General features: G+C 39.4%; 1 pseudogene; it reads right to left on the bottom strand.

Annotated features, from left to right (window-relative positions):
* Positions 1-36,359: 36,359 nt before the first annotated feature.
* Positions 36,360-42,730, bottom strand: LOC119523566 (annotated as a pseudogene).
* Between the last annotated feature and the right edge of the window lie 29,359 nt (positions 42,731-72,089).

Raw genomic sequence — 72,089 nt, 5'->3', positions numbered from 1 at the left:
CTTGCTCCTTCTCTTCAGTATTTGAGAGTCTGATCAGAATATGTCTCAGAGTGGGTTTATTTGGATTTATTCTCTTTGGAGCTCGCTGGGCATTTATGCTTTGTGTATTTATATTGTGTAGAAGGTTGGGGAAGTTTTCCCCAACAATTTCTTTGAATACTCTTTCTAGACCTTTACCCTTCTCTTCCCCTTCTGGGACACCAATGAGTCTTAAGTTTGGACGTTTTATTTTATCTATCGTATCCTTGAGAGCCATTTTGATTTTTTTGATTTTTTTTCCCATTCTTTCTTTTGTTCTTTCATTTTCTGTTCTGTGGACTTCTAGGACACTGAGATGTTGTTCAGCTTCCTCTAGTCTCATACTGTGAATATCCAAAGTCTTTTTAATTTGGCGAACAGTTTCTTTTATTTTCATAGGATCTTCTATTTTTGTATTTACTCTTGCAATGTCTTCTTTATGCTCTTCTAGGGTCTTCTTTATGTCGCTTATATCCTGGGCCATGGTCTTCTTGATGTCCTTTAAATCCTTTGCCATGTTTTTTTCCATGATTGTAGTTCTTTGATTAATTGTGTGAGGTACAGTGTTTCTTCTGATAACTTGATTTGTGTGTTTGGAGTTGGATTCTCCATATCATCTGGTTTTATCATATGCATTAAGATTTTCTGTTGTTTTTGGCCTCTTGGCATTTGCTTTGCTTGATAGGGTTCTTTCAAGTTGAAAAAAAAAATACCTATCTAATTTTTCAGAAACACAGTTTGGTGGTGTACACTTTCTCTAACTAACCAGCAGATGGCATCTGTGAGTCACCTATACCCCTCAAGTCAGTTCTCCACCTTGTCCCCGTGGTGTGTGGGGAAATGATTCTTGTGGGGTTCAGTTGGAGAACTCAGCTTGGGTGTGTTGCTGGAGCCATCTGCCCTGAATGTGGGGCATGTGTACAGGTGGCCAGGGAGGAAGGACAGTTTTAATATTCAAATCTCCCAGGTTCCTGGAGATTCAAGGCCGCCACAAGAGTCTAAGCCTTCATTTCATTTCAGCCCCAGACCCTCTCTTTCGCTGTCCCACAAACCACCAGACTTGGCATAGTGTCCCTGGGTTTTCCGAGCGGGTCACCCCGCCCAGCCGCAATCCTCCAGGACCTCTGCCAAGGGAATGCTGTGCTACATCACCAGTGCACGCTGTCCCTCAAGGAAAGCCCTGGGCCACTGGGCCATGCCGGCTTGCTTTCAGCCTGATGCAAAGATGGCCAAATGGGGCATCTCCACACCCCCCTCCTCACACAGTTCCTCCTTCCCAGCTCCAGGACAACTGGTGGAGCTCTGGGCTGTGGGCATGGCCCTGGGCAGGAGTTTATCCAGCCCTCCTGGGAGCGAGCTGCTCGCTGCAGGGTTTCTTTCGGCTTCCGGCTCTCCCCTCTTTTCCCCCGGCCCCAGGGGTGTCTGCAGTGGGCTATCTTCCAGGCCAGACACTGAGAGGCCAGCCCAGCCCCCTCTTGCTGTGTTTTACTGTGTGGTTCCCACTATCACTGCTGCAGACACTCTTGGGTTTTTCCCGTTTTTTTTTTTTTTCCAAAAGAGCCCTTTCGTCTCCAAATGCCAAACCCTGGCTTCCCCAGACCACCGCATGGCTGCGGGTCTTCCGGCCAGCTCACTCACTCATTTCAGAATGCAGACTCCTGGTTTCACCAAGTATATGGTCACTTTGGAACTAGAAGATCTTGTCCAGCTGGTGCATCGCTGTAACCAGTATTCTGGATCACCCTCTGGTTTTTATCTAGTGTTTTTCATGGAGGTGTTTTTTCACCCTGTCTCACCTAGCCGCCATCTTAATTTTCTCCCATATAAATTTGATGACTGGCTTTTTCATTTCTGCAATAAGGTTGCTAGAAACAGGGATGTGTTTTATTATGACATTCAGGCAATGTTGGCTTCATTAGTGTTGACAGAAATGAATCATATAAATTCAAAATATTTCTGGCTTAACCTGAACATACCTGCATTACCTATTACTGACCAATTTGTGTTGCCAAAAGACTTATTTCTTGGCATTAAAATGGAGCACTTAGGAAAACCTAAGATGGTGGCTAGGTGAGACAGGTCAAAGAAACACCTCCATGAAAAATACTAGATAAAAGCCATAAAGTGACCCAGAACACCAGTTCCAGCTAAGCACCAGATGGACAAGGTCTGCTAAATCCACAGGGACCATGCATTTGGTGAAACCAGGAGTCTGCATTCTGAAATGACAAAGGTCCTGGAAGAGCATGACTGAGAAGGGAGGCCCTCTTGGAAATCCCAGTGACCCTGTGCCAATACTAAGGACATGTGGGTCAGTGGCAGAGACAATCTGTGGCAAGATAGAAATGAAAGCTTAGATTCTTGCAACAGCCTTCAATCTCTTGGAACACCTGGGAGTTTTGACTACTAAAGCTGCCCTGCCTCCCTAACCACCCAGACAAACACCCCACATTCAGGGCAGATAGCACCAACAACATACCCAAACTTAGTGAACCAATTGAACCCCACAAGAATAAGATCCCCACACACCACAAAGACAAAGTTGGGGAGAACTGACTTGAGGGGAATAGGTGACTCATGGATGTTATCTGCCGGTTAGTTAAAGAAAGTGTATGCCACCAAGCTGTAGATCTGGCAAATTAGAGATTGGTATTTTTTGTATCCTGAAAGAACCCTATCAAGTAAAGCAAATGTCAAGAGGTCAAAAACAACAGAAAATCTTAAAGCATATGATAAAACCAGATGATATGAAGAACCCAAACTCAAACACCCAAATCAAAAGATCAGAAGAGACACAATGCTTGGTGCAATTAATCAAAGAACTACAGAAAAACAACCAGAGCATGGCCCAGGATATAAAGGACATGAAGAAGTGCATGGCTCAGGATATAAAGGACATAAAGAAGACCCTAGAAGAGCATAAAGAAAAAATTGCAAGAGTAAATAAAAAAATAGAAACTCTTATGGAAATAAAATAAACTGTTGGCCAAATTAAAAAGAGTCTGGATACTCATAGTACAAGACTAGAGGAAGATGAACAATGACTCAGCATCCTTGAAGACCACAGAATGGAAAATGAAAGAACAAAAGAAAGAATGGGGAAAAAATAAAAAAAATCAAAATGGATCTCAGAGACATGATAGATAAAATAAAACATTCAAATTTAAGGCTCATTGGTGTCCCAGAAGGGGAAGAGAAGGGTAAAGGTCTAGAAAGAGTATTCAAAGAAATTGTTGGGGAAAACTTCCCAAACCTTCTACACAATTTAAATACACAAAGCATAAATGCCCAGTGAACTCCAAATAGAATAAATCCAAATAAACCCACTCTGAGACATATTCTGATCAGACTGTCAAATACTGAAGAGAAGACGCAAGTTCTGGAAGCAGCAAGAGAAAAGCAGTTCACCACATACAAAGGAAGCAATGTAAAACAAAGTAGTGACTACTCAGCAGCCACCGTGGAGGTAAGAAGGCAGTGGCATGACATATTTAAAATTCTGAGGGAGAAAAATTTCCAATGAAGAATACTTTATCCAGCAAAGCTCTCCTTCAAATTTGAGGGAGAGCTTAAATTTTTTACAGACAAAGAAATGCTGAGAGATTTTGCTAATAAAAGACCTTTCCTACTTCAGATACTAAAGGGAGACCTACCGACAGAGAAACAAAGAAAGGAGAGAGAGACATAGAGAAATTTAACAGACATATATAGAACATTACATCCCAAATCACCCGGGCACACATTCTTCTCTAGTGATCATGGATCTTTCTCCAGAATAGACCATAGGCTGGGACATAAAACAAGCCTCAATGAATTAAAAAAATATTGAATATATTCAAAGCACATTCTCTGACCACAATGGAATACAAATAGAAGTCAATAACCATCAGAGACTTAAAAAATTCACAAACAACTGGAGGGTAAAAATGAGGGGGAGATGAACACATTCCAGGATAATCAAAAGCTGAGGGGCTTCATCACCAGTAGATCAGTCCTGTGAGAAATGCTAAAGGGAATTGAGCAGGCTGAAAGGAAGGGACACTAAACAATTGACTGAAACCAGATGAATAAATAAAGATTTGCAGTAAAGATCACATGGTAAATATAAATACCAATATTACTGTATTTTTGATTTGTAACTCCACTATTTACTTCCTACAGGATCTAAAATACATAAATCGTAATGACAAATCAGTGGTTTTGGACTCAATGTAAAATATGTAATTTTTGACAAGAACTACATAAAGGTGGGGGAATGGAGGAGTACAGGAACATAGTTTATGTGTCCTATTGAAGTTAAGTTGGTATCAAAGAAAAACAAGATTGTTATAGATTTAAGAGGTTAAATTTAAGCCCCACAGTAAACACAAAAAAAGTATCAGAGAATATGACCATAGAGATGAAAAGTAGAGTATGGGTTATGAGAAGTGGGGGAAGGGGTAATGGGGAGTTAAGAAATGAGTGTAGGGTTTCTGTTTGGGGTGAAGGGAAATTTCTGGTAATGGATGGTGGGAAAGTGATGGCATTGCAGCATTCTAAATGTGATTAATTCCAATAATGGAATGCTAGGGAGGGGTTGAAATGGGAAGATTTAGGCTGTATGTATGGTTCCACAATTGAAAGAAAAATGAAAAAGACAGTCTAAATAGATAATGACAATTAAATGCCAAGGATGATCCTGGATGGGATCTGAGGATGGAGGAGAGGAGGCCCAAAGGGACACAGTTGGGACATAAGAAAAAAAAATGAAATATAGAATGCAAGCTTTCTATCAATGTTGAATTTCTTGAACTTCTTAGCTGTGCTTAATGGGATTGCATAAAAGAATGTTCTTGTTCACGGGAATTGTAGATGTGAATTATATTGTTTGTTCAAGGATGTGTGCATCTTGCTCTCATATCAACTCTCCAGCCCTATGTCATAATATTGTCCGCAGGGATCTTGATCATTTCTCCCTCCCACAAGACATCACACTGGTCCATTATATTGATGATATCATGTTGATTGGACCTAGTGAGCAAGAAGTAGCAACTACTCTAGATTTGTTGGTAAGGTATTTGCGTGGCAGAGGATGGGAGATAAATCCAACAAAAATACAAGGCCCTTCCACCTCAGTAAAATTTCTAGGTGTTCAGTGGTGTGGGGCCTGTCGAGATATTCCTTCTAAGGTGAAGGATAAGCTGCTGCATCTGGCCCCTCCTACAACCAAAAAAGAGGCACAACGTTTAGTTGGCCTCTTTGGGTTTTGGAAACAACATATTCCTCATTTAGGTGTGCTACTCCGGCCCATTTACCGAGTGACTAGAAAAGCTTCTAGTTTTGAGTGGGGACCGGAGCAAGATGAGGCTCTGCAACAGGTCCAGGCTGCTGTGCAAGCTGCTCTGCCGCTTGGACCATATGATCCAGCTGATCCAATGGTGCTGGAAGTGTCAGTGGCAAATAGAGATGCTGTTTGGAGCCCTTGGCAGGCTCCTATAGGAGAATCACAACGCAGGCCCTTAGGATTTTGGAGTAAAGCTTTACCATCTTCTGCAGATAACTACTCTCCATTTGAGAAACAACTGTTGGCCTGCTACTGGGCCTTAGTAGAGACAGAACGCTTAACCATGGGCCACCAAGTTACCATGAGACCTGAGTTACCTATCATGAGCTGGGTGTTATCTGACCCACCAAGCCATAAAGTTGGGCGTGCACAACAGCACTCCATCATAAAATGGAAATGGTATATACGAGATAGAGCTCGAGCAGGTCCTGAAGGTACAAGTAAGTTACATGAGGAAGTGGCCCAAATGCCCATGGCCCCCACTCCTTCCACCTTACCTTCTCTTGCCCAGCCCACAGCTATGGCATCTTGGGGAGTTCCTTACAGTCAGTTGACTGAGGAAGAGAAGACTCGGGCCTGGTTTACAGATGGTTCTGCACGATATGCAGGTACCACCCAAAAGTGGACAGCTGCAGCACTGCAGCCCCTTTCTGGGATATCCCTGAAGGACAGTGGTGAGGGGAAATCCTCCCAGTGGGCAGAACTTCGAGCAGTGCACCTGGTTGTTCACTTTGCTTGGAAGGAGAACTGGCCAGAGGTGCGTCTGTATACTGATTCCTGGGCTGTTGCTAATGGTTTGGCTGGATGGTCAGGGACTTGGAAGGAACATGATTGGAAGATTGGTGACAAAGAAGTCTGGGGAAGGGGTATGTGGATAGACCTTTCTGAGTGGGCAAACAACATGAAGATATTTGTGTCCCATGTGAATGCTCACCAGAGGGTGACTTCAGCAGAAGAAGGTTTTAATAACCAAGTGGATAAAATGACCCGTTTGGTGGATACCAATCAGCCTCTTTCCCCAGCAACTCCTGTCATTGCCCAATGGGCTCATGAACAAAGTGGTCATGGTGGTAGGGATGGAGGTTATGCATGGGCTCAGCAACATGGACTTCCACTCACCAAGGCTGACCTGGCCACAGCCACTGCTGAGTGTCCAATTTGCCAGCAGCAGAGACCCACACTCAGTCCCCGATATGGCACCATTCCTCGGGGTGATCAGCCTGCTACCTGGTGGCAGGTTGATTACATCGGACCACTTCCATCATGGAAAGGGCAGTGATTTGTTCTTACTGGAATAGACACATACTCCGGATATGGGTTTGCCTTCCCTGCACGACATGCTTCTGCCAAAACTACAATATGTGGACTTACAGAATGCCTCATCCACCGTCATGGTATTCCACACAGCATTGCTTCGGACCAAGGAACCCACTTCACAGCAAATGAAGTGAGGGGATGCGCACATGCTCATGGAATTCTGTGGTCTTACCATGTTCCCCATCATCCAGAAGCAGCTGGGTTGATAGAACGGTGGAATGGCCTATTGAAGACTCAATTACGGTGCCAACTAGGTGGCAATACCTTGCAGGGCTGGGGCAGTGTTCTCCAGGAGGCTGTGTATGCTCTGAATCAGCGTCCACTCTATGGTGCTGTTTCTCCCATAGCCAGGATTCATAGGTCCAGGAATCAAGGGGTGGAAACAGGAGTAGCACCACTCACTATCACTCCTAGTGATCCACTAGGGAAATTTTTGCTTTCTGTCCCTGCAAGTTTAAGCTCTGCTGGTCTACAAGTCTTGGTTCCAAAAGGAGGAGTGCTTCCACCAGGAAACACAACAATATTCCCATTGAACTGGAAGTTAAGGCTGCCACCTGGCCACTTTGGGCTTCTTATGCCTCTGAATCAACAGGCAAGTAAGGGGATTACTGTACTGGCTGGGGTGATTGATCCTGACTATCAAGGGGAAATAGCACTGCAACTACACAATGGAAGTAAAGAAGAGTTTTCCTGGCATACAGGAGATCCCCTGGGGCGTCTCTTAGTACTACCATGCCCCGTGATTCAAGTCAATGGAAAACTGCAACAACCCAATCCAGGCAGGACTACCAATGGCCAAGAAACTTCAGGAATGAAGGTTTGGGTCACCCCACCAGGCAAAGAACCACGGCCAGCTGAAGTGCTTGCTGAGGGTAAAGGGAACATGGAATGCGTAGTGGAAGAAGGTCGTGATAAATATGAACTACGGCCACGTCACCAGTTACAGAAATGAGGACTATGATGATATGAATATTTCCTCCTCGTTTTGTGATGATTATGTTTGTATTTGTCTGTGAAGAAAATATTTTTGCTTTCTTCTCTGTCTTATCCCCTTATCATACGGCATAAGCTGTAACGTTCATTTTGAAGATATGGTTTTAGGTGATGTGTACGACTGCCAAGTTGACAAGGGGTGGACTGTGATGGTTGGGTTCATGTGTCAACTTGGCTAGGTGGCCTAGCTGTCTGGTCAAGCGGGCACTGGCCTGACGATTCCTGTGAGGCTATTTGAGGCTGGTTGGTTTGTTGGATCATCAGTCAATTGACTGCAGCTGACTGATGACTCATCAAGGGGCGTGCTTCCACAGTGAGAGAATGCAATTGGCTGGATTTGGTCCGGGTGATCAGTTGGAGGCTTATAAGCCGGACGGTTAGAGAACCTTCACTTCTTCTTCAGCTGCTCAGTGAAGCTTTTCCTGGGGAGCTCGTCAAAGTTGCCAGTTCGTTTCCTGAGGAGTTCGTCAAAGTTGTCGGTTCGTTTCCTGAGGAGTTCTTCAAAGTTGCCGGTTCGTTTCCTGAGGAGTTCGTCAAAGTTGTCGGTTCGTTTCCCGAGGAGTTCGTCGGACGTCTTCCTTGGAGTTGACAGCTTGTTGACGGCTCTGCAGAATTTGGACTCGTGCGCTCCCGCAGTTGCGTGAGTCACTTTTACAATTTGATAATAAGAGACATCTCTCATTGATTCTGTTTCCAAGGAGAACCCTAACTAATACAGCAAGCTTTCTATCAATGTTGAATTTCTTGAACTTCTTAGCTGTGCTTAATGGGATTGCATAAAAGAATGTTCTTGTTCACGGGAATTGTAGATGTGAATTATATTGTTTGTTCAAGGATGTGTGCATCTTGCTCTCATATGTTCAGAAGACAGAGCAATAGATGGATGATAGTTAGGGAGGGAGGGAAAGAAAGAAATGGTGGTGAGACAGGATGTTAAAGGTGGTGGATTGGGGCATCAGGTGAGGGGGTCGGGGTATGTTGGGGTTCTGTGTATGGGTTTTGTATTGTTTTTGCAACTGTTCCTGTAAGTTTGAATTTATTTCAAAATAAAATTTAAAAAAATCAAGCAATTAAAAATAAATAAATAAATAAATAAACCGAGGTGATGAATGCACAACTATATTATGGTACTGTGAACAGTTGATTGTACACCATGGATGATTGTATGGTATGTGAATATATTTCAATAAAACTGAATTTAGAAAAAATGGAGCACTTAGAAATATTGCTAAAAAGCAAATGTCTCCCCACTGGTCTTCAAAGCAAATGAGAGTATTTATACTTTTAAAATATTTTAAGTCCATAATTGAAATTTATATACACACCTTCTTATGTATAATGATTCAGATCATATATACACTGTACAGTCCAAAAAACCCTACTGAGAATAAAACTAAATAGGCTTATGATAAAATATATGGATATTGCATGTATTTACAAATATCATAGACAAACAAATTTGGTCAAATACTGTGAAGAAAGAAGAAGTGGTTTCACATTATAATTACCAAAACATCCATCTACATTGCTCAAAGCAAAGAAAAATAAAAAATCATTATGTAACTCCTATAGTCTAAGACATCATGACAGTATACAATAGATAGAATGGAAACTGTCGACCAAATTATACAGCAAATGTTTGTAGACTGAGTATAGGTCTTCAAAATCAAAAATTTGGAAAGATCATTCATAGGATTAATACAATGATAAACAATGTCTAAAACAATGGTGTTCATATGGGTGCTTAATTCATCAAAAACAATGCACTGAATTTTTGTCCAAGAAAAATATATTACAAAGTACAATTAAATCCCTGTAAATGCAATAATGAAGTAAAAATGTGGATTTATTTACTTTAATATGCATTTTAAATGTTACCTTAAGACAATTAAAAGAAATAAGATGCCTGGAGGCAGACACTCAAAGACAAATAGGGATTGTATGGAAGGAGTGAGTGGCAAGTTTGTAAAGGAAAATGAGTAAGAGATTTTATCAATATAATTATCTTTCTAGCCAGTCTTTTTGCTTTGACTCTTCTTGAAAATTCTGGCTACCACAATGTGACACAAGTACACCTGTGTCTTTATGGTTTAAAACAAAACATATGCAGGCACTTCAAAAGACTGTGGAGGCAAAGCACCTTACCCATCCTCCACAAAATATTTTTCAATCATCATAATTATGCTAAAAAGTAGAAAAATTCCAGAAAACCAGCAAAGTTGAATACAAGAGACTAATGTGCACAGAAGGCAATAGAGTGACCCAGTTTTTATTGCTGGAGGTCTTTTTTTAAATCAAAATGCCAAATAATTAATTTGAAAACACCATGGCATGGCACATCCAATGTTTTCTGCTTGAGGAAAAATACAATCATTCAGCAGTAGGTTTCTATGGGCTCTCCTTAGGCTTCAACCTTAGTACACTGCAATGAGGTTCACATTTATTTCTTCTCCTTAGCATATTTTTAGAAACCTCAACATACCTCATTTCTCAATGTATTCATTTCCTGCTGTCTAACATGCATTATTATCTGGAAGCATAAAGTTACATTTTACAAATATTTTGCATTTTTAAAATAAGCACTTTTGCCACTTCAGCAACACTGCACTTCACATAGTGGTGCAACAAAAACAGAACTTTACCACACTACCTGTGATCCATTTTACCACTACCATCTGCAGAACCCATAGAGGTTTTTCCTCAGTACCTCTGGACAGTGACTGTACCAAAATTTCATGGGAAGTATGTTAATATCACTCATGAATTTCAGTACCATCAGTAATACTGAAATAAATGCAGATGTTGCACAAAATATGAACTTCTCAAGGAATAACTTTTTAAAAATATTTGGACAATTCTGTTTTCTCTTTTGCATTACCCAGTGAGGAGAAAATTCCTGTTTGATTATGCTCTTACAGAACTTATGAAAAATCTGATTAGGTAGATAACTGGTTAACATTTAAGAAACTGTACTGCTTTCTACAACAGAAGAGCTTCTGAAAAATATTCTACAGAACTGTAATGATCAGCACCACTTCATTGGTACAGTCTAGTCATTGATGGGCAAAGCAGTCACATTTTGACAAAACTTTAAAGCATCCATAAAAATTAAATTAGAAAAAAATTGGGTGTAAGACAACCACAAAATGAAGTATGAAGTATGAGTTCTTGAAAATATATGTGACTACAGAGATAATTTTAATCACAAGACAGCAGATGAACACATAAGTAACTCTCCATTGTCTGTTCATGTTCAGAGTCATTTGTGGTGCTGAATGGTTTTCCTGTTCCTTCATTTGAAAAGCCAGCAGCACTTGGTTTCATCCAGCACTTCTACTTCCATAGGGGCTACGATTGGTGCATTTGAACATCCTGCAATTGAGTCATCTGTGTTTAACTCCCCATTTGTAGAACTTACAACCTGGTTTTTGGATTGTTGCATCTTATCTCTGTGTTGATGTGCTTCTCTGATGACAGAGCAGGATCTTGCTAAAGTACACCCACTGGAGTAGGAAACTGTTTACTGACCCAGTCATATGTGTAATTAAACATATAGCTCTTTTTTTAAAATTCAGTTTTATTGAGATATATTCACATACCATACAATCATCCATGGTGTACAATCAACTGTTCATAGTACCATCTTAGAGTTGTGCAGTCATCACCCCAATCTATTTTGAACATTTTCCTTATACCAGAAAGAGTCAGAATCAGAATAAAAAATAAAAATAAAAAGAGAACACCCAAATCACCTCCCCATCCCACCCTATTTTCATTAGGTTTTCTCCCCATTTTTCTACTCATCCATCCATACACTGGATAAAGGGAGTGCGATCCACAGGGTTTTCACAATTACACTGTCACCCCTTGTAAGCTACATTGTTATACAATCATCTTCAAGTTTCAGGTATTTACTTCTAGCTATTCCAATATATTAAAACGTAAAAAGTGTTGTCTATATAGTGCATAAGAATGTCCACCAGAGTGACCTCTTGACTCCATTTGAAATTTCTCAGCCACTGAAACTTTATTTCATTTCTTTTTGCATCCCCCTTTTGGTCAAGAAGATGTTCTCAGTCCTACAATGCTGGGTCCAGATTCATCCCCAGGAGTCATGTCCTGCATTGCCAGGGAGATTTACACCCCTGGGAGTTAGGTCCCATGTAGTGGGGAGGGCAGCAAGACCACCCACCAAGGTGGCTTAGTTAGAGAGAGAGGGCCACATCTGAGCAGCAAAGAGGCACTCAGGGGGACACTCTTAGGCACAATTATAAGCAGGTTTAGCCTCTCCTTGCAGCAACAAGCTTCATAGGGGTCAGCCCCAAGAGACAGGGCTCGGCACATCTAGCCATCAGTCCCCCAAAACACGTATGTTTTTTGATCAAACAAGTCAGTAAAAAGTTTTCCTAGGTAGTCATAGTCTGACTTTTTCAAAAAAAAAATCTAATCTTCTTATATAAGATAGGTTTCCACATCTTCTGGAAAGATATGTTGCCATTTCTTCTGGAAAACTTTCACATAGCACTTCTATTGATGTGGCTCATTTTGTATCTCCAATTTTCTGATATCTCTCTTTTAATGTGTCAGCATCAAAGGATGTTGTAAAGAATAAATTAGACATCTGATATATAGCATCTGACATAAAGTAATCACAGTCTAAGCTGCATCCAACCCCACCCCTTACTTCTTGGACTCCATCTCCTCCCACTAGAGTTTTGATTGAGAATGCATTGAATCTATAAATTTATTTGGATAGGATTGACAACTTAATGATATTTAGTCTTCCAATCCAAGAACACAGAATGTCCCATTTATTTGTCTTCTTCAATTTATTCTGGCAATGTTTTGCTGTTTTCCATGTACAAGTTCTTTACATGCTTAGTTAGATTTACTCCTGTATATTTGATTCTTTTAGTTGCTATTGTGAATGGAATATTTTTCCTAATTTATTGTACTGATTGTTCATTGCTTGTGTATATAAACACTACTGATTTTTGGGTGCTGATCTTGTACCTCAGCACAAAACATTGCTAAAAGAAAGCAAGGAAGAGCTAAATAAATGGAATAATATACTGTGTTCATGAATTGGAAGACTAAATATAATTAAGGTGTGAATTCTACATAAATTTATTTATAGATTCTATGCAATACCAATCCAAATCCCAACAACTTACATGGCAGAACAAAACATCCAGTAGTAGAGCCATACAAACATGGGCACATGACTTTTTTTTTTGCTATATAGAGATACAATCATTACCAAAGATCAAGGTAACTGGATCACACTTCAGCAACTTCATGTATTTCCTTCTGGCTATTCTAAAACATTACAAACTAAAAATAAATATCTATATAATGAGTTAGCATTGGCAGTCATTTCTTAAATCCAACTCTCTAAGTTACATCTCCTCCCTCTCATTTGATCTTTCTCTAAATTTACAGGGATATCTGGATAATGAGCACTTTAATTTCTTTGTGCTGGAAAGGGATGTTGACCTTATGGGGTAGAGGCATGAAGCTAGTTGATATTCTTGTAGAGACTGGTACCCCTGAATTTCAGGGATTATCTGGCATAGGATTAATCTGGAGGCCTTATGTTTCTGAAAAAATAGTCTTACTAAGAAAAACTTTTATAGAGACTTAGAGCCCAGTGTACTCACTAGGGTTTTCAGGAATACTGTTGGTTTGGGCTTAGCATTCTGTGGTAGTTTGCAATATCTCACTAAAACTTGCATAACAGTAACCTCAAGAATGAGCTCTCAGTACTTGAAGATGGTGGCATAGAGAGGAGTGGAAGTTAGTTAGTCCCCCCAAAGCAACTAATAAACAACCAGGAATAACTGTTAAAAGATCTGGAATAACTGCTGGGGGATGACCATGACTGTCTACACATAGCGCAACAATCTGGATTGGTAGAAATGTCTGAGATTACAGCATAAAATCTGTGAGTAAAACTCTGGACCCACACCAGAAGCCCCCTCCCACCATGGCAATACAAACTGCAAAGCCTCACAGTGCTAGAGAGCAGCACTCCCTGAACAAGTGAATATACCTCAGCCCAGCTCCAACTGGGGTTTTAATTGGCAAACATGGACTGATCAACATGAGCTGCAATTCCCCAACAAGCAGACAGAGGCTTTTAGTGATGACTGACCTTGAAGAGCCAGGGGACATATCTGTCTTGGGACAGGGAGCCCAAAGGATTGGGTGCTATCTCTGGATGATGGGTGAATCTGGGGGCCATAGACTGACCCTGAAAAGGGGCTTTCTGTCCCTTTTTCTTTCTCTCCATTTGGGTGGCTCAGTGGAGAATGCTTCAGCCATTTTCAGCTCACAGTGCTCTGCAGTAGAAAGCCTCAGCCATTTTAAACTCACAGCACTCTGAACCAGACACGAGTGGAAATAGAAGAGTCAGAGAAACAAAGAATCTATTTATATGCAAATGACCTCTTCCTAGGGAAGATATCTTCCCTAAGAGGAAGAAGGTGGTGCCAAGCTATACTACCCACCTTCCATTCAGAACCAGACCCCAGAGCCTGGGAGAAAGGAGCCACAGGCCACACCTCTTTACACCAGTCTGATGTGACAGGCTGACAGGCACCACTTGATGGGCAGAAAAGCATAGGTGTGTCAGTCCTCTAAGACACATCATCAGGGAAATAATACTGAATATTTATTCCTTCTGGGACCTGAGCCTGTTCTGGTCTGGGAAAACCTGATTGGGGTAACCAAGGAAACCAGATGCCCAGACAACAGAAAACTACAACCTACACTGAAAAAAATGAAGTTATGGCCCAGTCAAAGGAACAAACTTACACTTCAACTGAGATGCAAGACTTGAAATAACAAATGCTAAATCAATTCAAAAAGTTTAGGGATGATATGGCAAAAGAGATAAAAGCTATACAGAAAACACTGGGTGTACATAAGGCAGAAATTGAAAATTTGAAAAAACAACTGGCAGAATCTATGGAAATGAAAGGCATAACACAAGAGATGAAAGACACAATGGAAACATACAACATCAGATCTCGAGGAGTAGAAGAAAGCACTCAGGAACTGGAGAACAAGACACCTGAAAGCCTACACACAAAAGAAGAGATAGAGAGAAGAATGGAAAAATATGAGCAATATCTCCAGGAATTGAATGACAAATCAAATGCAAGAATGTATGTGTTGGGTGTCCCAGAAGGAGAATAGAAGGGAAAAGGGGCAGAAGCAATAATCAAGGAAATAATCAAAGAAAGTTTATGCTTTCTTATGAAAGATATAAAATTACAGATCCAAGAAGTGCAGTGTATCCCCAAAAGAATAGATCTGAATAGGCCTATGCCAGGACACTTAATAATCAGATTATCAAATGTCAAAGACAGAGAGAATCCTGAAAGCAGCAAGAGAAAAGCAATCCATCACATACAAAGGAAGCTTGATAAGACTATGTGTGGCTTTCTCATAGAAAACATGGAGGGAAGAAGGAAGTGGTGTGATATATTTAAGATACTGAAAGAGAAAAACCACCAACCAAGAATCCTATATTTGGCAAAACTGCCTTTCAAATATGAGGGAGAGTTCAAATATTCTCTGACAGACAATGAGAGAATTTGTGAACAAGATATCTGCTCTACAGGAAATACTAAAGGGAGTACTACAGAAGATAGAAAAAAACAGGAGTGAGAGGTTTGGAAAACAATTTTGGGTGATGGTATCACAGCAATGTAAGTACACTGAACAAAGATAACTATGAATATGGTTGAAAGAGGAAGGTTAGGAGCATGTGGGACACCAGAAGGAAATAGGAAAGATAAAGACTGGGACCGTACAACTCAGTAAAACCTAGAATATTCAATTATTGTGATAAAATGTACAAACTTACTTTTTCATGAAGGAGAACAAATGAATGCCAATCTTGCAAGGTGTTAAAAATAGGGAGGTATTGGGGGAAAAATACAATCAATGCAAACTAGAGACTATAATTAACAGAAATAAAATTTCAAAAAAAAAGAATGAGCTTGCCACTCTATTGGAAATCACTTATGCACTGAAACTTTATTTTTTCCATTTCTTTCCCCCCTTTTGGTCCAGAAGGCATTTTCAATACCATGATCACAGAGCTAGGCTCACCCTGGGAGTTATGTCCCAGGTTGCCAGGGAGACATACACCCCAGGGAGTCACGACCCATGTAGGGGGAAGTTCAGTGAGTTTATTTGAGGAATAGGCTTAAAGAGAGATGCCACAACTGAACAACAAATGAGAATCACTGGAGGAGACACTTAGGAATAATTACATGCAGGCCTCACTTCACTAGTGCAGAAATAAGTTTCATAAAGGGAAGCCTCAAGATTGAGGGCTTGGCTTAATCAATTTTGAGTACCTAGTGCCTGAGAGAATATCAGAATTTCTCTGGTGAGGAAGTTTAATAGTTCCACATTTTCCCCCAGCCCTCAAGTAGATGTTGCAAATATATTTTATTTTCTTCCCAAAATACTCTGGAATGCATCCAGGTATTACATTAACCTTTAAAGAATAATAGATTCTCATTCCCTATTTTAGATTCCATGTATTTGTGTTGTTTAACTAAACTGACCAGACATGTTAAATTAGATAGTGTGCTACAGAAAATTTAAATTTTGGACCAAATAAATATCTCTTCCTTTGGTCTCACACAGAACTTGAAGTTTTAAAATGCAGACAATATCATCCTTTACCCTGTATTCTGATTTACCTTAGTGTTAGGGTGGAGTAATTCAGGAATCCACGCAATGCAGTGAGTCATGGTTTAAGTAGAGAGTTTAAAGTTTATTAGAGGAAGAAAGCAGAAGAAAGCAGGTGGGAGCGAGCAGAAAAGAAAGAAAGAAAAAATGGCTCCAGCTCTCTATCTGAGAGCAGCATTTTTTAAAGGAAAAACCCACATGGGGAGGGAAGGGTGTCCTGTGCTTTGAGTGGGTGAGGGCTTATTAACTTCTGAACTGACTGGTTACTAGGGTTCTAACACACTACTCTTCTTTGATGTGCACTGTATTATCTATGAGGAGGAAGCAGGCCTTTTGGCTTGTTTGTGGTCATTCATCTTATGGACCTATCTGATCTTGCCTTGTCCATCCCCTGGGGTCTAGGCACCACCATGACTGGGATTTCTAAAACAGCCTTTAACCCTTAGTTTATGGCGCACCTGGTACCTATGAGATAAGCATAAGGGTCCCTGGATCAGACATTCCTTCTATATGTTAGACTCTTTTTTCTGGGGTCTGACATTCCTGCCTTTTATTTTTAATAAAATATTGGTATGGGTTTGGGTTGAATTTTGGGTTAATGCTTTAACTTAGCTTGAAACAAACTTTGTAGGGAAAAGGGACATTGCACTTGTCTCTTAGCTACTTCCAGCTGGGCATGGAAGGAGTTGGGGAAGAGTTGCTTTGAACTAAGTTCCAGCATTATTAGATTGATGTTTGGATACCTTCTGCTGGAACTGGCTGGTAGTGAGGCTTTTTTTGTGGCAGGAGGAGATTTTTAAATTTTCATTGCAGCAGTAGTATGTTTTCAGCATTTTGCTGGTTGGTTATGGCTGCTATTGACCTATTGATAAATTTAATTAGACATTGCAAGAGGCAAGGAGCAAAAAGGAAAATTAATGTAAGGATAATTATTAGCCCCGTAAGGGGGAGTAGAATAGCTTGTAGAGGCATGGAGAAGAATGAAAGAAAATTTTGAGAGAAAGTTTTACTGAATATTGCTCACTTACTCAGACTTACTTAGCAATTAAATCCTCCTTTTTATGAGACATTTTCTTATTTTTAAGAAATGGTATTTTGTGAGCATCTTCTATAAAAGGGAAAGTGGGTGGAGGTGTTTTTCTTGTAACTGCTTTTTGCTGATCAAGGGTTAATAGGTTCTTTTATTAATCTGGAAGATGCTTTGGACATAAACTTACAGATACAATACAGGCAACAACAAGACAAACAAGTGACAAGCAGAATAAAAACTATGGTAATAAGAGCTATTTTCTATTTCATGGTAAATTCATTAACCACTTAGAAAATGCATTTAGTTTACTATAATTTTAACATTATGATTATTTTGCATATGATTTAATATCAAAGAGACATTATATTTATTTGGTATATATGTGTAGCACGGAATGCTAATGAATGCTCAAGTTTTTCCTGAGCTGCATTGGGTGTTAAGTTTACAATACCATATATGCTGTCCCCTCATAAGAGCAGGCTTTAGTGTTAATTATGTTTTTAGGTTTCAGCCACATCACACTGGCAATTATAGCTCTGGGATTTATCTTCTTTGTACAGTTGTAGTGCAGCATCATTTGTTTTCTGGGAAACAGGATGGTGGGCTCCAGGATTCCAATGGGCTGTTTCAGAGCACCCTCTGGCACTATGCAGCAGAGCCAGTCTGGAGGCAGTGTCCACTGAAAAGCCAAAGTGATCGAGTCTTTTCTGGTAGGCAGAGGCAAAGGTGTCTATAGTAAAAGGTGTTTGCAGTAACAGCATGTGTCCATTTACTTCTGGAGCACATCTATGTGATGTGGTTGACATTCTTATAGTTTTAGGGACCACAGAAATGGGTCTTACCAATAACTGTGATGGGGAGAGAGCATGCAGGCACAGTATTAGGAGTTTGGTTTAAACATGCAAGCACTTTAATTAAAATAGAGGTCTAATTTTTCTTTACATTTTTACTAGGGTTATTTTAGATAATGGGTAGAACATAATTTATATACTTGTCTTGATTCTTTTTAAAAGTGTTTCTTTGCTGTTGTTGAAGATGAAGCTTTGACTTGTAGCTAACTGCAAACACTTTTAGAAAAGTATTAGAGTAAAACAATGTAACATACAAGGAAATTTGTCTGTTTTTCTGACAGATAATACTTTAAAAATAACTGAAATTATAACTAGCAGTACTACATTGTTGTTTGATTTTAAGCACATTAGTAACCAAAAGAAGAAGTTTTTAATTTTTATAACATTGTCTAAACATTTTTTTTGCAACTTATAACATGTTACATGAATTTAATCATTTTTTGGTAGTTTATTTTTTTTCTAAGGTGAAAGCACAAATTCTTTGTAACTGTTGGGAAGAAAAATATATTCTTTAGGGTTTGACATTGAGAAAGTAAAATGTTAAAAGTTGTTAGGTTTATTTATTTATTTTTAATTAAAGTTAAGGAAAAGACTTGGCTCTTTTAAAAGTGAGAAGACAATATTTTTAAACAACCAAGGACATGATAAAGTTAACATAGAGTGTAATAAGTTATTTTGATAGAACAGACTTTTTGCCTTTTACATTGATTATTCAGGAAAACATTATAACATTTTATTAAAAAATAATATAGGTTTAAACTTGTTAGAATATTGCTAAATAATTAAAACACTTTAGTTAATGCATCTTGGAATAGTAATAAATAATTTTTGGCAAGGATTAATGGAATATATAGGTGTTACATTGTTTCTCTTAAAAAATACACACAATGATTTAACTTTGCATGAATTTTGAAATTTATGAAAGTATTTTGTTTTCTTAGTTTTGTTAAATTTTTATAGAATATTGGCTCTATGAATATGTTGATTACTATATTACTGAACAAGGGTGCAGTTACGAATAAGCTTTATAATCTGGTCTAACAACTATTAGAGTATTTGAGAGGGTTTTGCTATTTGCCATTTTATGGCTGCCTTTTATGCCCACCTTTTTTATGTGCTTTAAGGCAGCTTCCTTGGTAGGTTTGGGACATATTAGGAGGATATGGGTTAAAGCTTTTGCTTTGTGATTACAAGGAGAAGTTTTTCTAATTTAATTAATTACTTGGCAAAGTATTCTCTTATTATTATTATTTTTAATGTAGTGTGCTAACTTAATACTGTCAAATATTTGAGGTTTGATGACAAGTTGAAGTGAAGATATTAAGTTTTCTTTATATATTCCAGGTTTGTTATAGTGATTACTAAGTAATTGATGGATATATTTATTTGAGACATGGATAGCTTAGAAAACCAATAATATTTTTATACATTTACAAAGTTTTATTTAATATAAAATGAGTAAACATAGTTTTATTTACTGGTTAAACAAGGCTGTTAAAGGGACTTTGTGCTAGTGTTATGGGTTTGTTTATTACACTTTAAACTTATGGTTTCTATTAGAAAAGGCCTGAGTCTTATCAGGTCGTCATTCAGCCAGTTTGGGTTTCATTAAGCAACCTCCCATTCAAATAAGAGTATAGGGACAGACAATAATTCAAAAGTAAAGATTGCTTAATATAAGAATGTAAATAAACAATCAAGGACATAATAATGTTAACATAAAGTGCAAGAAGTTATTTTAATAAAAGAGACTTTTTGCATCCTACATTGATTACTCAGAAAAACATTTCTAAAACCTTTTAATAAGAAATAACACCTCGAGGCGGGGCAAGATGGCGGAGTGGTGAGGAGCAGAATTTCGTCTCTCCCCTAGAGCAGCTGGCAATTACCCAAGAACTATATGAAACAGTGTTTTCGGGGTCTCCAGTAACCAGTCACACATTGGACACAAGTTTGGAATTGGAGGAAAAGCTGAGATCGCAGCGAACATTGTAAGTTCCCCGGACCAGGGGTCTGGCGCCCCTCCCCACCAAGACCTCACAGACTGTCTTGCTGCCGGCTCCCTGAAAGGGGGGAAAAAAAAACCAAAAAACAGCAATCTGCTGAGGGCAAGAAGGGAGGCTCAACCCAGCCTCAACTGCAGAATTAATTAACAAATTAATTAGCTAACTTTGGGAGCTGGGGTACTAAAGAAGGGCTGGGCTCCGAGAAGTGGGGGCACATAAAAGCGGGCACCCATTCCCAGACTCCAAAAAAGCCATTTTTTTTCCCCTACATTTTGTCCCTTCTGGCTTCTCACTGATCCCTTATCTTTTTGCATTTTAATAGCCCCCGGCAGGGGTGGAACTGAAGCGGTTGGAGAGTAATTATCAGACAATAGCCCAAAGCATATCTTTAAAAGCTCTATTCTGACACTGACAAAACTTCCAGGCTGGGGAAAGACTTTTAAAAGAGACTCTTTTTTTTTTTTCCTTTTTTCTTTTTCTTGATTTCTTTTCTACTTTTTTTTTTTAAATCTAAAAGTAATATATGTGGTTATTTTCTATCGGAAAGCCCAGGTTGAGGGACTAGGCTGGGCTTCGGGGGAGACAGAGTACCCACAGTGTCTTTGAGTTCCATATTCACTACTGAAGGCCTCCACTCCCGTCTTTAATTGGCAACTCAGGCTGACCAAGGAATCTACCTGGAGAGGCCCCAAAGAGGAGAGAGGAGAAGGGAATAGTGCCCCTGAGAGACAACTGGAGTTCTGAGGATTGGGAGAGTAGAGGGAGGTCCAGCTCAACTGGCAGTCCTCCTTCTGGGAATTCAGACCCCAGGGGCTGGAATTCAGATTCCAGCTTCAGTCAGCCACGCCCCTGACATGATCAGAGTCACCAGGAGAACTAAAGGCTCCATACCTCCTTACACTGGTGGGGGAGCTGCGGGCTGGCCAGTGCCACCTGCTGGACAGGAGAGGAAAAGCACCAATTCTAAAGGCCTCATAGGAGGGTCTCATTCTCAGGAAAACTCCATACCCTCCCAATGAGACCTGGGCCTCACTAGACTGGGAAAATCTGACTAGGGTCGACCATATCTGAGGAGACCCACTCACAAAAAGGTTACATAGAGGCAGAGCAAGAAACAGAAAAAACAAGAGGGGAAAAATTCTGATCAACTAAATAGAACCTAAGTTAGAGGTCTAGAATAAGTTGAACTGAACAACAGAGGCCAGAGAACAAAGCCAACCAACAAGAAAACCACTAGGTAAAAGACAGAAAACAAGCTCCAAAATAAACTAATCAAGAAAATCAGATGCCTAGACAACTTAAGATAACAAGCCATACCAGGAAACATAAAAACATGGACCAGCCAAAGGAACAAACTAATAGCTCAGCTGAGACACAGGAGTGGAGGCAACTAATGCTAAATAAATTTGATGAAACGAAGGAAGATATAGCAAAAGAGCTGAAGGATATAAAGAAGACACTGGCTGACCATAAAGAAGAATTCATAAACTTAAAAAAACCAATGGCAGAACTCATGGGAATGAAGGCCACAATGGAGGAGATGAAAAACACAATGGAGGGACACAACAGTAGATTTGAACAGGCAGAAGAAAGGATCAGTGAACTGGAAGACAGGTCATTCGAATTCATACACACAAAAGGACAGATGGTGAAAAAAATGGAAAAATATGAGCAGGGTCTTAGGGAGCTGAGTGACAACATGAAACGCACAAATATACGTGTTATGGGTATCCCAGAAGGAGAAGAGAGGGGAAAAGGGGCAGAAAGAGTAATAGAAGACATATTCACTGAAAATTTCCCAACCCTTATAAAAGACAGAAAATTAGAGATTCAAGAAGTACAACGTACCCCAAATAGAATAGATCTCAATAGACCTACTCCAAGACACTTACTGGTCAGATTGTCCAATGTCAAAGACAAAGAGAGGATTCTGAAAGCAGCAAGAGAAAAGCGATCCATCACATACAAGGGAAGGTCAATAAGACGATGTACAGATTTCTCTGCAGAAACCATGGAGGCAAGAAGACAGTGGCATGATATATTTAAGATACTGAAAGAGAAAAACTGCCAACCAAGAATTCTATATCCAGCAAAACTTTCCTTCAAAAATGAGGGAGAGATTAAAACATTTTCAGACAAACAGACACTGAGAGAGTTTGTGAATAAGAGACCGGCACTACAAGAAATACTAAAGGGAGTGCTACAGGCTGATAGGAAAAGACAGGAGAGAGAGAGTTGGAGAAGAGTGCAGAAATGAAGATTATCAGGAAAGGTAAAAGGAGAGGAAAAAATAAGATATGACATATAAATTCCAAAAAACAAAATGGTAGTAGAAAGTACTGCCCTTACAGAAATAACACTAAATGTAAATGGATTAAACTCCCCAGTAAAAAGACACAGACTGGCAGAATGGATTAAAAAACAGGACCCATCTATATGCTGTCTACAAGAAACTCACTTTTGACACAAGGACAAACATAGACTGAAAGTGAAAGGTTGGAAAAAGATATTTCATGCAAAAAACAACCAGAAAAAAGTGGGAGTAGCTATATTAATATCAGACAAGTTAGACTTCAAAAGCGAAACAATTAAAAGAGACAAAGAAGGACACTATATATTAATAAAAGGGTCAATTCATCAAGAAAACATAACAGTCATAAATATTTATGCCCCAAACCAGAATGCCCCAAAATTCATGAGGCAAACACTGCGATCACTGAAAGGAGAAATAGATACCTCTACAATAATAGTTGGAGACTTCAATACACCACTCTCATCAATGGATAGAACATCTAGACAGAGGATCACTAAAGAAACAGAGATGTTGAATTGTATGATAAATGAACTAGACTTGACAGACATTTATAGAACACTACATCCAACAACAGCAGGATACACTTTTTTCTCAAGTGCTCATGGAACATTCTCTAGGATAGACCACATGTTGGGTCACAAAGCAAGTCTCAACAAATTTAAAAATATTGCTATTATACAAAACACTTTCTCAGACCACAATGGAATGAAGTTGGAAATAAATAAAAGGCAGAAGGTCATAAAATTCACAAACATATGGAGGCTAAACAACACCCTCTTAGAAAACCAGTGGGTAAAGGAAGAAATTACAAGAGAAATTAGTAAATACCTCGAGGCAAATGACAATGAAAACACAACTTATCAAAACTTATGGGATGCAGCAAAGGCGGTGCTGAGAGGGAAATTTATTGCCCTAAATGCCTATATTAAAAGAGAAGAGAGAGCAAAAATTGAAGAGTTAACTGTTCACCTGGAGAAATTAGAGAAAGAACAGCAAACTAACCCCAAAGCAAGCAGAAGGGAAGAAATAACAAAGATTAGAGCAGAAATAAATGCAATTGAGAACAGGAAAACAATAGAGAGAATCAACAAAACCAGAAGTTGGTTCTTTGAGAAAATCAATAAAATCGATGGACCACTGGCTAGGCTAACAAAAAAAAAGAGAGAGCAGATGCAAATAAATGCAATCAGAAATGGGAAAGGAAATATAACTACCGACCCTGCAGAAATTAAGGAGATAATGAGAAGATACTATGAGCAACTATATGCTAATAAACTAGACAACTTAGATGAAATGGACAACTTCCTAGAAAAGCATAAACAACCAACATTAACTCAAGAAGAAATAGATGACCTCAAAAAACCAATCACAAGTAAAGAGATTGAGTCAGTCATCAAAAAGCTCCCAAAAAGGAAAAGCCCAGGACCAGATGGTTTCACATGTGAATTCTACCAAGCATTCAAGAACGAATTAGTACCAATCCTGCTCAATCTCTTCAAAAAAATTGAAGAAGAGGGAAAGCTACCTAACTCTTTCTATGAAGCCATCATCACCCTAATACCAAAATCAGGCAAAGATACTACAAAAAAAGAAAATTATAGACCAATTTCTTTAATGAATATAGATGCAAAAATCCTCAACAAAATACTCGCAAATCGAATCCAGCAGCACATTAAAAGAATTATACACCACGACCAGGTGGGATTTATTCCAGGTATGCAAGGCTGGTTCAACACAAGAAAATCAATTAATGTAATACACCACATCAATAAATCAAAGCAGAAGAACCACATGATCATCTTGATTGATGCAGAAAAGGCATTTGACAAAATTAAACATCCTTTCCTGATGAAAACACTTCAAAGGATAGGAATAGAAGGGAACTTTTTCAATATGATAAAGGCAATATATGAAAAACCCACAGCTAACATCACACTCAATGGGGAGAGACTGAAAGCTTTTCCTCTAAGATCAGGAACAAGACAGGGATGCCCACTATCACCATTGTTATTCAACATTGTGCTGGAAGTTCTAGCTAGAGCAATTAGGCAAGAAAAAGAAATAAAAGGCATCCAAATTGGAGAGGAAGAAGTAAAACTTTCACTATTTGCAGATGACATGATTCTATATGTAGGAAATCCAGAAAAATCTACAGCAAAGCTACTAGAACTAGTCAATGAATACAGCAAAGTAGCAGGCTAGAAGATCAACACGCAAAAATCTGTAGTGTTCCTATACACAAGTAATGTGCAACAAGAGGAGGAAATCAAGAAAAAAATCCCATTTACAATAGCAACCAAAAGAATCAAGTATTTAGGAATAAACTTAACCAAGGACACAAAAGACCTTTACATAGAAAACTGTAAGAAACTGCTAAAAGAAATTGAACAAGACCTGAAAAAATGGAAGAACATACCATGTTCATGGATTGGAAGACTAAATATAGTTAAGATGGCAATTTTACCTAAACTGATTTACAGATTCAATGCAATACCAATTCAAATCCCAACAACTTACTTTACAGAAATAGAAAAACCAATAACTAAATTTATTTGGAAGGGTAAGGTGCCCCGAATAGCCAAAAATGTCTTGAGAAAGAGGAATGAAGTGGGAGGTCTCACACTACCTGACTTTGAAGCATATTACAAAGCTACAGTGCTCAAAACAGCATGGTACTGGCATAAGGACAGATATACTGATCAATGGAATCGAATTGAGTGTTCAGAAGTAGACCCTCGCATCTATGGACAACTGATCTTTGATAAGGCAGTGAAGCCGAAGCAACTGGGAAAGAGCAGCCTGTTCAATAAATGGTGTTTGGAGAACTGGATATCCATTTCCAAAAGAATGAAAGAGGATGCCCATCTCACACCTTATACCAAAATTAACTCAAAGTGGATCAAAGACCTAAACATTAGCACCAAGACCATAAAACTCTTGGAAGAAAATGTAGGGCAATATCTTAAAGATCTTGTGAAAGGAGGTGGTTTCTTAGACCTCACACCCAAGGCACGAGCAACCAAAGAACAAATAGACAAATGGGATCTCCTCAAAATTAAACACTTTTGTACATCAAAGGACTTTGTCAAAAAAGTAAAAAGGCAACCTACACAATGGGAGATGATATTTGGAAACCACATATCAGATAAGGGTTTAATATCCCGAATATATAAAGGAATCCTGCATCTCAATAACAGAAAGACAAAGAATCCAATAAAAAGATGGGCAAAAGACATGAACAGACATTTTTCTGAAGAGGAAATACAAATGGCTCAAAAGCATATGAAAAAATGCTCAACTTCACTGGCTATTAAGGAAATGAAAATTAAAACCACAATGAGATATCATCTCACACCTACCAGAATGGCCATTATCCAAAAAACAGAAAATGACAAGTGCTGGAGAGGATGTGGAGAAAGAGGCACACTTATTCATTGTTGGTGGGAATGTAGAATGGTGCAACCACTCTGGAAGACAGTATGGAGGTTCCTCAGGAAGCTAAATATAGATTTGCCATATGACCCAGCTATTCCATTGCTGGGTATATACTCAGAGGAACTGAAACTTAAGACACAAACAGACATTTGTAAACCAATGTTTATTGCAGCATTATTCACAATTGCCAAGAGATGGAAACAGCCCAAATGTCCATCAAAGGACGAGTGGATAAACAAACTGTGGTATATACACATGATGGAATATTATGCAGCTGTAAGACAGAACAAAGACATGGATCATGTAATAATGTGGATGAACCTTGAGGACATTATGTTGAGTGAAGTTAGCCAGAAACAAAAGGACAGATTCTGTATGGTCTCACTAATATGAACAGACATTAATGAACAAACTTTGGGAGTTAAAAGCTGACAACACAGGTGACCAGGAGATAGAAAGAGGGCAGAGATCAGCCATTTGATGCTGAAGGACTACAGAATGTTTAGGATTGATTGCATAGATCCAGAAATAGATAGCATAATACTGTGTGATGGTAGCACAGTATTGTAAGTACACTGAACATAGATGTCTGCGAGTAAAGCTGAAAGAGGTGGGATAGGAGAATGTATGACACCAGAGGTAAAGATAGATGATAAAGACTGGGACTGTATAACGTGGCAAAAACTGGAGTGGCCAATGACTGTTACTAAATATACAAATATAAAAATGTTTTTGCATGTGGGAAAGCAAATGAATGTCAACCATGTAGAAATTTGAAAAAGGGATGGTATTCAGGAAAAAACATAATCAAAGCAAACTGGAGTCTATGGTCAACAGTAACATTGTAATATACCTCCATTAAATGTAACAAAGGCAATACGCCAATGCTAAATGTATATGAGAAGGGGATATAGGGGAGTAATATGGGATTCTTGGTAGTGGTGTTATTTGCTGCCCTTAGTAGTATATTGTCTTGTATGACATGTTATTTTTCTTTTTATCATTTTTTCTTATTGCTAAAAAAAAAACAATTTTTCTTGTAGTAATCAGTATGTTCAAATGCTGATTGTGGTGATAAATGTACAACTTTATGATGATACCATGAAAAAAAAAATTAAACACTTTTGTACATCAAAGGACTTTGTCAGAAAAGTAAAAAGGCAACCCACACAATGGGAGATGATATTTGGAAACCACATATCAGATAAAGGTTTAATATCCCGAATATATAAAGGAATCCTGCATCTCAATAACAGAAAGACAAACAATCCAATTAAAAAATGGGCAAAAGACATGAACAGACATTTTTCTGAAGAGGAAATACAAATGGCTCAAAAGCATATGAAAAAATGCTCAACTTCACTGGCTATTAGGGAAATGCAAATCAAAACCACAATGAGATATCATCTCACACCTACCAGAATGGCCATTATCCAAAAAACAGAAAATGACAAGTGCTGGAGAGGATGTGGAGAAAGAGGCACACTTATTCATTGTTGGTGGGAATGTAGAATGGTGCAACCACTCTGGAAGACAGTATGGAGGTTCCTCAGGAAGCTAAATATAGATTTGCCATATGACCCAGCTATTCCATTGCTGGGTATATACTCAGAGGAACTGAAACTTAAGACACAAACAGACATTTGTAAACCAATGTTTATTGCAGCATTATTCACAATTGCCAAGAGATGGAAACAGCCCAAATGTCCATCAAAGGACGAGTGGATAAACAAACTGTGGTATATACACATGATGGAATATTATGCAGCTGTAAGACAGAACAAAGACATGGATCATGTAATAATGTGGATGAACCTTGAGGACATTATGTTGAGTGAAGTTAGCCAGAAACAAAAGGACAGATTCTGTATGGTCTCACTAATATGAACAGACATTAATGAACAAACTTTGGGAGTTAAAAGCTGACAACACAGGCGACCAGGAGATAGAAAGAGGGCAGAGATCAGCCATTTGATGCTGAAGGACTACAGAATGTTTAGGATTGATTGTATAGATCCAGAAATAGATAGCATAATACTGTGTGATGGTAGCACGGTATTGTAAGTACACTGAACAAAGATGTCTGTGAGTAAAGCTGAAAGAGGTGGGATAGGAGAATGTATGACACCAGAGGTAAAGATAGATGATAAAGACTGGGACTGTATAACGTGGCAAAAACTGGAGTGGCCAATGACTGTTACTAAATATACAAATATAAAAATGTTTTTGCATGTGGGAAAGCAAATGAATGTCAACCATGTAGAAATTTGAAAAAGGGATGGTATTCAGGAAAAAACATAATCAAAGCAAACTGGAGTCTATGGTCAACAGTAACATTGTAATATACCTCCATTAAATGTAACAAAGGCAATATGCCAATGCTAAATGTATATGAGAGGGGGATATAGGAGAGTAATATGGGATTCTTGGTAGTGGTGTTATTTGCTGTCCTTAGTAGTATATTGTATTGTATGACATGTTATTTTTCTTTTTATCATTTTTTATTGCTAAAAAAAATATTTTTTTTTTCTTGTAGTAATCAGTATGTTCAATTGCTGAAAACATGGTGAGAGGGATGATGCCTCACCAATATGGACTAACTACAATGTGTAAACTCAGAATTGAATCTTAGAACATAGCCTAACGTGGACACAATAATTGTAATACTCCCTAGATTGTAAGCTCTTACAGCAGTTAACTCTATCCCTGAATTGTAAGGCCTATCTCTAAACTTTGAGATGCTGATCCCCTAGCGTATAACCTGATTGGTCTCTGGAACAATGCATATCTCTGAGACACCTGAAACTCAGAGCTAGAGCTCGGCAGATATGAATGTCAGTATTAGTGCATACAGCCACTGTCAAAAAAAAAAAGCTGAAAAAGAGCCCAGACTTCAGTTAGTGATATGAATGAAGCAGGTCTGGTTAAGACCAGGGCAACCCAGGCCAAAGGGTAAAGGTTGAAACTGATTGTGTTTTAAAACTTCAACTTTCATATGAGACCAAGGGAATAGATATCTATTTGGTACAGGATCTAAATTTTCTAAACGGTACAACTCTACAGTCGATTTGTTCAAACACCACAATTGCATGGAACTTTGAATAGGAAGTGAGATACGGTAGGTTAGTATAGGCTGGAGTGAAATAGTGACACATCCTAGAGTAATTTGGGCAGATAATAAAAAATATATTTACAGCCTCCCCCTCCCCAGCCCCGAGGATCTGGGGTAAGGTGCGGATGTGTTGGAAATCCTCACCTGGGCTGGTGTTGATGTTGTCACAAACATTGGGACTGGCGGTTTGATGTGCTGAGCCCTCGAGCATGGGACTTGCCCTTATGAAGCTCATTACCACAAAGGAGAGTCTAAAGGTGTATGTAATGGTGCCTAAGAGTCTCCCCCTGAGTACCTCTTTGTTGCTCAGATGTGGCCCTCTCTCTCTCTGAGCCATCTCGACAGGTAAACTCTCTGCCCTCCCCCCTACGTGGGACCCGACTCCCAGGGGTGTAAATCTCCCTGGCAACGCAGAGTATGATTCCCGGGGATGAATGTGGACCCGGCATCGTGGGACTGAGAGTATCTTCTTGACCAAAAGGGGGATGCAAAATGAGACGAAATAGTTTCAGTGGCTGAGAGATTCCAAATGGAGTCGAGAGGTCACTCTGGTGGACATTCTTATGCACTATATAGATAACACCTCTTAGGCTTTCATGTATTGGAATAGCTAGAAGTAAATACCTGAAACTACCAAACTCCAACCCAGCAGTCTGGACTCCTGAAGACAATTATATAATAATGTAGATTACAAGGGGTGACAGTGTGATTGTGAAGACCTTGTGGATCACACCCCCTTTATCTAGTGTATGGATGAGTGGAGGAATGGGGATAAAAACTAAAGGACAAATGGGGTGGGATGGGGGGATGATTTGGGTGTTCTTTTTTCACTTTTATTTTTTATTCTTGTTCTGGTTCTTTCTCATGTAAGGAAAATGTTCAGAGATAGATTGTGGTGATGAACGCATAACTATGTTATCATACTGTGGACAGTGGATTTTATATCATGGATGATTGTATGGTGTGTGAATGTATTTCAATAAAACTGAATTTAATAAAAAAAAAGAAATAACACCTCAATAATTTAAGGAAACTTTTTTCTTAATAAAAACAGCAGGAGACCTTAACATGAGGAGCTTGCAGTAAGGTGAGGAATGTTTATATTTTGTGAATTATTAGGCACATACCGACAACATTGAATATTAACTACTGTTTTGGGTGTTGGTTAAAATATTTAATGCTCTTTTGTTTTATAAAACCACTTTTTTCTTTTCTTTAAGTTTTGAGGTTTTGTTGTTAAGCAGTGTTATTACTAGTTTTTAACATTTTTTAACTTTGACCACAGAAATAATTGTTTTGACAAACTTTTACAGCTTTCTGTATCTATTTTTCAACCTTGACTACAGAAATAAATTTTCCATTCTACAAACCTTGTGCAACTTTCTGCATCCATCCAGGCTTTATCTCACATTCCTATCTATCCAGGCTTTATCCCACATTCTTAAACAATCAGTCATTTAGGACAAAGCTACTTTCCTTTTCCCCTTAATTAGAAAAACATTCTTTATACTTTCTATACAACATGCTCTTACCACCAAAATCAAACTTGTTAGAATGATGCTAAATATTTAAAACAAAACATTCTTTATAGAGAGAGGGAGTCAAAGTTCTCATTATCAGATTCCTTAGTAGAGATATTATTTTATGACACTGGTTTGACAATTTGCACTTTTGCTGATTTTTAAATTGTATTAGTTACTTTTGATGTCCTTCCAGCAATTTCAGATTTTTGCAAAGACCCTTTTGACTAGGTTCTTTTTGACTTCTTAATTTTAAAAACTGATAGGCTAGCATATTTACATTATTATTTCTTCTATTTAATTGCTTTGGAAGGCTTTATATTAAAGCAGAGGTGGAAGTCCATGTATTTTTAAACTGTAACTTTTTTAACTTACAGATTTCTTTGTCTTTCTTGAGACAGTTTGCTATAGTTAGCCATACCACACATAAAGGCTAGTTGACTGCAGCTATAGCTCATTAACAATTTTAATGACACTTTCTAAATTTAGACCAATTATTAAGAACAGTTTTTAAGGGAGATGTAATTGGCATATTTTGAGAGTTTTCCATGGCTGAGCAATAGTAAAAGAAATTATAAAGACAGAACATAGGAGTAGGAGCTGTTTAAATGTAACTGGTTTTTCACACAAATGGCAAATTGTGCAAACTGCACAAAATTTAAAAGGAGAACTATAAATATGGGGTTACAGTTAGTGGGGCTCAAACCCACTGAGTTTGTATGCACAACCCTTGGATCAACTTAATTAGCCTTACTACACAATAGACTAATTGAAACAAAAGAAAGCAAAGTGAACACAATAAACAAAAAATTACACACTTACCCAGCACAGGGAAAGTCTCAACTGTAAAGTTACCTTAACTCAGATGCATTTGGTGTTTGTCTGTGGTGGGCACTTCCACTTGGACTTCCCAGTCCCAGTACTCTAGGAAAAATTTCTGGACAGCTGAGGGGAGCTCTACAGCCTACGAGACATGGATCAGGGCATTTGAAAACATGGTTTTAAATAGTTGGGCTTGCTTGATCTCTCATTAATTAGAGAAATAAGTTTTCTTTTTGTTAGGGGAGAGGGAAATTTCTAAGTAAGTGACTTGTGGTTTAAAAAATTGTTTTTTATTTTTGGAAACTTTATATCCTTTTTTTTGGAGGTAGTTAAGAGTGATTGTTTTTGTGATAAGGTTTTGGAGGGACTGCATAGCAGGAGTTTATTTATATACTGAAGCAGCTTGATGGGATGTAAATTTAGGGTTTGTAAATTAGAGGCTAAGTCTTGTTAGGGGTGGTGGTAGGTTTGGGAAGGGAAGGGGTTAAGGGCAAGGGGGAGTGAAAGGGGTTAAGAATGAGGGAAGGGGAGTGGAAGGGGTTGAGAAGAATTGGGAGGGGGAGTATAGTCACGAGGGGGATGGTTTCTAAGAAGACTTAGAAGGTTTTTTTGTGAAGGAGGAGGATTTGGTAGGAGGCAACAGAGTGGCACAAAGATATCTGGGACCAAACAGTTCTAGCTTGAGATTAGGAGCTACAGACACTTGATGTTGTGCTGAATAAAATTATTAAGTTCAGCAAGAATTTGTCAATTGAAAGTGCCATTTTCTGGCTAATGTTTTTGTTGTTCTAAAGGATACTGTGGCCAAATTGTATTGGTTCTACTTCCCCTTTTAACTGAAGTTTAAACATCTGAGGGGGTAGATTTAGAAGGAAATTCAGTTTTGGAGCTACTAAAAAGTGACTGTATATTACCCATGATTATTTAAGAAATTTGAGATGCTTGAGGTTTGTTAGGGAACTTCACTTGCCAGAGGCTTACAGAGATCACCTGTGAGAGATTCGTGGTTTCCCACTCCTTCAGAGGCTTATGTTCTCCCTGAACAAGGCTGACATGAATTGGGGCAATGCTTGTCAGAGGCTTATGGAGATTGCCCATGGAGAGATTCATGGTCCCCCTGATCTTTTAGAGGCTTACAGAGGCCACCCAAAATGTTGCTCAAGTGAGACTAATGGCCCAGACCCATATGACCACCACAACAACCAAGCAGGCCTCCCCGGTTTGCCGTTGGGGGTCAGGAAATGCCTGAAGTCTTTTACCCAAGGCATCCCCTGTGTTACTTTGACTGCTGCAATGGGGAAAGATGCTCCTGGAGTGTCAGAGAGTTTTGACTGAGTGCTCAGGTTTTCCTAGGCTTATGAAGCTGGGCACTGCATTAAAGCGGCCTGAGGCACCACACTCAGGTGGGCCGGGATGTCCTCGGGACACTGAACAAAACTCCCAAGGGGGGATCTGGGCAGAAAGACATCACTTACCTACCTAGGGCTGAATTAGTTGTAGATATTTGAGAGCCATGAGGTTAAGCTGGCATCATGTCAAGGTGGTCTGAGTTGATGGACTCAAGCCACTGAATGCATGGAAACCTGAACAGCTGTGTAGTTCAGGGAATGGAGTTGACTGGGAGGCTGCCCCATTGCCCTGAGGGGCCAGGAAACTTAAACCTCAGTCAAACCTCTGTCCCGGGTCTTTGGCACCAAATGTTAGGGCAGAGTCATTCAGGAATCCACACAATGCAGTGAGTCATGGTTTAAGTAGAGAGTTTAAGGTTTATTAGAGGAAGAAAGCAGAAGAAAGCAGGTGGGAGCGAGCAGAAAAGAAAGAAAGAAAAAATGGCTCCAGCTCTCTATCTGAGAGCAGCATTTTTTAAAGGAAAAAACCACATGGGGAGTGAAGGGTGTCCTGTGCTTTGAGTGGGTGAGGGCTTATCAACTTCTGAACTGACTGGTTACTAGGGTTCTAACACACTACTCTTCTTTGATGTGCACTGTATTATCTATGAGGAGGGAGCAGGCCTTTTGGCTTGTTTGTGGTCATTCATCTTATGGACCTGTCTGATCTTGCCTTGTCCACCCCCTGGGGTCTAGGCACCACTGTGACTGGGATTTCTAAAACAGCCTTCAACCCTTAGTTTATGGCGCACCTGGTACCTATGAGATAAGCATAAGGGTCCCTGGATCAGACATTCCTTCTATATGTTAGACTTTTTTCTGGGGTCTGACACTTAGTATTAACCAGGTCTACTTCATTCATATCTCTAATTTGAGTCTGATCTCTTATTCAGCTTCTTTAACAGTGGCTGTATGGAGTAATGTTGACTTTCACAGCTGCAGAATTCTAACTCTGAATCTCAGGTGTCACACAGGTACCCAGTGTTCCTGGGAACATACAAAGAGAACAGCATCTTAGAATTTAGACATAGCAGTTAAAACTCAGGGATAGATATGACTGCTGTAAGAGCTTATAATCTAGATACATTTACAGTGAGCCTTGTTTGAACATTCTGTATTCCTTAACCATTGATTGCCCATTCTCTGCCCACTTTCTATCATCTGATAATCTCTGAACTGGATTTCAATTCTCAGAGTTTGGACATTATAATTAGCTTTATATTAGTGAAACCATACATTATTTGTGCTTTCGTTTCTGGCTAATTTCACTCAACATAATATCCTCAAGGTTCATTCACATAGTTGCATGCCACACGACCTCTTTTCTTCCTGCTGCTACTCAATATCCTGTTGTATGAATACACAATTCACCCTTCCAAACATCAGTCATTGTAACTTTAGGCCATTCATGCATAATGCCACCATAAGTGCTAGTGTGTAAATGCATATGTGTGTCCCAGCTTTCAGCTCTTCCAAGTCTTTGTCTAATAACAGGGTTGCAGGATCATATGGCAACCCTATACTTAGCCTCCTGTGGACAATTACACTGCCCTCTGGAGGGGCTGCACCATTTCACTTCCCTACCAAAAATGAATGGGTATATGTCTCTCTTCACCTCTTCTCCAGCACTTTTATCACTGTTTATTTTTAATATATTTCTATTGTGAAATTTAATATGTATATGTAACAGTGATAAATTTCAAAGTACAATTAAACAAGTAGTTACAAAGCAAATTTCAAAGAATGTTGTGTGTTAGAGTTCCACAATTTCAGTTATTTCCTTATTGTGGAATATAACATATATACAGAAATGTGATGACTTTCAAAGTGCACTTTAACAAGTATATAGGTAAATTCAAAGAATGCTATGGGTTACAGTTTCACCATTTCAGTTATTTCCTTCTAGCTATTATAATACCTTAGCATATAAAAATATTATATAAAGATTCAGTAATTGTAATCCTTTGTTAAATCCTCTTTTTTTTAAGTGAATAACAAAGTGACTTATTAAGGCAAATTCTTCATCCTCTAGCACTCTTGTAGATTTAATCATTTTAGAATTTGTAATTAATCCAATCAAGATAACAGACAAGACTAGATTTAGTTGAGAACTCTTTCAGGCTCATACAGTTTTTATTAACATCTATCCAGTAAACAGAATTTACCTAATGGACAACTGAAAGTAAAGACAAGATCTCTTGAAGTGCAAGGGCTAAAACAATTTACTGTGGTTACTTAATTTAAAAAGAAAATATATTGAATTGTATGACTATGGTTACACTCATTTAAAAATAGGCCAAGTACTGACACTGCATTCCCCTCGTGCTAGCATTGTTCATTTAAAACAGTGAGTATTAAAATATGTGGGTTCTATATCTAACCTACAGAAAGCCCACCATGAATCAAAGTTCTGTGTATCAAATATCCGCTTCATGTGTACTATGAAAGTTTTATTTATGCCTCATTATTCAGTCAAAATTAATGTAAATAGTCAAATTTTAATAAGCTAATGACCTGCATATTTTCATATGGTTGAATGTCAATGTATCTAAATAGGAAATAAATGGCAAGCCTATCTACCTATATCAGAAAAGAAAATAGAGTATCTTTCCAGATGTGCATACTCTCTACTACAGGAAGAGGTATGCAGGGTTTAAGGTTTCACAATCAGTTGTCAGAAAAACAGCAGTTATTACTGCAGTATCCTGTTAGCATCTGATTCATTATTTTTAGACTACATGATTTGGTAGACATTTTAAAACCACCTGCCAGCTATTTTATGGTAGCTGAATACTCATAAAAATTTGTAATTATTCTGAGATGATTCCAACATTAACCCTAGAATCATTATTGGAAAGAATAGCAACATGATGTAGAAGAACAGCTAATCAACATGACTAAAAATATGCTCACTTTTCAAAAAACAACTTGGTTATATGGAAAATGGATAAAATTGGGGGCACACTCCCACATGGGACATTGACCTAGCCAAGGCACACAATTTCTAAGCAGGAACACTCAGAACTTTAAGCCACCTCTGAGGAGCAGCTTATAAATTTCCAGACTGACCTTCCCAGGCAGCATAACTGGTTCAATTCTTCTCAAAGCAGTTTCATGTTATCCTACCCATGTCAACCTGAAGTTTAAGGTTAATTCAAAAACCAAAACATACAGGAGCAGGAGTGAGCAGATGTGTTAACTCTAGCATATTCTTATTGCTGTATTGTTTGAAGATGAGCACATCCTACCCAGGTCAGTGTTGTTCTAGGAGGCAGGGTAGGAATAGTGGTAAATTAGAAAATAGACTATTAATTGCACAATTAATAGAAAAGTAAAAACATGTCTCCAAATCTATATTAAGCCCATATCCAAAGGAGTCTTTGATGTCAGTCATGTGCTGTACTTGAAATTCTGTGGCACAGCTGTGCATCAGACTTACTCTGGCCTTCTGGCATGGGTACAGCTCACTTCCTGCTTGTTGAAGGGTGAATATGCTACACAGAGCTATGGTGGTTTTGACTGAGTGGTAAAATTCACAGAAGTTCCAGGACGTTCCTGTCAGGATCATTCCTTGTGCAAAGTTTGATGCAGATGAAGATAAAGTGGTTTCTTGGTCAATAACTGCAATTTCTTTCTTTTAAAGTCAGTGGGTTTCTTGTATAGTTCTATTACAATTGGCCCAGGTTTAATTTCATCCATCTCCATGAAAGCAAAACACTTGGTGCTGGTAAATCTTTTCTTAGGCTTGTAGTGTTTGAATTCAAAGAAGATAGCTGCACCTTTGGTTAATTTTTCAACATGCTTCTGGAGCTCAATGTCCACATTAAAATGAACATATGTGTCTTCTTTTCTTAAAACTACAGGAGTATCTTGCACAGGAGTTAAAGCTATGCCATTCAGATCCTTCACACTAACTGTAATGTATGGATTGATGCACTGCCCAGCATCTTTCAGACCAATCTTCTCAATCCTGATAGTGAGTAATGTCATTCCTGGTTCTGAGGGCAACCTTGGTAATAAAGTACTGGGAACTCTAGCAGGAAAGGAATCAGGAGACCTAGCTCCAGCACCATCCTCCTCTTCATCTTCTTCAAATTCCAAATTCTCTCCTTCACCAGGTGCTAAAATACTTCTTTTTATTTTATTCAGTTTTATTGAAATATATTCACATACCATACAATCATCCATGGTATACAATCAACTATTCACAGTACAATCATATAGTTATGCATTCATCACCACAATCTATTCTGAACAGCTAAAATACTTCTTAATGGAACAAGTTGAACATCAAATGGGAATTCTTTATTATATGTAAGAATATTCTTTAAGATTGGTTCTAGCTTCTTCAAATTCTTCAGTTTAAATTCTTCTTGGGACTGTGTGGACTGTAAAGCTGCACTTCCTAATTCCAAACATGTTGCAATTTTGCCTATTTTTTCTTTTGTTCTTCTGTGAATTCAGAATTATTATGTTGAGCTTGGGCCTCTTTTTTGGCTTATTTATTTCTTTATTATTTTTATGAAGGGAAACATACTTTTTAATCTTTCTTTTTTTATTCATTTTATTGAGATATATTCACATACAATGCAGTCTTACAAAACAAAGTGTACATTCAATTCTTTAGAGAACCATTGTATAGTTGTGCATTCATCAACAAAATTACTTTTTGACATTCTCATTACTACACACACAAAAATAATAAGAATAAAAATTAAAGTGAAAAAGAACAATTAAAGTAAAAAAGAACACTGGGTGCCTTTTTTCTTTTTTTTTCTTCCCCCATTTTTCTACTCATCCATGTGTAAACTAGACATAGGGGAGTGTAGTCCATATGGCTTTCCCAATCACATTGTCACCGCACATAAGCTACATTTTTATACAATCATCTTCAAGATTCATGGGTTCTGGGTTGCAGTTTGATAGTTTCAGGTATTTACTGCTACCTATTCCAATTTGTTAGAACCTAAAAAGGGTTGTCTATATTGTGGTAAGAGTGCCCACCAGAGTGACCTCTCAGATCCTTTTGAAATCTCTCTGCCACTGAAGCTTATTTCATTTCCTTTCACATCCCCCTTTTGGTCAAGAAGATGTTCTCCATCCCATGATGCTGGGTCTAGATTCCTCCCCAGGAGTCATATTCCATTTTGCCAGGGAGATTCACTCCCCTGGGTGTCAGATCCCAGGTAAGGGGGAGGGTAGTTATTTCACCTGCCAAGTTGGCTTAGCTAGAGAGAGAGGGCCACATCTGGGCAACAAAGAGGCATTTGGGAGGAGGCCCTTAGGCAGAACTATAGGGAGGCTTAGCCTCTCCTTTGCAGCAACAGTCATCCCAAGGGCAAGTCCCATGGTAGAGGGCTCAGCCCATCATACCACGAGTCCCCTATGTCTGTGAGCACATCAGCAACCATCGAGGTGGGGAAGCCCAACACCCCTTCATTCACCACCAGCTCCTCAAGGGGGCTTTGCTTATTTTTTTCATTTTTTTTAATTAACTCTTTTTTTTTTTAAATCAACTACATCAAAAAACAGTTTAAAAAAACATACAATAAAAAATCATTTCAAACAAACCACAACAAGGGAGTAAGAAAAAGACAACTAACCTAAGATAATTACTTTACTTCCAACATGAAAATAACGTAATATAACAACATTTCTGTGAACTTGTTCCTACCGTACCCATCAGAAATTAACAGGCCATAGTCATTCCTGGGCATTCCCAGAAAATTAAATTTACCCACAATAACTTATCTGTTCTTATTGGGTTATCATTCCCCCTTCCTTAATTTCTCTCAATCACTAGTTCCTCTACATTCTATGTTATAAACCATTTGTTTTACATTTTTCAATGTTCACATTAGTGGTAGCATATAATATTTCTCTTTTTGTGCCTGGCTTATTTTGTTCAGCATTATGTCTTCCAAGGTTCATCTATATTGTCATATGTTTCACAACATTGTTCCTTCTTACAGCTGTGTAGTATTCCATTGTGTGTATATACCACATTTTGTTTATCCATCCATCAGTTGAAAGACCTTTGGGTTGTTTCCATCTCTTGGCAATTGTGAATAATGCTGCTATGAACATTGGCATGCAGATATCTGTTCATGTCACTGCTTTCAGATCTTCTGGGTATATACTGAGAAGTGCAGTCACTGGATTGAAGGGTAACTCTATACCTAGTTTTTTAACGAAGTGCCAGAATGACATCTAGAGTGGCTGAACCGTTATACAGTCCCACCAACAATGAATAAGAGCTTCAATTTCTCCACATCTTCTCCAGCATTTGTAGTTTCCTGTTTGTTTAATGGTAGCCATTCTAATTGGTGTGATATGGTATCTCATTGAGTTCTTAATTTGCATCTCTCTAATAGGTAGTGAAGCTGAACATTTTTTCATGTGTTTCTTGGTCATTTGTATGTCCTCTTCAGAGAACTATCTTTTCTTATCTTTTGCCCATTTTCTAATTGTGCTGTTTGTACTATTGTCATTAAGTTCTAGGATTTCTTTATATATGCAAGATATCAGTCTTTTGTCAGATACATGGTTTCCAAAAATTTTTCCCATTGAGTTGGCTGCCTCTTCACCTTTTTGACAAATTCCTTTGAGGTACAGAAACTTCCAAACCTGAGGAGTTCCCATTTATCTATTTTTTCTTTTATTGCTTGTGCTTTGGGTGTGAAGTCTAGGAAGTGGCTGCCTAATAGAAGGTCTTGAAGATGTTTCCCCACATTATCTTCTAGGAGTTTCATGGTACCATCTTTTATATGATTGTTATTTCTTCTTGTTGAATTGCCCCTTTTATTAGTATGTAGTGGCTTCTTTGTCTCTCCTAACATCCCTGCATTTAAAGTCTATTTTATCTAAGATTAATATGGCTACTCCTGCTTTCTTTTGGCTGCAGATTGCATGAACTATTTTTTTCATCCTTTCACTTTCAATTTCTTTGTGTCCCTGTGTCTAAGATGAGTCCTTGTATGCAACATATTAATGTTTCATTTTTTTTGATCCATTCTGCCAATCTCTATCTTTTGATTGGGGAGTTTAATCCATTTACATTCAACATTATTACTGTGAAGGCATTTCTTGAATCAGCCATCTTATCCTTTGGTTTATGTTTCTAAGATATATTTTTTCCTTTTGTCCCTTAATGTCCTTTAATGTACCCATACTGAATCTCTTTAGTACTAAACCTTTCTCCATCTCTCTCTTTCCTTTCTTTGTTTCTCTGTTATTAGGGTCCCCTTTAGTATCTCAAGTAGGGCAGGCCTCTTGTTAGCAAATTCTCTCAGCATTTGTCGGTGAAAAATTTAAGCTCTCCCTCAAATTTGAAGGTGAGCTTTGCTGGGTATAGAATTCTTGGTTGGCAATTTTTCTCTCTCAGGATTTTAAATATGTCATGCCACTGCCTTCTCACCTCCATGGTGGCCGCTGAGTAGTCACTACTTAGTCTTATGCTGTTTCCTTTGTATGTGGTGAATTGCTTTTCTCTTGCTGCTTTCAGAACTTGCTCCTTCTCTTCAGTATTTGACAGACTGATCAGAATATGTCTCTGAGTGGGTCTATTTGGATTAATTCTATTCAGAGTTTGCTGGGCATTTATGATTTGTGTATTTATGGTGTTTAGAAGATTTGGGTAGTTTTCCCCAACAATTTCTTTGAATGGTCTTCCTAGATGTTTACCCTTCTTTTCCCCTTCTGGAAAACCAATGAGTCTTATATTTGGACATTTTATGTATCATATCCCTGAGGTCCATTTTGATTTTTTTATTTTTTTCCCCATTCTTTCTTTTGTTCTTTCATTTTCTCTTCTGTCATCCTCCAGGTCACTGATTCACTGTTCAGCTTCCTCTATTCTTGTACTATGAGTATCCAGAATCTTTATAAGTTGGTCAACAGTTTCTTTTATTTCCGTAAGATCATCTATTTTTTTATTTACTCTTGCAATTTCTTCTTTATGCTCTTCTTGGGTCTTCTTCATGTCCTTTATATCCTGTGCCATGCTCTCATTTTTTGTCTTTACTTCTTTGATTAGTTGCTCCAAGTACTGTGTCTCTTCTGATCTTTTGATTTGGGTGTTTGGGCTTGGGTTATCCATATCATCTGTTTTTTTCATATGCTTTAAAATTTTCTGTTGTTTTTGGCCTCTTGGCATTTGCTTAACTTGATAGGGTTCTTTTAGGATTTGTAGACTGATTAAAACCCTTATCTCTAATTTGTCAGATCTCCAGCTTCATGGAGTACAATTTAACCAGCAGGTGGCATCCATGAGCCACCTATTCCCCTCAAGCCAGTTCTCCCCCACTTTGTCTTTGTGGTGAGTGGGGGAGTGAGTCTTGTGGGGGTCCAATTGGTGCACCAAGTTTGCATGTATAGTTGGTGTTGCCAGCTCTGCATATGGGGCATGTGTCTGAGCATTTAGGGAGGGGTGCAGCTTTAATAATCAAATGTCCCAGGTGTTCCTGGAGATTTAAAGCTGTTGCAATAGTCTAATCCTTCAGTTCATTCTTGCCATAGTTTGTCTCTGCCACTGACACACAAGTCCTTGGTATTGGCGTATGGTCCCTGGGACTTGTGAGCGTGTCCCTCTTCAAAGCCGTGCACTCCTATATCCTCTGACGAGGTATGACTGTGCTATGTCACAAGTGAATGACATCCCTGAAGTGAGATTCTGGGCTACAGGGCTGTGTAGGGGCATTCCCAGTCTGCTGAAAAGATGGCTGAATGGGGCATGCTAATTTCCCCCTTTTCACACAGCTCCACCTTCCCAGTTCCAGGACAATTAGCTGAGGGTGCAAGAAAGGCTATTGTCCATGCCTGGTATTGTGGTGTGTGTGTGTGTTTTTGGAAACTCTTCCTGTCACACTGAGTTGTTTGGGGCAGCTCTAGGCTGTGGTGCTGGTGCTGGTCAGGAGTGTTTCCAACCCACTGGGAAGATGGTTGTAAGTGGATGCCACCCTTTTCTTGGGAGGTTGTGGTGTTTAGTGAATTTTCTCAGCCACTGGACTTATTGCCTTGTGTCTCAGAGCTCTCTTAGCTCTGCTCTTGTCTGGGCCCAAATTGCAATCTTTGAGGCTTTCTATAATGGGCTTCTTAGAGTAATTGTTTTAGAAAAAGATGAAAAAAAAGAAGGGCCCTCCTTGCAGATCTAATGGGCTATTGAAATTCTAAGAGACAAGGAGATTAGGGCCTTTAAGGAACAATCAAGAAAGCAGAGAAACTGGCTGTTCAGACAAGGAAACTCACCTTCTGGATTTGCATATGAGACTGAATCTGTTTGAGCCCTGCCCTTCTCCATTCTATGTTCACCAGAACTCCAAAAAGTCTCAGTTTTAATTTTGGGGATTTTTTTTTGTTGCTGTTTTTGCTAGTCCTATCTCCTCTCTGCTGGGCTGACTGCTCCTGGATTCTCTGGTGTCCCATCTCAGTCTATCTATGTTTGGAGTTTGGATCAGCAGACTGAGGTTTCAATAAGAGCCACAACTGCAGTTCTCCCTCCTCATTCCCAGCATCAATGGCCCCTCCTCCTGCAGGACTGAGCCTGGCAGGGAGGGGCACGGGTCCCCTGGCCATGAGAACTTACAGATTTCACTGATCTCAACTGTTCCACACATTCATGTGTGTTGTATGAAGTATGCCCAAAGTTAAATTGCTCTCCAGTGTCTGGTCCACACAGTTTCTGGCTTTCTACCCACTGTCCTGGAGGAGTAAATAAAACCTACACCTCACCACCCCACCATCTTGCCCCCTTGGGCCTCTTTTTGTAGATGTCTTTCTAATTTCTCATACTCATCTATTGCCTCCACCAGCTGGCCCCAAGAGTCAAGTCTGTGCCTCTCCTAAAACTGGTGCCCCAGCACTACAGCAGATTCCTGGTCACTTCAGACATGGCCAGTCCCAACCCTGTCCCCTCCTGCTCCTACCACAGCAAGACAAGGCTGTAGGGCACCATCCTCCCTGGGCCTGGCCCCAACATTAACAGGGCCAGGAGGACCCTCTATGGCCACCACACCACCCACTGAGGAGCCACCCTAGCCCATTTGCCGAAATCCTATCTTGTCTGTTGATAGTCCTTCCTCTCATTTAATAACTTTCTTGAACTTCAGAAGTGACTAGGCAGTGATCTCCCTAGTTTGTTCATGATGGAAAGGGTTGTCAATATTATGGGGAAGGGGGCTGTGTCTGGCTGTTGTTCTTAAAGGGGCTGTTGCCTCTCAGTTTTAAGACTTGTATGGCATAGGAACACTCTGGTGGATTTAAGTTTCTGAAAGACAATATAGTGAGTGAAACTTTTATAGAATCTCAGATAGGTAACTAGGTATTTCAGTTAGGGCTTGGCATACTGTGGCCATTTGGGATATCTAGCTGGAGCTTGATAAGTGTCACCTCCATGATAGCTTTTCAACTCTATTTGAAATCTCTTAGGTGCTGTAACCTTATTTGTTACCTTTCTTTTTTCCCCCTTTTGGTCAAGAAGGCATTTTTAATCCCTCAATGCCAGGAAAAAGCTCATTCCTGGGAGCCATGTCCCATGTCACCAGGGAGATTCATTCCCTTGGGAGTCATATCCCACATGGGGGGAGGTTAATGTATTTATTTGCTGGCTTGGCATAGAGAGAGAAAGGCCACATCTGAGCAACAAAAGAGGTTCTCTGGAAGTGCCTCTTAGGGGTAATTATAGGAAGGCTTAGACCCCTTTTACAGCCATAAGTTTCACAAAAGCAAACCTCAAGATCAAGGACTTGACTTATTAAGTATGGATTTCCTAATTTCACATGGCATATATTCTGTCCAAAATAAACAATCATTGTCTCACATTATCTTCACTTAGCTGTACAATTATCATCAATCTCAATTTTAAATTATCATGCCACATGACATCCCAGAGCTCTTATCAGCTGCTAATTTTTCATCCCTAGTATTAGGGTAGTGCTGATAAGGTATTCCTCTTAAATGTAGTCTATAATATGTAATGGACACTTCATCCACATACCACTGTGTTGTTAATACCTTGTACCAGTGTCATACCTTAGAAGTTTATCATGCAAACATTTATATTTGCAGTTCTACTCTGTGGATTACATGCCTTTAAACAACTTTTGTTCATGTTCACCTCCAATGTGGCACTGATAATTACAATCCAATTAATGGACCATCATAACCCCGTCCATTCCCATTCCTTTAAATTCACCCTCACTATCATATCTGTACATTAGGTTATTATTCCCCATTCACTCCTGTCTATCTCTATGTCCCCTATATTCTATATTATAAGACACTGATTTCACATTGTTCAGGGAGTTCACATTAGTGGTAACATACAATATCTCTCCTTTTGTGTCTGGATTATTTCATTCAGCATTTTGTTTTCAAAGTTCATCCATGTTGTCATATGTTTTATGATCTCATTCCTTCTTACTGATGCATAGTATACCATCATATGTAAACACCACATTTTTAATGCACTCATCTGTTGAAGGACACTTGGATTTTTCCATCTCTTGGCAATTGTGAACAATGCTGCTGTGAACACTGGTGTGCAAATGTCTGTTCATGTCACTGTTTTCAGCTCTTCTGGATATATACTGAGAAGTGAAATGGATGGATCATAAGGTATCCCAATATCAAGTTTTCAGAGGAACCATGAAACTGATTTCCACAGTGACTGTACCATTATATATTCCCACCAGCAATGAATAAGAGTTCCAATTTCTCCACATCCTCTCCAGCATTTGTAGTTTCCTATTTGTTTAATGGCAGTGATTCTTATTGGTGAGAAATGATATCTCATTGTGACTTTGATTTGCATTTCTCTAATAGCTAGTTAAGATGAACAATTTTTCATGTGTTTTTTAGCCTTTGTGTTTGATCTTCAGAAAACTGTCTTTTCATATTTTTGCCCATTTTATAATTGGGCTGTTTGTGCTATCATCATTTAATTGGAGGATTTCTTTATATATGCAGGATATCAGTCTCTTTTCAGATATATGGTTTCCAAGTATTTTCTCCCATTGTGTTTGCTGCCTCTTCACCTTTTTGACAAATTGCTTTGAGGTACAGAAGCTTTTGATTTGGGGGAGTTACAATTTATTTTTTTTCTTTCATTGCTTGTGCTTTGGTTGTAAGGGCTAAGAAGCTAACTCCTAATACTAGTCTTGGAGACGTATTCCTACATGATTGTCTAGAACTTTTATGGTACTCTTATATTGAGGTCTTTGATCCACTTTTAGTTAATTTTTGTATAGGATGTGAAGTAGGGGTCCCCTTTCATTTTTTTGGTATGGATATCCAGTTCTGCCAACCCCATTTGTTGAAGAGAGTGTTCTGCCCCATTTCAGTGGATTTGGTGGCTTCATCAAAAATCAGTCAACCATAGATCCGTGGATCTATTTCTTAACTCTTGATTTGATCCATTGATAAATATGTCTGTCTATCTTTGTGTCAATACCATACTGTTTCAACTTCTGTGGCTTTGTATTACGCTTTAATATCGGGAAGTGTAAGTCCTCCCTCTTCATTGTTCTTTATTAAAATATTCTTAGCAATTCAAGGTCCCTTTTCTTCCAAATAAATTTGATAGCTAGCTTTTCCAAGTCTGCAAAGTAGGTTGTTGGAATTTTGGTTGGAAATGCATTGAATCTGTATATCCATTTGGATAGGATTGACATCTTAATGATATTTAGCCTTCCTATCCATGAACACGGAATGTCTTCCCACTTTTTTAGGTCCCCTTTGATTTCTTTTAGTAAAATTATGTAATTTTCTGTGTAGAGGTCTTTTGCAGCCTTGGTTAAATATATTCCTAGACACTTGATTTTTTTTTGTTGCTATTGTGAGTGGAATTTTTTCTTGTTTGCCTCTTTAATTAGGTCGTTCCTAGTGTACAGGAACATTACTGACGTTTGCACATTAATCTTGTATCCTGCCATTTTGCTGAATTTGTTTATTAGCTCAAGTAGCTGTGTCATTGAATTCTCAGGATTTTCCAAATATATGATTTTATCACCTGCAAATAGTGATAGTTTTACTTCTTCCCTTCCAATTTGGATGCCTTTCATTTCTTTTTCTTTCCAGATTGCTCTAGCTAGAACTTCCAGCACAATGTTGAATAATAGTGGTGATAGTGGGCATCCTTTTCTCTTTCCCAATCTTAGGGGGAAGGCTTTCAGTCTCTCACCATTGAGTACTATGTTGTCTGTTGCTTTTTCATATATGCCTTTTATCATATTGAGGAAGTTTCCTTCAATTCATACCTTTTGAAGCAATTTTATAAAAAAAAGGATGGTGAATATTTTCAAATGTTTTTCTGCATCTATTGAGATGACCATTTTTTTCCCTTTTAATTTGTTAATGTGTTGTATTACATTGATTTTCTTATGCTGAACCACCCTTGCATGCCTGGAATGAACACCACGTGGTTGTGGTGTATTATTCTTTCAATGTATCTTTTGATTCAATTTGCAAGTATTTTGTTGAGAATTTTTGCATCTGTATCATTAGGGTGATTGGCCTATAGTTTTCCTTTCTTGTAGCATATTCACCTGGTTTTGGTATTAGAGTGATGTTAAGTTCATAAATGAGTTAAGTAGTGAGTCCTTTTCTTCAAGTTTCTGAAAGACTTTGAGCAGGAATGGTGTCAGTTTTTTTTTTTTTTTTTTTTTGGAAAGTTTGGTAAAATTCCCCTGTGAAGCCATCTGGCCCTGGGCTTTTTTCTGTAGGAAGCTTTTTAATGACTGATTGGATCTCTTTACCTGTGATTGGTTTGTTGATGTCTTCTATTTCTTCTTTAGTCAGTCTAGGCTGTTCATGTGTTTCCAGGCAATTGTCCATTTCCTCTAAATTGTCTAGTTTGTAGGCATACAGTTGTTCATAGTATCATCTTATGAATTTTTAATTTCTTTGGGATCCACAGCAATGTCCCCCCTCTCATTTATGATTTTGTTTATTTAAGTCTTTGAGTCTTCTCTTTTTTTCACTTTGTCAGTCTAGCTAAATGTTTGTCAATCTTGTTGATCTACTCAAAGAACCAACTTTTGATTTTATTTATTCTATTGTTTTGTTTTTTGTACCCCATATCATTTATTTCTGCTTTAATCCTTGTTATTTCTTTTATTCTACTTGCTTTATGGCTAGTTTGCTGATCATTCTCTAGCTTCTTCAGTTTTTCCACTAGTTCTTTGATTTTAGCTCTTTCTTCCTTTTTAATATATGTATTTAGAGCTATAAATTTTTCTCTCAGTGCTGAGGGAACAAAACCCAAACGTTTTGATATGTTGTGTTCTCTTTTTCATTCATCTCTAGATATTTACCAATTTCTCTTGCAATTTCTCCTTTGATACACTGATTAGGAGTGTGTTTTTTAACCTCCACATGTTTGTGAATGTTCTGTTTCTTTGATGGTTATTGACTCCTAGTTGCATTTCATTATAGTCAGAGAATGTGCTTTGCATAATTTCTATCTTTTAAAATTCATTGGGGCTTGTTTTATGTCCCAGCATATGATCTATCCTGGAGAAAGTTCCATGGGTGTTAGAGAAGAATGTCTATCCTGGTGATTTGTGATATAATGCTCTATAATGTCTATTAAGTGTAATTCACATATCAAATTTTTTGTTCTAATTTTCTTATTTGTCCTCTGTGTGGTTGTTTTATCTATAGAAGAGAGTGGTGTATTGAAGTGTCCACTATTACTCTAGAAACATCTATTGCTTCCTTCAGTTTTGCCAATGTTTTTATCATGTACTTTGGAGCACCTTGATTTATTGCACAAACACTTATGATTGTGCCAGTTTGGATATATTATGTCATCAAGGAAAAAGCCATGATCTTCTAATCCAATCTCTTGGGACATTGGGATTAGGTTGTTTCATTGGTGATGTGACACACCCAACTGTGAGTGACACCTTTGGCTAGGGTGTGACCTCTGATTGAGTGTTTCCATGGAGGTTTGGCCCTGCCCATTCATCGTAAGTCTTAATTAAATCATTGGAGTACTTTACAAAGAGTCACACAGGCCCAGACCTTTGCTGCAGCTGAGAGACGCATACTGAAGATGGCCATTGGAAGCTGACACTGACATTTTGGAGAACATCATTTTGAAACACAACCTGGGAGCAAGAAGATGCCAGCCATGTGCCTTCCCAGCTAACAGAGGTATTTGGACACCTTCAGCCATCCTTCAGTGAAGGTACCCTGTTGTTGATGCCTTACCTTGGACACTTCATGGCCTTAAGACTGTAACTTTGTAACCAAATAAACTCCCTTTATAAAAGCCAATCAATTTCCTGTAATTTGCAAATGGCAGCATTAGTAAACCAGAACAATTGTTATTTCTTCTTGGTGAATTGTCCCTTTTATTAATATATAGTGTCCTTTGTCTCTTATGACACCTTTACATGTAAAAGCTATTTTGTCTGATATTGCCACTCCTGCTTTCTTTTGGCTTCAGCTTGCATGGAATATTTTTCCCATCCTTTCACTTTCAATCTCTTTGAGTCACTGGGTTTAAGATGAGTCTCTACTAAACAACATCTTGAGGGGCAGTCATACTTTAAAATCCATTCTGCCAATCTGTATTTTTTAATTGGGGAGTTTAATCCATTTCCATTCAATGTTATTACTCTGAAGGCAGTACTTGAATCAACAATCTTATCCTTTGGTTTTTATTTGTCAGATCTCCCCCCTCTTTTCTTCCCTTTAAGTTTCCTTTACTAATACTCCTCAGTTCTGTGCCTTCTCCAGGTCTTGTCTCACTTCTTTTCTTCTCAGGAGGTAGAACTCCCTTTAATATTTCCTGCAGGGCAGGTCTCTTGTTAAAAAAATTCTCTCAGCATTTGTTTGTCTTTGAAAATTTTAAACTCTCCCTCAATTTTGAAGTTGAGCTTAGCTAGATAATGAATTCTTGGCTGGCAAATTTTCTCTTTCAGTATCCTAAATATATCATACCACTGCCTTCTCACCACCATGGTGCCTGTTGAGTAGCCAGTACTTAGTCTTATGTGGGTTCCCCTGTATGTGATGAATCACTTCTCTCCTGCTGCCTTCAGGAATTTCTCCTTCTCTTCATCATTTGACAATATGCTTAGTATATGTCTCAGAGTGTGTTTATTTGGATTTATTCTATTTGGATTTCATTGAGCATCTTTTATTTGCATATTTATGCTTAGAAGCATTGGGAAGTTTTCCCCAATTGTGTCTTCAAATACTCTTCCTAGCCCTTTATTATTCTCTTCACCTTCTGGGACACCAATGATTCTTATATTTGTGCACTTCATGTTGTCCATCCTTTCCCTGAGATCCATTTCAAATTTTTCAATATTTTTCACCATTTGTTCTTTTGTGCATTCACAATCAATTGCTTTGTCCTCTAGTTCACTTATTCTTTCTTCTGCTTCTTCAAATCTGCTATTGTGTGTCTCTAGTATATTTTAATTTGGTGAACAGTATCTTTTATTTCCATCCGATCTGATATTTTTTATTTACTCTCAAATTCTTTTTGCTCTTTAGAGTCTTCTTGATGTGCTTGATGTCCTTAGCCATCTCATTGTTGTGTTTTGTTGATTTGTGTGTATGTCTTTGATTAATTGCTCCAAGTTTTCAGCTTTTTAATTTGGTCTTTTAGGATATCTATATCTTCTAGCTTCTTCATGTGCTTTGTGATTTTCTGTTGTTAGCCTCATGGCATTTTCTCATCTTGATAAGGTTGTTTTGGGATATACAGAATTATTTGAACATTTATCTATAATTCAGCAGAGCTACAGCTTGGAGTGTACTTTCTCTGTCCTACAAGCAGATCATGCTCTTGAGCTACCTCTTACTCTCAGGCCAGCTCTCTCCAAACTTCACCTGTGCCCTAGGTGGGATCCAACCTGTGTGGAAAACCAATCAGTGCACTAATTATCAATGTGCTCTTTGTTCTTCAATCCTTGTGGGAGGGGGCAGGCCCTGCACAGTTCAACAGGGATTCCACTCTAGGGCATAGTGGTTCCTGCAGTTTCTGGGGCTGTGAGTGGACCACTCTGGGACGGTGGATCTGCCCATCTCACACTCCAGCTCAAATGCACTGCAACCCTGTCCACCATGCATCCATGAGTCCCTGGGGTTGGGGAGGGGCTTCTTGCACTTCTGTGCAGTGCCCTTGCCTCTCTGATGTGCTCAGTGCAGGCTTCCATAGAGGAAGAGTGAATGCAGTCATCACAAGTTCACCAAATCCCAAGTTCCTTCAAGGGAGCTCTCAGCTCCAGGGTTGTGAAGGGTTGTCTCCCCAACCAACTGCTGAGATGGGTACATGGATCTTGGAAAGCTGCTCACTCCCATGCTCAGCAGCCAGCTCCAGCCACCAGTCCCTAGCACAGGAGCTCCTAGCTACATGGCTGTGAAGGGTTATCTCCTCAGCCAACTGCTGAGATGAGTGCACAGGGCATGGAAACCTGCTCCATCCCACAGTCATCAACTGGCTCCAGCTGCCAGTCTCTGACACAGGAGTCATTGGTCACAGGGCTGTGAAGATTTTTGTCCACAGCCAACTGCTATGAAAGGTGAACAGGGCATGGAAATCTGCTCCTTCCCCTTACTTGTCAGCTGGCTCCAGCTGCCCTCCCCAGCAGTGGTCCAGGCCAAACACACTCACCCCATCCTTTCTTTCTTTTTTTTTTGTAGGTAAAAACTAGAATTTTATTTGAATCACCAGGAGAAAGATTCATTTGTGGTTCAAGTCAAATGTTCAGAATCCTAACAGGCTGGAAAGATTTGATCCTGAGCACAAACCCACAAGAGAGGGGACCAAAACAGACCAAAAAGAGACAACAATTACGTATAAAAAGATGAATGGACAGCTTCACACACAGGGATGAAATGTTTGGACAGAGGCAAATTCCACATGGTCATTTGTTTCTTTTTAAATACAGGTTTGTGGGGTGGCATTTGTTTCCAGCTATAAAAAAAGACCCAAAAGTGCATACATGAGGGGAAAAAGGCAGAAATTAAGCAATAGTTTTCCCTGGAGGGACGTGAGGAAGAAAACAGGAAGCAGTATTGGGAGAATTCACTTTTCTCACCATTGGTCTTCTTGCATCTTATTATTAGTCCACTAAAGTTATATTCACATTTTAGCTTTGATGCATCTTCTTTCCTGGGACTATATTGGCTAAAAGACCCTGTGAGCTGTAGGGAAAGACCAGGGACTCAGCCCAGCCCTCAGGGTCCTGTGCTCTTCTAGAGATGGATGGTTCTGGTAAGGAACAAGGACTCCAGCAGCCCCCGGGTCCCCCAGCACCAGTGTGACAGTCCCACCTCAAGGAGCTCCTTCCTCTCTCCAGGGATATGTAAGAAAATATCCTCTATTTTTAGGATGGGAGGAGCAGAGGGACAGGCAGCAAGATTCCAACAGCTGGCTTGCTTTGTTTTGGAAGGAAAATTAGCTGAGGGAAAACAGGTTGACTGTTGCTTCTCCAAGTCATCCCTTGTGAGAGGAGGTGGGGCCTCCTCCCACCCACTCACCACCCTCCCATCTTAGGTCCTCTGACAGGGCATGTCCCTGATCCTTGGTCCCAGAGTCTACATTGTGTTTTGAGATCAAGAGGAAATTGAACAGACCAGCACCTTCCCCAAGGCCCCCAACACTGCTTCCCCAAAGACTGCTCCTTCCCTGCTTTCCCCACCCCCCAAACCACCCAATATAAGACATCTCTTCTGCCCTCACCTCCCATCCGCATCTCACCTCAGCTGGTAGTAAAAAGGAAAAGGTAGTGGTTAGGCTGGGGCTCCTCCCCCAGCAGTCCTTTCCTAAACCTTGGGGAAATATTCCCAAATCAATGAACAGGCACTGACAAAAACACCTCTGATGACTTGATGGTTGACTATGCCCCCAACACCTCCTCCCTCAAAGGCCCCGCAGGGCCCAAGCACATGAAGGGACAAGAGGCCAGCTGTGGGGCCTGGTTGGACTCAGGTGAAAATGGGAGGGGGTATCCAGAGAGGTGACAGGAAAACTCAGAGATGAATAAAATCAGGCAAGGGTGTCACAGCCACCAGTGAGCAGAGAGAAGGAACTGGGATATAGCACCATCTTTCCTTCCTCATCCTGGAGTCTGTGCTTCCAGTTATCTAGCCCTGGGACCCTCTCCCTCTGCTCCAAAGGGGCTTTATGTAAGTGAGGGGGAGGTCTGGGAGGAGAGTCCCCAGAGTGAGGCACCCATAGTGTGGGTGACACAGGGTACTTCTGGCACCCTACTCTGTAGCCCCAAGACATAGAGATGGGAGAAGAGAATATGCCTGGAGCCATGAAGCCTTCTCCCCATCTCACCCCTGACCCCAGCAAGCTAGACACCCCAATACCAACCCCCATCTCTATAACCATCCCCTTACTTCTGTCCAGCATACCAAAAGGGGGAATGGATGGGTGGGCTTCCTCTACTTGGGGATATAAGGAAAGGAGGAATTTTTGACCCAAAGAAAACATAAGGAATTTCGGTCTCCCTTCTCACTGTGGTAAAAGAGCTGGGGGGTGGGGGGGTGGCGGGAATAAACGAGCTGCGGCAGATTTAAGGAAACAGCTCCACTAACCTGCACATGCACCCCCCTGCACATAACCCCAGAGATACCTGCATGTACCCTGCCTACCTTCTTTCACACTCATGCACTTGCCTTTCACAGACACCTGTGGACACACTCCTTTCCCCTACACCCTAAGTCCTCGAGGTTGTGCTGGCTTTCCACAGCTCCAAGTCACTGGGCTGGGGGGTGGAGGCTGTGAGGAGCAGGGAAGAGCAGCCCACCTAACCCAGATCACAGGAGCCTGGGGGATAGCGCAGGCAAAGGGACTGGAGGCCTCCTTGCCCCATCCTGCAGGGCTGTGGGCTTCCAGCCAGGAAGAAAACAAGGGTCCTTGGAGATTGGGTGTGGGAGTGGGGGAAAAGGGCTGAGAACACCCTGCTCCCCTCCCTCTTTGCAGTTGTCCCTAATTTTTAAGAAAAGCAAGAGCTTGACCTAAGCTGTGCTTCCCCCTGAGCTCTAAGTTCACACCAGGTCTGCATGGGCAAGGGAGGGCAAAAATCACAGTGTGAGAAGAACACTTGTGGAGAGGAGATGAAGTACTCCTTCAACAGGAACTTTCTCCTTTTGTTGTCCTTGAGATGAGGGAGGAGGGGTGAGGGAGATCCCTGGGTGGGGTGGGTGGGCCTGCAGCCCTAGCTTTGAGAAGCAGAGGTAAAGCCCATCTCACTGGTCCCCCAACCCAAGCCTGGGAACCAGGGGGGCTGGGGGGAGTGTCCCAATCCCAGGAATGTGTGGAGCCCCTCCCTGGGGCCCTGGGAGTCTGGGACTCACCCCTGCCCTGGAATGTTTGGGTGTGTGAGAAGGTGGGCAGGAGGGTCTGAGGGGGCAGAAAAGAAGGCAGCTCGAGGCAGAGTGGACTGGTCTCCCACTCCAAACCAGCCTGGGCTGCACCCTTCCTAGAGAGACCAACACCTATTCCATCTGGAGAGAAAACCAAGAAGTCAAGGGGGAAACCTGTCAGAGGAAGGAGCCCGCGAAAGGGGCAGAACAAGGCTTCAGTTAGTAAAAGAGCGGGGGGGGGGGGGGGGGGGGGGGGCGGGGCAGGAACATATATATATATATTTTTTATTCTCTGTCCAAATTACTTTTTTTATATATTTTTTTATTTATATATTTATTTATATATTTATTTTTATATATATATTTTTTATTCTCTGTCCAAATTACTTCAGGATGTGTCACTATTTCACACAAACCTACCAGGTCTCACTTCCTATTAAAAGTTCCATCCAGTTATGGTATTTGAACAAACTGTACAAGTTAAATTGTTTAGGAAATATAGATCTTGTACCAACCAACATCTCTTCCCTTGGTCTCACATGGAATTTGAAGTTTTAAAATTCAGTCAGTATTGTCCTTTACCTTTGACAGAATTTGCCCCAGACCTAACCACATCTGCTTCATTCATATCTCTAGTTGAGGTCCGGACACTTTTTCAGCTGAGTTTCTGCCAGGGGTGTGGTTGAGACAGAGGTGGCAGAGGTAGAAATGAAGCTTAAGCTGTTTCTGTTTTTCCCCCTTCCCAGGGGTCTGAATTCTCTGAAGGAGGGCCACCACTTGAGCTGAGCCCCATCCCCTCACCCTTTTCTTGGGTGTTCTAGTTTGATAATGCTGCAGGGAGGCAAAACACCAGAAATGGATTGGCATTTATAAAGGGGGTTTATTTGGTTACAAAGTTACAGTTGTAAGGCCATCAAGTGTCCAAGGTAGGTCATCAACAATCAGGTACCTTAACCGGAGGATGGCCAATGGTGTCCTGAAAACCTGTGTTAGCTGGGAAGGTGCATGGCTGGTGTCTGCTTCAAAGTTCTGAGTTCAAGATGGCTTTCTCCCAGGACGTTCCTCTCTAGGCTGCAGTTCCTCAAAAATGTCACTCTTAGTTGCTCTTGGGGTATTTGTCCTCCCTTAGCTTCTCCAGAGCAAGAGTCTTCTTTCAACAGCCATCTTCAAACTGTCTCTCATCTGCAGCTATCCTCTCAGCTTCTGTGCAATCTTCAAAGTGTCCCTCTTGGTTGTAGCTCCTCTTCAAAATGTCACTCTCATCTGCATTGAGAGCCTTCTTTTTGTCAGCTCATTTATATGGCTCCAGTGATTTAATTCAGACCCATCCTGAATGGGCAGGGCAACACCTCTATAGAATTTATCCAATCAGAGTCATCACCCACAGTTGGGTGGGGTGCATCTCCATGGAAACAAAGAATTACAATCTAATCAATACTGATATGTCTGCCCACACAAGATTACATCAAAGATAATGGCATTTTGGGGTACATAATACATTCAAACTCACACATTCCACCCCTTGGACCCCAAAATGACATGATCTTTCCATATAAAAAATACATTCGTCCCATCACAATATCACAAAAACTTAAACATTTCAGTAACAATAGTTAAGTACAAGATCCCATTAAATCAGTTACAGGTGTGGTCTGTCCAAAAGCAAAATTCCCCTCTGACTGTGGACCTGTAAGCTTAGAACAAGTTATGTGCTTCCAATATACAAAGGAGGGACATTCATAGGATAAACATTCCCATTGCCATAAGGAGAAACTGAAAGGAAATCAGGATTCACAGGGCCAAAACAGTTCCTAAAACCTGCAGGACAAACTCCATTAGATTTCAAAGTCTGAGAGTCATTTACAGAACGATGCTGCATCCTTGGGGCTTGTGAGAGCAGGAGTCTAACCCTTCCTAAGGGACTTTTTGGCAGCCCTTTCCTCTCCAAAGGCTGGGGTGAGTTCTCCAACATATCCACACATTGGGGAGAACATCTTCTCAGGCCCACCCTCCTCAAACATAGGGGCAGCACCCAGATTCCCTTCCATCACTGGGGCACATGCTCAATACCTTCAGAACAGTGGGATGGCAGCCAGACTCTCCCTAATTCCCTGGGAATGTGCTCCACCCTCTTTGGGGCCTAGGGTGGCAAAACTCTTCCAGAGCATTGAGGTGGAAGGCTCACCCTCAACCTCTGGGGCAAACTCACCCTTTCCATGTGTGTGGGCCACTCCACTCTCCCAGCCCAAGGCCTCTTGACTCCAGACCTCAACCTCCATGGCTCTGTCTTTGAAGAAATTTTTCCTTCAATTTGTTCCCTGCCTGTCCCCTCCAGTCCAGACCGGCAATGGCTCCATCTATAAAGATCTCACAAAAATTCTGTTGGCTTTGCATGAAGCACACAGGGTTCAAAGCCATCAGACAATAGGACTTTCCAAAAATCCTTTCTGCTTAACTCCATCTCCAATCTTGGCTTGTACTGAAATGGCAGTTGGGTTCCACGTTTGGTTAATTCCTCACATTGGGCTGTAGCTTCTGGGGTTCCATCCCCTGGAAGCCCAGAATTTTCCAAACCATCAGCTTCTGGTTTCTTTGAACTCAACAGTGCAGTTCTAAGTTTTTCTCTCTCCACTCACATTTTACTATAACCTGCAAGGAGAAGCCAGGGTAATTCCTCCACTAGTAGTCTGGTGATCTCCTCAGCTAAGTATTCCAGGTTGTCACTTTCAAATTCTGCCTTCCATTTGACACCAGGATACAATCTTGCCAAATTCTCTGCCACTTTACAACAAGGATCACCTTTCTTCCAGTTGGCAATGACACATTCACCATTTCTGCTCAAGGCCTCATCAGAAGTATCCTTAGAGTCCATATTTCCACAGTCTCTTCAAAGCAGCTTAGGCCTTTTCAATCAAGCTCCTCACAATTCTTCCAGAATCTTCCCCTTATCCATTTAAAAAGCCATTCCAACATGTTTGGTATTTGCAATCTCAGCAGTACCCCACTTCTCTGGAACCAAAACCTGTTCTAGTTTGCTAATGCTGCCAGGATGCAAAACACCAGAAATGGATTGGCTTTTATAAAGGGGATTTATTTGGTTACAAAGTTACAGTTGTTAGGCCATAAAGTGTCCTAGGTAGGTCATCAACAATTGGGTACCTTCACTGGAGGATGACCAATGATGTCCAGAAAACCTGTGTTAGCTGGCATCTGCTCCAAAGTACTGGGTTCAAAATGGCTTTCTCCCAGGACGTTCCTCTCTAGGCTGAACTTCCTCAAAGATGTCACTCTTAGTTGCTCTTGGGGTGTTTGTCCTCCCTTAGCTTCTCCAGAGCAAGAGTCTGCTTTCAATGGCCATCTTCAAACTGTCTCTCATCTACAGCTACTCTCTCAGCTTCTGTGCAATCTTCAAAGTGTCCCTCTTGGCTGTAGCTCCTCTTCAAAATGTCACCCTCAGCTGCATTGAGTTCCTTCTATTTGTCAGCTCATTTATGTGGCTCCAGTGATTTAGTTCAGACCCACCCTGAATGGGTGGGGCAACACCTCCATGGAATTTATCCAATCAGAGTCATCACCCACAGTTGAGTGTGGCACATCTCTATGGAAACACTCAAACAATTACAATCTAATCAACACGGATAAATCTGACCACATAAGATTACATCAAAGATAATGGCATTTTGGGGAACATAATACATTCAAACAGGCACATTAGGGAAGATACACCTTTAGGGAATTATCTCCTTCACTTGTCTCCTTAGTTTGTCTCTCAGACTTATTTTAACTCCACACTTGCCTGGGACAGCAGTGACAATTGAAAATGCCTGAGGTTCTCTCTAATGAGCTACTTGGAATAGTTTTTGAAAAAGAAAAAAAAGGAAGAAAAAAAACCCTTTTTCAGAGCTAATCCCCAGCCCCAAGATTTGCCAGTCAAGAGCCAGAGTTGATACCTAGCTCTATGTACCCCTTTTCTTGGGGCACAACCCTTTTCCTGTATTATGAGATTGGCCAACTCCCAAACATCCGTTTTTATTAATTTAATTTAATTTAATTGTTTTTTCCATCAGTCCCACCTCCTTTCTGCTGGGAGAGACCTTCAGATTCCTTTCCTGTTTGCTCTAGGTTTATCTGTGCTCATTGCTTGTATTCAAGTAGTCCAAATTTGTTAATGAAAACCACAATTGGAGCTTGGTTGAACTACCTTCCCTTGCTCCTAGTAAAGACTGCTTCTTTTTCCCACAGGGTATTGTTCCAACTCAGTCTGCCATGAAAGTGGGGAGGGGCACCAGGTTCCACAGTTTGGAGGTCTTACTTACAGTACCACCCTGCAGTCTCAGCCCTTCCTACTCATTCCAGATGGGTGTATGATGTGTGTCCATTCACAGATGTCCCCCAAACTGTTGTTTCTGACAGTTCCTGGCTATTTACTAGTTGCTCTAGGGGACTAACCAAATTCCACACCTCCCTATGGTGCCATCTTTCCCCCACTCTCTTGTATATTCCTTTGACCCTTGCTCTCTTTCTTCTCCTTCTGGGACCCCCATAATGCATATATTGGTGTGCCTGATGATGTCCCAGAGAACGTTTTTTAATATTTCTGTATTCTTTCTTCTCCTCAGCCTTATTCATTTCAAGTTCTTATCTTCAAGTTCACTGATACTTTCTTGCCAGCTGCAATCTGCTCTTTAAACATTCCTGGACATTTTTCATTTCTGTTATTGTGGTCTTCAACTGCTTGTTTCCCTCCTAAAATTTCTAATTCTTTACTAAGGTTCTTATAGTGCTCATTCATTGTTTTCTTGATATACTTTCATTCTTTCTCTGTTTTTTCCATCATCTCCTTTAGAATTTTAAGATCATTTTAAAGGTTTTGTTTTGTGTGTCCACATTCTGTTCTTTGTTGGTGTTTTCTGGATTTTTATCCTGTTCATGTGGCTGGGCCATCATTTCCTGTTCCTTTGTTTGTCATGTACTCTTTTGTTTCACACTGTACATTTTAATATTTTTAAATGTTAATTCTGGGATTTATTTCTTGAGATGTCTGTTTCTTGATTTTGTAACCAGCTGGTGATAAGACAGAAATTTTCTTGAGCTTCAGCCCTCCAATCAGGAATATCTGCCCAAGGTGTGTGCAGTGTGCAGGGTTTTCCCTGTTTTTCTGGTCCTCTGGCTTTTCCTGAGCTTTTGTTTCTTAGTGGTTTTGGAGTTCCCCTGTTTCCAGGAGTTCTTCTTGTCCTCTCTGTTTCCCAGGATCCAGATCTTCCTTTCCTGGGTAGTTGATGTTGTCAAGCCTTTGCCCCAGACTTTCTGCTTCTTTAGTTTCTTACACTCCTTTCATTGTATCATGCTGCTTTTGCCTGATGGGCAACTGCTGGGAGGAGGGCATGCCATGGAGGACTTTCCCAGCCAGAACATGGCCAGGGACCTACAAATGTGGCCAACTGGCTACACAGTGACTTGAAGTGGGAATCAAGAAAGGCACCAAGGGCTCCTTTCATGGCTCCCCAAAGCTGAGCTTTCTTGGCCTGCCCAGCAATTGCAGCCCTTCAACTAACTCTCCCCCAAATACCTGAGGAAGTGCAGCATCCTTAAGTCTCCATCACCACTATCCTTGTCCAGGAAGGTTTCAAAAAATGGCTGTCCTCAGAGCTGGGTCCCCCATGATCTGAATCTGCTAATCAAAATCCATGGTTAGTGATTGGCCATGCCCACTCCTGGTCTTGGAGAAGAGGACTTTTAAGTCCCTTTTTGTTACCAGTAAACTAGCCCAGGTCTGATCCCTTCAGAGGCCTGTTGTGAGAGTGGGTGATGGGCACCAGTAGCCACTGCATGGAAAAAGCAATTTACTGTTCTTTACCATAGTTTATCAGGCTCTTTCTCCTGCTTTTCCCTGGATGATCTACAGTCTTCTGGCCTCCAGTTTCAAAATAGTTGTTTCAAACAGTTCCTGCCTATTTAATAGTTGTTCTGTGGAAGGACTGAGTCCTGGAGCTCCCTACTCCACCATCTTCCCACAATCCCACTGAAAGATGCTATTTTTAGTTAAAATTGGGTTTTGATTTAGATTACTGGAGTCCATTGCCAGCCACATGAAATTCAGACATAGAGAAAACCATAGGAATGGGAAAAAGTCAGAAATCAGCAGAACCTGGAAGAGAAAGGAGAAGCCAATGCCATATAACAGAAAAGCTAAGGTCCAAGGAACACTGTTCACCACCCCCGGAACACCACAGTCTTCAGGGAGAAAGCATCACCTGACAGACTCCTCAAATTTGGATCTCTCCTAGCCTCAAAACTGTGAGCCATAAGTTCTGGTTGTTTAAGCTAACCCATTGTTTGGTGCTTGTTTTTGCAGCCAGGAAACTAAGACATCTACAAACAACTCTACACTCATATATTCAGCAACTTAGATGAAATGGGACAATTCCTCCAACAACCACAACCTATCAAAACTCAATGAAGATGAAATGTATGGCATGTGAATATAACTTTATAAAATTGTAGGAAAAAATATATATAGGAGTAAAAATGTTGCAGAAAACATGGTGAGAGGGATGTACCTATCTACTGTTGATGAGCAGGTAGAATGGCATAGCCTTTCTGAAGGTCAGTGTGGTGGTTCCACAAAAAGTTAAGTATGTGGGGACCATAAGGTCCTGCAACCTCATTATGGGGTATGTCATTTGAAGATCTGAGAGCAGAGACATGAATGGACATTAGCAAACTGCTGTTCATGGAGACAGTAATCATGATTTGCAATGGGTGGAGGTGACCTAAGGGTACATAGACTGAGGAACAGAATGGTGAACTGTGGCGTAGGCATACAATGGAATATTGAGCAACTATGAGAAGGAGTGAAGCTGTGAGACACACAATGAGGTGAATGGATCCTGTACACAGTATTTGAGTGAAGTATGCCAGAAATAAAGGCAGGCACTATAATGCCTCACCAATATGGACTAACTACAATGTTTAAACTCAGAATTGAATCTTAGAACACAGCCTAACATGGACATGATTATTGTAATAGTCCCTAGATTGTAAGCTCTTACAGCAGTCAACTCTATTCCTGAATTGTAGTGCCTATCTCTAAACTTTGAGATGCTGATCCCTTAGTGTATAACCTGATTGGTCTCTGGAACAATGTGTATCTCTGAGACACCTGAAACTCAGAGCTAGAGCTCAGCAGATATGAATGTCAGTATTAGTGCATACAGCAACTGTTTAAAAAAAAGCTGAAAAAGAGACCAGACTTCAATTAGTGATATGAATGAAGCAGATCTGGTTAAGACTAGGGCAAACCGGGCCAAAGGGTAAAGGTTGAAACCGACTGTGTTTTAAAACTTGAACTTCCATGTGAGAACAAGGGAAGAGATGTCTATTTTGTGCAGGATCTATATTTTCTAAACAGTATAACTCTACAGTCGGTTTGTTCAAACACCACAATTACATGGAACTTTGAATAGGAAGTGAGATACGGGAGGTTAGTATAGGTTAGAGTGAAATAGTGACACATCCCAAAGTAATTTGGGCAGAGAATAAAAAATATATTTACAGCCTCTCCTCCACCCCCGCCCTGAGGAGCTGGGAGAAGGCGCAGAAGTGTTGGACTTCCTCACCTGGACTGGTGTTGATGTTGTCACAAACATTGGAACTGGCGGTTTGATGTGCCGAGCCCTCGATCATGGGACTTGCCCTTATGAAGCTCGTTACTGCAAAGGAGAGGCTAAACTTGCATATAATTGTGCCTAAGTGTCTCCCCCTGAGTACCTCTTTGTTGCTCAGATGTGGCCCTCTCTCTCTAACTGAGCCACCTTGGCCGGTGAACTTACTGCCCTCCCCAGTACATGGGACCCGACTCCCAGGGGTGTAAATCTCCCTGGCAACCCAGGATATGACTCCCAGGGATGAATCTGGACCTGGCATCATGGGATTGAGAATATCTTCTTGACCAAAAGGGGGATGCAAAATGAGATGAAATAGTTTCAGTGGCTGAGAGATTTCAAGTGGAGTTGAGAGGTCACCCTGGTGGACATTCTTATGCACTATATAGATAACACCTCTTAGGTTTTAATGTATTGGATTAGCTAGAAGTAAATACCTGAAACTACCAAACTCCAACCCAGTAGTCTGGACTCCTGAAGATGATTATATAATAATGTAGATTACAAGGGGTGACAGTGTGATTGTGAAAACCTTGTAGATCACACTCCCTTTAGTGTATGGATGGATGAGTAGAAAAATGGGGATAAAAACTAAATGACGAATAGGGTGGGATAAGGGGAGATGGTTTGGGTGTTCTTTTTTTACTTTTTTTTTTTTACTCTTATTCTGATTCTTTCTGATGTAAGGAAAATGTTCAGAAATAGATTGTGGTGATGAATGCATAACTATACGATCATACTGTGAACAGTTGATTGTATACCGTGGATGATTGTATGGTATGTGAATATATTTCAATAAAACTGAATTTAAAAAAAACTCAGTGAAGATGAAAGAGATAATATAAATAACCCTATGATCATTAAAAAATTGGGTATGTAATTAAATGTCTCCCCCAAAAGAAATCTTCAGGACTAGATGGTTTCACTGGAGAATTTTACCAAACTTTTAAAGAAGAATTTAAGTAATGCTACACAATCTCTTCCAGAAAACAGATGAGAAGAGGGCATATCCTAATTCATTTTATGAGGCCAGTATTACCCTGATACCCAAATCTAAGAGAGTAGAAAAGAAGAAAACTACAGACCAATACCTCTTACAAACCTTGATGCAAAGAATATCAACCAAATTTTAGTAAATTGAATCCAACAATGCATAAAAAGAATAATAGACCACAACCAAATAGACTTTATTTCATATTTGCAATGCTGGTTCAATGTTTGAAAACAGGCAATATAATCTACCATATCAACAAGCTAAAGAAAAAAACCTTACGATCATATCAATTGATGCAGAAAAAGCATTTGACAAAATCCATCACCCAGACATCATAAAAATTCTCAGAAAGTTAGGAATAGAGGGGAATTACCTCAAATAGATATATAGCACCTTAAAAAAGCCTATAGCTAACATCATACTTAATAGCAAAAGACTGAATATTTCCCAAGATTGGAAAGAAAGCAGCATGCCTACTCTCCCCACTGTTATTCAACATAGTGCTGGAATTTCTATCTACTGTAATAGGCAAGAAATAGAGACAGAGGCATACAATTTGGAAAGGAACAAATGAAACTATTTTCATTTGCAGATGACATGATTATCTATGTAAAAAATCTCAAAGAATCTACAAAATAGCTTGGAACTAATAAGTGAATTCAGCAAGGTTGCAGAATATAAGACCAGCATGCAGAAATCAACTGCATTTCTATATACTGATAATGAATATACATAAACTGAAATTAAAACAAATACCATTTTCACTCAAAAGAAAAAATGAAATAGGTATACATTTAACAAAATTCATACAGGATTTGTAGGCTAAAATTTATAAAATGTTGATGAAATAAATAAAATAAGACCTAAGTAAACTTAAGTCATACTGTGTTCACAGTCTGGAAGTCTCAACATAAAGATATTAATTCTCACCAATTTGCAATTCCTATCAAAATTACAGCAAGGTTTATGTTGACATGGACAAGCATATTCTAAAATTTAAGTGGAATGGCACAGGCCCCAGGAAGCAAAATAATCTTGACAAAGAATTAAGTGAAAGGAATCTCTCTACCCAATATTAAGACTCACTATATAGCTGCAGTAATCAAAACAATGTGGTATTGGTAGAGAGATAGACACATAGATCCATGGAAAAGAGTAGATAATCCAGAAATTGAACCACAAAAATATGCTCAACTGATTTTTTAAAAATGTTTTATTGTAGCAGTATACATACAGTGACCAGACTAACTCCTGAAGAACTCAATTATTCTAAACCTAAATAAGTCTCCTGATTTTGGGTGAAGTACCTTTTTTTCAAGGCCAGGCTACATGATATTGATAACAATGACTATAACACTTCTTATGTGCCAAGCCCTACTCTCTAAGTGTAACCCACTCAACAATACTGGTAGGTACTATTATTATCCTCCATTTTACAGGTGGGGGAAACTTTACTAGAGGTTAGTAGCTTCCAAGGATCGTCAGCGAACAAGTGGTGGATTTGAACACAGGTAGCCTCATTCCAGGGCTATGTTCTTAATGGTGATGCTATAGCAGCTCCAAGAATTTAGGGTTGAAACTGAGTGTGCAAAAGCTACAAAGTCTCCTCATATTATTGCTTTAATCTCATCTACATGCTCACCAATCATACCCATTACAACAGAATCCTCATAGCTAAACAAATTGGATTTAGAATAATGGCTTTGCTTTAGAAAGAATGCCTGTAGTCCTTCCTTAGTAGATTGCACCATTTAAAATATAATATTTCAACAGGTAGTGTATACAAATTGGGGATCTAATGGTAAAAAAAATAGATCAGAATGAAGCTTTGACAGTTCAGGGGCTTTTCCTCAGTTTTGAACCCTGAGAACCTTGATTATGACAATTTATTAGGCTCTGGGAAACCAACTAATAATTACAAACCAAAGTCATCATGCCACTCCTGTCTCCTCACCAAATCTTCCTTTCCTGGGTTCCTCATCTTAATGAATGGCAGCACCAACCACCTAGTCATCTCAGCTTTAAACAAATCTGAGAGCAAATGTCAGGTCCTCTTCTCCCTTACCCCCTACATTCAATGAGTCCCCAAGTCCTTTTGACACTACCACTTTAATATCAGTCTGCATTCTTTCTCATCTGGACCTAGCTATATTTGGTAACCTGGCTCCAGCCAACATTTCACAATGAAATCACAGCCATAATAATAACCTCCATCTATTGAGTTCTTACTCTGTACCAGACACTGTGCTAAAAGCATTACATGCCTTATCACATTTGCCATCACATTTAGTTCTCATAAAAATCTTAGGAGTTTGGCTCTATTGTTATCACAGTTTTTTTCAGATTAAGATGGCTCAAAGAGGTTATATAATTTGCCAAAGGTCATGTGACTAATAGGTGGCAGAACTATGACTCAGAACCAGTCTGACTCCAGCCATGCTCTTAGCCATTGTATCACACTGCTTCTCAATATCTTCCTAAAGTATGGAGGTTATTTTTCTGTTACTCACTGAAAATTTTTATGTAGATACCCATTGCCCTTAGGACAAAATCCAAACTCCTTAAAATTATATATAATATTTGTCACTAATCTACTTTCACATCACATTACACTTCCTATTCATTCCTCAGATCCTGCGAACTTTATACTCTAGTAACATCTAACTTCTTGCTATTCTTCAAACACTCCAAACATTTTGGGACCTCTATGCCTTAGCTTATGCTGTTTCCTCTGCCTCTAGTTCTCTTCACCTTTTCACCATCTGGAAAACTACTTATATGACAAAACTTTGCTAAAATATTACTATATATTAAATATTGAAATATTAAAATATTACATACTCTTCCGTGCCTCTTATGATTTCCCATTCATTGCTCCTCCCACCCCATTCTGCCACAGAATTTTATACAGACACATAATAGCACTCCTCATGTGAAATTGTAATTATTTGCAAATATCTCTGCCCCTTACACACACAAGCATACATGCCTCTGAACATCTTGAAACCAGGGACAATGTCTAATTCACCTCTGTATTCTCATAATCTGGTAAAATTACTGACAGATGTAGGTGTTCAGCAAATGTCAAATAAATGAAGGAATTAATGGCACCCAATTGGTGCTTAATGAAGGTTGTTTCTTGCTCTTGAGAATTCTGGAAGTATATTTGGCTAGCTCAAACTCAGAGCAAAAGATACAGAATGATCCTATGGAGTATTTCACTTAAGCTATGCCAGAACCCATTGCCCCAACTCTAATGACCAAATCTATGTGGCTTCCAGACTCCAACACAAACTCCCAAGCCCCTTCTATCTACTCTGTGCACAGCAACACCATTCTACTTGCATGTATCACTGTGGCAGTCCTCTCTCATTTGGGCAGATTTATACTGATGCTCCTCACCATGCCCCAACCCCTATTTCAGCTACTCTGGATGTACATACAGGTGTCTGCAGTTGTGCCCCTCTCCTGAAGCCAATAAATATGGCAATGGGCCAGACACATACTTGGCCTGTGCTTGAAGACAGATGGGCTGGAGTATGCCCCATCCTCCTTCTCTTACCCTAAGCTCCACACTGCTCTTCAATTATGTCATGGTTTTTGCCAACTTTTTCTAGGGCACTGATATCTGAAAAGGAGTTCCACCATGATTTCAAGACAACATCTGGCTGCTGTCTAGCCTTATTCCTGTCTGCTCCCAGTAGAGTGGCTCTTGTCCTACCATTCTTGGACTAAACTCCTTGCATAATTCTAGGTCCTAACAAGCTGTTTGTCCAGTCTCTGTTTGGCATTTCCAAAACCATGAACTTTGGCTGGCATCTCCTTGTTTGTATCTCCCTTGATTGCCCTTGGAATTTTTCAAGTGTATGCTGGTTTAGGCTTGGTGTCAACTACTGGCATCTCTTTTAATGAACCTATTAGCCCATTTTTATACTCCAGTAAGTTCAATCCAAGAATGCTGTGACATCTGCTGGGAACTAATTGTAGAATTCAGAATATTCTGAAATCTCTGTGCTGAAAGATTATTTACTTTAGATCATGTTAAACCTAACCTGTCCCAGTCCTGCCCCAACCATGCCGTAGCCCTGCCCCAGCTGTCTATGATTATAGACTTGCTGAAGTCACAGCTTTACCTAGTCTGGAACTAGTTATGATCTACCCAGGAAGACTACTAGAAATTCCCTCCTCATTAGCAAGAGGGATGATTTGGGACTGGAAATAGTTTATAGCTGTCTTGGGCCCAGAGCCTGAGGGATAAATAGAACCTAAGAGCTTGGAAGAGAATTGAGCTGCGGCCACTCACCTGACCCCCTTCCCTCAAATATGGAGCTAAGAATCAGGAACTGGAGTCTTAAGCTCTGAAGCCTACATAATAAACTTAGAAACTAGAATATACTTACCTAGTCCTGCCAGCTTCCTCTACATTGGGCTAGTTTCCCTGAATTGTAGGCAAGCTCTATATATTGGATGGTGAAGTAGGGTTGGATTAAGGGGCATCCCAAAGGGAAGCCATGATAGTGATAATGAAGGTGATGGCAGTCGTGTACACAATGCTGGTGGTGATGGTAATGGTGGCTGTGGCAGTGGCATCAGTGGTTGTGGTGGCTATAGAGGTGGTTATGATGATGATGGAAGGGTTTACTCAGCCTTTTTGTAAAGTTATTTGAAGTTCACAAGAGAATTCTTGGAAACTCCCTTGAGTTGAACTTTATTCAGGCATTTCTCCTCTTTTATGTTATTGCCTGCTTTATTAAAGATCCATTTCCCCCTACAATAAGTACTGCTTCTTCACAAAATCACAAACTAAATCCCAAAATGCTGCTATAAATATGACACATCTTTAGTAGTGACATCTGCTTTTATTGCCCACAATCTTTGGATTTGGCTGACCTTCTATCATTACCTCAGTAACAGAGTCTCCAAACCACACTTATGTCTAGGACATCACTGAGAATCTCCTCTATGCTGGGAAGGTTCTTGCCAGAAGGCTTGTGAATCAATAGATTTTCTTGTATGTTTTTAATAGAACAAATTGTATACAATTGCTGTAATCTAGGTATCAATATTATTGACTCAGCATTTTCCTAAACAATAATGGCTGTCTTCATCTGAAAGCTTTAGAAAAGACCTACACAGGATTGGTGTAAGGTAGAGAACACAGAAGCCCCATGAATGCATATGGGAAAAACAACACATTTATAAAAACAGGCAAACCACTTGTAACATAGATCTCCTGAAATGGTTAATGTGGTAGAAATATCAAAGGGACTTTAAGGTAAAGGGGATAGAATACAACATACATTTGTTGACCACATCTAAGATTGCTAAGGAGAATACAAGCTGCCCAGTTAAATTTTAATTTCAGATAAAAACAAATAAGATTTTAGTATATGTGTCCCAAATATTGCATGATGACATGGCCAAGTATACATTAAATAAGTTTTTCCAACCAAATGATTTCAAAAGCAAAATTACAAAATACTTTCAAATATTTATAACAAAAATTTAATGTATAATGAGAATGTGGGTATATATGGATATATTTGATATGATTTGGGGTAGGAATCAGCAAAAGTTAGATATTGGGACAAAGATCTTAAAGTGGTGCCACATGGATATGGCATATCTGGATTTCAAGCGAACAGTTAACAAAGCACCTTCTGAAATCCAGATGGGATTAGATGGAGATACAATTTTTAGGAGATAATTCAGTTATGTGAAGTCACAAGGTTGAGAAAGTATATCTCTCCTTTTACGTGTGCTAAAATATGCACTAAATTTGCTATTTTACCCACTTTTAAGTGTGCCATTCAGTGGTATTAACTACATTAAAATGTATAACCACCACCATTAAATATTCCAGAAAATTTCCATCATTCCAAACATAAACTCTGTTCCAATCAAGCAATAACTCCTGACAACCCCTGGTAACCTGTATTCTATCTTCTATCTCTATGAATTTGCCTATTCTAGATAATGCATATAAGTGGAATTAGACAATATTTGTACTTTGGCTTCTGACATTTCTTTTAGCCTAATGTTTTCTGGGTTCATCCATGTTGTAACATGTATCAGAACTTCACTCCTTTTTATGGCTTTTTAATATTCAATTGTATGTATAGTCCACATTATGTTTATCCATTCTTCTGTTGATGGACATGGGTTGTTTCCACCTTTTGGCTACTGTGACTAATGCTGCTATGAACACTGGTGTGCAAGTATCTGGTTGAGTCCCTGTTTTCACTTCTTTTGGGTATATACCCAGGAGTGAAACTGCTATATCATATGATAATTCTATGCTTAATTTTTTCAGGAATAGTCAAACTGTTTTCCAAAGCAATTGCATGATTTTTCATTCCCACCAGCAATGCATGAGTGTTCCAAATTCTCCTCATCCTCACCAACATTTGTTATTTTCCTTTTTTAAAAAAATAGCCATTCTAGTGAATGTGAAGTGATATCTTGTGGTTTTTTATTGCATTTCCCTAATGGCTAATGATGCTGAGTACATTTTCATGTGCTTATTGGGCATTTGTTTATTTTCTTTGGAGAAATAGCTATTCAAGTCCTTTGCACATTTTAAAATTAAGTTGTTTGGCTTTTTGGTCATTGAGTTATAGGAGTTCTTTATATACTCTTGATATTAAACCTTAATCAGACATATTATTTGCAAATATTTTCCCCCATCCTGTGGGCTATCCTTTCATGCTCCTGATAGTGTCCTTTGATGAGCAAAAGATTTTAATTTTGATGAAGTCCAATTTGTCTATGTTTTCTTTGTTACTCGTATGTTTGGTGTCATATTTAAGAAACCATTGCTAAAAGCAATGTCATGAAGATTTTCTCCTATGTTTTCTTCTAAGAATTTTATAGTTTTAGCTCTTAATTGGACTATTTGCCCAATTTTGGGTTAATTTTTGTGTATGGTCTAAGTTAAGAATCCCACTTCAATTTTTTTTGCATGTGGATATCCAGTTTTCCTAGCATCATTTGTTGAAAAGATTGTCCTTTCCCCTTTCAATAGCCTTGGCATCCTTGTCAAAAGTCAATTTACCATATACATGAGGGTTTACTTCCAGGCTCTCTATTCTATTGCATTGGTCTATGTGTCTATCCTTAGGCCAGTATCACAATTGTTTTGATTATATATTTTTTAGTAAGTTGTTTTAAAAAATTTATTTTTATAACATGTATACAAGTCAAAATTTCCCATTTTAACCACTTTCAAGTACACAATTCAATGGTATTAATTATATTCATAATATTGTGCTACCATCACCAACACCCATTACCATAAATTTTTTTGTCAACACCAAAAGAAACTCTGCACACATAAGCAATAGCTCCCCATTCTACTTGTCCCTGGCCACTTACAGTAAGATTTAAAAAGTTTTTTATTGCACAAGTTGTAGGTTTATAGAACAATCATGTAAAAAATACAGAGTTCCTATATACACCCTGTTCTGATTTGCTGAAGCTGCATTATGCAAAATAGCAGAAATGGATTGGTTTTTATAAAGGGGATATATCAGGTTACAAATTTACAGTTCTAAGGCCATCAAATAGTCCAAACTAAGGCATCAAAAGAGAATACCTTCACTGAAGAAAGGCCAATGGCATCTGGAACACCTCGGATAGCTGGGAAGACATGTGACTGATGTCTGCTGGTCCTTTGCTCCCGGATTGCATTGCTTTCAGCTTCTGATTCAAGTGGCTTTCTCCTTAAGCATCTGCAGGTTCTCACTTAGCTTCTCTGGGTCAAACTCTGGACTTTATCTCTTATCTCCAAAAGTTTGATTTCAACGTCTGTCTCCAAAATGTCTCTGGGCATTTTCTTTCTAAGCATCTCTCTCTCTGAGCTCTCTTCAAAATGTCTCTGCCTTTTATCCTCTCATAGAGGATGCCAGTAAACTAAGACCCACCTTGAATGGGCGGGGTCACACCTCCATTGAAATAATCTAATCAAAAGTTCTTGCTCTCAATTGGGTTGTTTCCCCATGGAACAACCTAATCAAAAGATCTGACCCGCAATAGGTCTGCCCCTACAAGATTTGATTAAAAGAAAATGGCTTTTTCTGTCATATATAATAGATTCAAACCACCACACACTCCTTTTGTTGTCATTTTGCATTAATGTATTACCTTTGTTACAAATAATGAAAGAATTTTAAAATTGTACCATTAACTATAGCCCACAGTTTACATTAGGTATATTTTTCACCATATAGCACCCTACTAACATCTTGCATTCGTGTGTTATATTTGTTATAATTCATGAAAGAATATTTTAAAAATTATGCTATTAACTGTTGTCCATCATATAAAATAGGGTTCACTGTGTTAAACAGTCCTATGTTTTATCTTTCAATTTTTATTCTAAGAACATATATGCAACCTAAAATTTTCCCTTTTAACCACATTTAAATATACAATTCAGTGCTGTTAATTACATTCACAATGTTGTCCTATCTTCACCGCCATCTATTTCCAAACATTCTCTACCCCCAATCTAGCCCATGGTAACCCATATTCAAGATTCTGACTCTATGAGTCTGTTTATTCTAATTATTTCCTATCAGTGAGATCATAAAATATGTCTTTTGTGTCTGGCTTATTTCACTCAACATGATATCCATATTGTGGCATGTATAAGAACTTCATTAATTTTATTCTATTACATGCATATACTACATTTTATTTATCCATTCATTGGTTGACAGACACTTTGGCTGCATCCACCTTTTGGCAATTGTTAATCTCACCATGAGCATTAGTGTACAAAGATCTGTTCAGGTCCCTGCTTTCAAATCTTTTGGGCATATTCCTATACATGGAGTTTTGGGTCATATGGTAGTTCTACACCTAAGTTTCAAAGGAACTGGCAAGCTACCTTCCACAGTGACTGCACCATTTTACATTCCCACCAAAACTGAATGAGTGTTCCTGTTTTTCCTCATCCTCTCCAACAATTGTAATTTTTTTTAAATAGCAGCCATTTTAGTGGGTGTGAAATGGTATCTCATGGTTTTAATTTGCATTTCCTTAATAGCTAAAGAAATTGAGCATCTTTTCATGCGCCTTTGGGTGATTTGTATATTCTCTTTGGGGAAATGTCCATTCAAGTTTTTACCCATTTTTAAAATGGGTTGTTTGTCATTTTATTGTTGAGTTGCAGGATTTCTTTATATATTGTGAATATTAAATCCTTAGCAGATATGTGGATTCCAAATATTTTCTCCCACTGAGGTATATTTTCACTTTCATGATAAAGTCTAAGAAACCATTGCCTAACACAAAGTCTTAAAGATGGTTGCCTAGATTTTCCTCCAGGAGGTTTATAGTCATGGTTTCATATTTTGGTCTTTGGGATAAGGGTCCTCCTTTATTCTTTTCCATATGGGTATCCAGTTCTCCTAGCACGACTTGTTGAAGAGACTGTTCTTTCTTAATTGAGTGAACTTGGCAGTCTTGTCACAAATTAATTGGCTATAGATGTGAGGGTCTATTTCTGAACTCTCAGTTCAATTCCATTGGTCTATATATCTGTCCTTGTGCCAGTACCATGCTGTTTTGACACTGAAGCTTTGTAATAAGTTTTAAAGGCAGGAAGTGTGAGTGCTCCAACTTCATTCTTCTTTATCAAGACTGTTTTGTACATTTGGAGCTCCTTACTCTTCCATATAAGTTTGATGATAGATTTTTCCATTTCTGCAAAGAAGGCTGTCAGAATTTTGATCTGTATTGTGTTGAATCTGTAAATTGCTTTGGGTAGAATTGACATCTTAACAATATTTAGTCTTCTAATCCATGAACGTCCTTCCATTTATTTAGATATCCTTTGACTTCTTTTAGCAAAGTTTTATAGTTTTCTATTGACATTGGACAATCTAATCAGTAAGTGTCTTGGCATAGTTCTATTAGGATCTATTCTGTTTGGGGTATGCTGTACTTCTTGAATCTGTAATTTTATGTCTTTCATAAGAGTTGGGAAATTTTCAGTGAATATTTCTTCTATTATTCTTTCTGCCCCTTTTCCCTTCTCTTCTCCTTCTGGGACACCAATGATACATACATTCCTGTGTTTCATTTTGTCCTTAAGTTCCCATAGACGTTGCTCATATTTTTTCCATTCTTTTCTCTATCTATTCTTTTGTGTAGGCTTTCAGGTGCCTTGTTCTCCAGTTCCTGAGTGTTTTCTTCTGTCTCTTGAGATCTGCTGTTGTATGTTTCCATTGCATCTTTCATCTCTTGTGTTG

The sequence above is a fragment of the Choloepus didactylus genome, chromosome X (assembly GCF_015220235.1).
Source record: "Choloepus didactylus isolate mChoDid1 chromosome X, mChoDid1.pri, whole genome shotgun sequence".
NCBI classification, from domain to species: domain Eukaryota; kingdom Metazoa; phylum Chordata; class Mammalia; order Pilosa; family Megalonychidae; genus Choloepus; species Choloepus didactylus.
This window is presented reverse-complemented; position numbering and strand designations above follow the sequence as displayed.